General features: G+C 52.5%; 2 protein-coding genes across 3 annotated transcripts; one reads left to right on the forward strand and one right to left on the reverse strand.

The window, feature by feature from the left end:
- Positions 1-11754: 11754 nt before the first annotated feature.
- On the reverse strand, positions 11755-60731 carry LOC101947390 (butyrophilin subfamily 1 member A1-like). Of its 2 annotated transcripts, none has more exons than XM_065562388.1 (9): positions 60392-60731; positions 50885-50992; positions 47614-47961; positions 42772-43053; positions 39992-40108; positions 34960-34992; positions 34063-34095; positions 33944-33980; positions 11755-12757 (listed from the first exon to the last, which is right to left on the reverse strand). In XM_065562388.1, exons 2-9 carry the CDS (start codon positions 50979-50981, stop codon positions 12187-12189), a joined length of 1518 nt encoding a protein of 505 aa, XP_065418460.1. In that variant the 5' UTR covers positions 50982-50992; positions 60392-60731; the 3' UTR covers positions 11755-12186. The 2 variants fall into 2 exon arrangements, with proteins under 2 accessions (XP_065418460.1, XP_065418461.1); XM_065562389.1 differs by lacking the exons at positions 11755-12757; positions 60392-60731 and adding exons at positions 24672-24793; positions 59875-59995 and having other exon boundaries at positions 33948-33980.
- On the forward strand, positions 24921-27458 carry LOC135974440 (uncharacterized). The gene is made up of 2 exons (XM_065562572.1): positions 24921-25894; positions 26889-27458. The coding sequence occupies exons 1-2, from the start codon at positions 25318-25320 to the stop codon at positions 27362-27364; spliced, it is 1053 nt and encodes a 350-aa protein (XP_065418644.1). The 5' UTR covers positions 24921-25317; the 3' UTR covers positions 27365-27458.
- Positions 60732-61651: the final 920 nt, after the last annotated feature.

A 61651-nucleotide genomic window follows, 5' to 3' on the forward strand; every position in this document is an offset into this window, starting at 1 on the left:
TGCGTAACAGGTTAGTGTGTGGCCTGTACAGTGAAGCTATACGGAAGCGCCTACTGACAGAGACTCAGCTTACTTTACAGAAGGCTGTTGATATTGCAGTCTCCATGGAACTGGCTACAAATAGGGTGACCAGATCACCAAAGACAAATATTGGGACGCGGGGGGGGGGGGGGGGGGGGGTGACGTGGGGGGGCGTGGCGGGGGGTGGGGCCAAAACAAAAAAAACAAAAAAAACCTTCCTCCGCAAGTGCTGGAGGGAGGCCCGGGAGACTCAGGGGAAGCGCGGGGCCGGGGTAGTGAGAGTCCGGCCTGGCCCCGAGCAGGCAGGACTCAGTTGGGAGGTAGGGCGAGGAGGGGGGCGGCCCACGGGGCCAGGCGGTGGCTGTTCTCACCCCCGGGCAGCGGGACTCGGGAGCAGCCGCTGCTGCAGCTCCCACTGCCGCGGGGGAGGAAGCGGCCATGGCGCTCCGCGGCTGCGGCTCTGGCGCCCCCGAACCCCCCGAGCCGGGGCCTGCTGCAGGGACCCAGCAGCGTACACGCTGCGCCCAGCCCAGCCCCTGGCCAGTGTCTGGGCTGCTGCCCAGCTGGTGCTATCCTGCGGCAGCCCCGGAGTGGGGGCAGCAGGCCCCAGCCCCCCCGTCCCGCAGGGGAACGAATGGGGCTGGGCTGCCGATGCCTCCGCCCCGGGGCCGCCGCGGGATAGCACCAGCTGGGCAGCCCAGACGTGCCTAGCCAGGGGCTGGGCCCAGCGTACGCGCTGCTGCAGGCCCCGGCTCGGGTGGTTCGGGGGCGCCAGAGCCGCCGAGCGCCATGGCCGCTTCCTCCCCCGTCGCCTGGCCCCGCGGGTCGCCCCCCTCCTCTCCCACCACCCAACTGAGTCCTGCCTGCACTGGGACAGGCCGGACTGTTACTCACCCCGGCCCCGCGCTTCCCCTGCGTCTCCCGGGCCTCCCTCCAGCGCTTGTGGAGGGAGGGGGAATGGTGAGCCCGGGGAAGAGGCGGGGATTCGGGGAGGGAGCCAATCGGGGGAGGAGGGGGCGGAGTCGGGGCAGGGGGGGGGCGCGAGCACTTCCGGGCTCGAGGCTCGGGGCATTTCCTTGTTTGTCCGGTTGTCCCGACCGCACGTCGGTCGGGACGCGGGACAAACAAGGAAATATCGGGACGGTCCTGATAAAATCGGGACGTCTGGTCACCCTAGCTACAAAGGAGGCGCAATACATTGGTGCATCCCCTAGGGTGCATAAAGAGTCATAAGAACCTACTCACAAGACTGTACAGAGTCAGGAATGTTACCGCTGTGGTAAGCCAGGTCACCAGGCAGCAGAATGCTGGTGTAAGGACCTGGTGTGTTGACACCGTGGCAAAAAGGGACACATTGAATGTGCCTGTAAACAAAAGAAAAAGAGGCATGTGGTCTGGCCGACCAAAAGGGGAACCCTGCATACCCTAGAGCAGATCCAGGATGACCAAGGTGACACCTCATCGCAAGAAGAAGTGCCACTCCACGTTTTGTCTTTGGCAGTGGGCTCACATGAATACTGGGTAACCCCGTTGTTGGATGGCAAACCTATATGCATGGAACTGGACACCGATGCAGCCGTCTCGCTGGTCTCCGAGACTGTGTATAAAGAAAAGCTACAGCATCTTCCACTTAAGGCAACAAAAACTGTTCTGAAGACGTATACGGGAGAAGCTGTGCCCATGTTGGGCACTATGGATGTTAAGGTGGAGCTCAATGGACAGGCTGCTAAATTGCCACTGTTTGTGGTGAGGGAAATCTTCTACTTTGAACAGGTAGAGAATATACCCATCACTGCTACTCAGATAAAGAAGGCAACTCAGGTTGACCCAAGTTATGGACCTGGTAATGCATGGCAAATCTCGCTGAACCTCTCCGGTCTCACACGACCTTGTTACCTACATGTCCAAGAGGATGGAGTTATCGATCCAATCTGTTTGTTTGTTGTGGGGGAGATGTGTCATTATCCCACCACCACTGAGATCACAGGTGTTAGAACAGATACATTCCGGTCACTGTGGAATAGTGTGCCTGAAGGAAATTGCACGAAGCTATTTTTGGTGGCCTGGATTGGCCAGTGCTATTGAAGAGAAGGCAAGAGCTTATATTTCATGTCAGGGTGTCAGGAATGCACCCCAGTGGGCGCCCCTACACTCATGGGACTGGCCTGAAACCCATGGCAACGTATTCACATTGACTTCGCTGGCCCACTTGAAGGAAGCATGTTCTTGGTGGTGGTAGATGCCCATTCTAAATGACCAGAAGTCTCTATAATGCAGCCTACTACTGCAGAGAGTACTATCCAAAAACAACGGGGACTCTTTAGTCGTTTCGATCTGCCAGAACAACTTGTGAGCGACAACGGACCGCAGTTCATCTCTCAGGAGTTTCAAAATTTTATGAAGGCAAATGGGATACACCACATCACTTCAGCACCATATCATCCATCCACCAATGGATTAGCTGAAAGATTTGTGCAGACAATGAAACAAGCTTTGAAATCGGCAAGGGGACAACACTCCATTCAAAAGTGTCTGGACATCTTCTTACTTTCCTACAGAAACACACCCCATGCTATGACCAAGGCATCCCCGGCCTTTCTAATGATGGGAAGACAGCTGCACACTTACTTTGATCTGCTGAAACCTTCTGAACCCCGACAAATTGTGCAACGTCAGCAGCAATGTCAAGTCATCAGACGGGCACCTAGAGCAAAAGACCGAACCTTTAGCCCGGGACAGCCAGTTTTGGCTCAGAATTATACTTCTGGAGCTAAATGGGTCCCTGCCACAATCATCGCTCAAACACGACCTGTTTCCTACACAGTCTGGAATGCAGAGGATCTCACCTGGTGGCGACACGTAGATCAGCTGTTGCCAGGTCATGCCAGTCCTCAGGACACATCTTCAGTTGAGTTGTCTGACTTCACCTCTTCTGGTGAGACACCGAATCAAGAATCACCTATTCCTGACTGTTCTCATCCATTACTGCCGGCGGCTGAGATACCCCCTTGCTCGGAACTAGCTGATACCACCTCCTCACCCGTTCACACTATGAACCCTGAGCCCATTCTCAGGCCTGCGCCAAAGGTACTTTTGGGTGCAACAACACCAGAAGTTCACCGTAATCCACCTAGAGACAGAAGACCTCCTCAATGGCTGGATCTTTAGCTAGTGCGAACCCACGGTTACGGAGCAAAATAATCCCCAGGGTTTAGCCAGGAATGGAGGCAGTCTACCCTCCTTCTCTAGTTTAGTATTTGTTTTATTTAGGGGATGTTCTTATTAAGGGGGGAGGAATATGTTGTGCATTTGGTTGTCCTGGTAATAGCACCTTGTTGTTGCTATGGCAACTGAGTTAGATTATTAGGGGATAGCCCAGCCACTTTTGGCTGGTTTGGTTAGTTCAGTGTGTGTAAATAAATGATTGCTTTTTAAGGCTTGCAGCTCTCTGGTCTCCAGTGATTTCTTCCTAAACCTGCTGCCCCCAAGGATACAACACCGCCGTCATGACTTTGCCGGCACCGTTCATGTGAAGTCACGCTGTATGGAGGACGCCATTTTGCAGAGTGTGCCACCCTGCCCCCACCAGTGTGTTCAAGGTCATGTTGGCAGAAGCAGCGTGGCAAGCTCTGCAAAATGGTGTCCTCCCTAATGATACCAGACAAAAGCATATATGGTATTAGACAGGGACAAACCTTTCCAAAACCAGCACTGTCTGACTTAAACCGGACAAACGGCCTGCCTAGCGATGAGCCTTAAATACGTTTTTTAATCCATTTAGTTAAACCTGTGCAAAAGGCTGCGTGAACACTCTCATTTCGGTTTGACCAAGGCTTATTTCCATTCATCTCAAGTCAATTAGGAATCATGTTAATGTAAACCTCCATAAGATGTATTTAAAATGAAATAAGAGGAGCATCCACACAGGGGTTTGCTCTGGTTTAACTAAGGGCTTGGCTACACTTGCAAGTTAGAGCGCATTAAAGCAGCCCTGGGCACCCTACCTCATGACACGTTCACACTGGCAAGGCACGTAGAGCGCCCAGACTCTACGGCTGGAGTGCTCCTAGTAATCCACCTTCAGGAGAAGCATAATGCTTGCTGCGCCCTGGCTGAAGCGCCGGGGTGCCAGTGTGGATGCCCTGGTCTATTAATGTGCTCTGATCGACCTCCAGAAGTGTCCCACAATGCCTGTTCTAGCCACCCTGGTCATCACTACTGCCCTGCCCTCAGGTGACCAACTGTCAGAACCGCCCTTTAAATTCTCTGGGAATTTTGAAAATCCCCTTCCTATTTGCTCAGCCAGGCATGGAATGCTCTCAGCGAATCTTTCCAGGTGATCATGCCTCCATGCGCCAGGCGAGCCCCAGTATGGAGCAATGGTGAGGTGCTGGACCTCATCAGTGTTTGGGGGGAGGAAGCTGTCCAGTCCCAGCTGCGCTCCAGCCGTAGGAATTACAATACCGTCAGGCAGATATCAAGGTACATGATGGAAAGGGGCCACTGCAGTGCAGAGTTAAAGTGAAGAAGCTGCGGAATACCTACCGCAAAGCGCAGGACGCAAACCGCCGCTCCGGTGCTGCCCCCACAACCTGCCATTTCTACAAAGAGCTAGATGCAATACTTGGGGGCAACCCCACCTCCACTCCGAAGACCACCATGGACGCTTCAGAGCCCTGTTCAACAAGGCAGGAGGAGGAGGAAAGCGGGAGCAAGGGTGCTGAGGAGGAGGGAGACAGCCCAGCATCCCTAGATGCATGCAGCCAAGAGCTGTTCTCATGCCAGGAGGAAGGTAGCCAGTCGCAGCAGATGGTGCTTGGGGAAGAACAAACACCAGAGGAGGTGCCCAATAAGTGGCTTTTATTTTGGGAAGGAAGTTGTTTGGTGTGGGCTCTTGGGGTGAGGAGGGTTAGGGCTGCATGCATGCCTAGATGTAGAATAGGGTGTTGATGTGCTCTTTCACATTGCGGTAATCGGCCTCAGTGATTTCTTCAAAGGTCTCAGCCAGAACCTGGGAATGCACTTGCGCAGGTTTCTTGGGAGAGCCACTGTGGTCTTTGTCTCAGTAAGGCTAACATGTCCGTGCCACTGTGCCGTGACAGGCAGGGGGACCATTGCTGGACACAGGCAAGCTGCATATGGGCCAGGATGGAAGCCGCATTGTAGTAGAAGACCCTCCCTTGCTTCCCAGGTCACCCTTAGCAGCGAGATATCTTCCAGGATGAACTCATCCTGTGGAAAATGTGGGGACAGTGTTCAGTATAGGGGCCCCCTGCAGCTGTTGGCTCTCCCCAAGGCACAGAACCCCAGAGGACAGTACAACCGTGAAACAATCAGCCCCCCTTGCCCCTGTGCTTACTCACCATTTTGGGGCTCCTGTGGGTTATGTGCACTCACTTTGGGATGGGCAATTTCTGATATTGTGTACACTGTACTTGTCTTTAAGTACGACCGAATTATTGCTCTGTCTGGTGTGAACAATGCTGCCTCTGTTAAATGTTGCATTTTGCCTTTACAGATGCAACCTTGAGATCTCAGCCGTCCTTGTTATCAACGGCCGAAAGACTCCAAATAATTAGGAAGCGGCTGCGAAGAAGCAAAGAGAACATGCTGCATGAAGTCATGCAGAAGTCCCTTAATGAAAATCAAAAAGTGCAGGAGTGGCAGGAGAGTGAAAGGTGGCTCTGCCAGCAGAATGCGGATCACCAGCACCAAAGCACGGAGCGGCTGCTAAGCATCATGGAACGCCAAGCGGACTCGATACAGGCGCTTGTAGCAATGCAGGTGGAGCACATCTGCGCCCGTCCCCCCCCCCACAGCTCTTGTCCCAAAACTCTTTCCCTTGTGCCCCCATGTCACCGTCAACACACTTTCCCCAACGTCTGGGTTCTTATTGCCACCGGATGCCTCCAACACCTGTGGCTTCACCATCCAGCCCTGCAAACTATGACCCTTACCCACTGCACTCAGCCCCCATCACCATGCATTTTAGCCAGCCTGAAGTGCAGCACTCATTGCAAGGCACTCCAGACAGAAAGGCTGAGTATGATAACAGGACATATACAAATCTGAATGTCCTGTTCCCCACCCCACCCCCTTCCCTTGTCCCACACAACACAGATGTGTCATGCCCTTTCTGTTTCCCAAGCAGTTGTGTTTCTTTTCAATAATTGAATTTTCTTTTCAATAAATGAATTTTTTGGCTTTGCAAACATTCTTTATTATTGCATTAAGTAAAAGATTCCGTAGCCCAGGAAAGCATCAGGCACTGCAAGTCAGTACATCATACGTAGCAAACACAGATTACTACTAACATTGGAACCACTGCACTTCACTCCCGTGCAGGGCACCAAACATTACTGGTGGCTTTCAACCCCAAATTGCTCCCTCAAGGCATCGCTAATCCTTGCAGCCCCACACTGAGCCCCTCTAATAGCCCTGCTCTCTGGCTGTTCAAATTCAGCCTCCAGGTGTTGAACCTCCGAGGTCCAGGCCCGAGTGAAGCTTTCACCCTTCCCTTCACAAATTTTATGGAGGGTACAGCACGCGGATATAACTGTGGGGATGTTGTCATCAGCCAGGTCCAGCTTCCCGTACGGAGAGCACCAGCGGCCCTTTAAATGGCCAAAAGCACACTCCACAGGCATTCTGCACCAACTCAGCCTGTTGTTGAACCACTCCTTGCTGCTATCAAGGCTCCCTGTGTAGGGTTTCATGAGCCACGGCATTAAAGGATAAGCGGGGTCTCCAAGGATCACAATGGGCATTTTGACTTCTCCTACGATGATCTTCTGGTCTGGGAAGAAAGTCCCGGCTTGCAGCTTCCTGAACAGGCCTGTGTTCCAAAATATTTCCTGACCAGTCTGTGTTAATGTCAACGAAATGGTCACGGTGATCCACAAGCACCTGGAGAACCATAGAGAAATACCCCTTCCGATTTATGTAGTTGGAGGCTAGGTGGGCTGGTGCCAGAATTGGAATATGTGTTCCACCTATCGCCGCTCCGCAATTAGGGAAACCCATTTGTGCAAAGTCAGCCACAATGTCACCCACGTTACCCAGAGTCATGGTTCTTCTGAGCAGGATGCAATTAATGGCCCTGCAAACTTGCATCAATACGATTCCAACGGTCGACTTTCCCACTCCAAACTGGTTAGCGACCGATCGGCAGCTGACTGGAGTTGCCAGCTTCCAGATTGCAATAGCCACCTGCTTCTCCATCGGCAGGGAAGCTCTCAATCTCGTGTCTGTGTGCCGCACAGTGGGGGCGAGCTCAGCACACAGTCCCATGAAAGTGGCTTTTCTCATCTGAAAGTTCTGCAGCCACTGCTCGTCATCCCAGACTTGCATGATGATGTGATCCCACCACTCAATGCTTGTTTCCCGAGCCCAAAAGTGGCGTTCCATGGTGGTGAGCATGTCCATGAACGCCAGAAGCAATCTCGTGTCGTATGCGTTATGCGAGTCGACATCATCGTCGGACTTCTCACTGTCAGTTTGTAGCTTAAGGAGTAACTCAACTGCAATTCGTGACATGCTGGCGAGACCCATCAGCATATTCCTCAGTAGTTTGGGATCCATTCCCACAGACCGAAAGGGAAGACAGAGCGCGCAGCACAAAAAACATTGAAAGATGGCACCAAATGTGGACGGAAGCACAGGGATTGTTGGGATGCAAAGCGATGCATCACAGTGCATTGGGACAGGACCCAGAATGCCCTGCACTCACCCGCCTCCTTCCCACAAGCCACAGCGCTGGAATGGGAAGAGGTGCTATGTGGGATAGCTGCCCATAATGCACTGCTCCCAATGCTGCTGCAAGTGCTGCAAATGTGGCCATGCCAGTGCGCTTGCAGCTGACAGTGTGAACACACTGCAGCGCTTTCCCTGCTGCAGTCTGCGAGGGCTGGTTTAACTCACAGCGCTCTACATCTGCAAGTATAGCCATGCCCTATGTCTACACGTGCAGATATAAAGCGCCGGGAGTTAAACCACCCCTCAGAGAGTGTTCCAAGGAAAGCACTGCTGTGTGTTCCCACTGTCAGCTGCCAGGGCAATGGCATGAACACACTTGCAGCATTTGCAGCGACATTCGGAGTGGTGCACTCTGGGCAGCTATCCCACAGGGCACCTCTTCCCCTTCTGCTGCTGAGGCTTGTGGGAAGGTGGCAGGGGGGGGTCTCGGGGCACCTGGGTCCTGTCCCAATGCCCCATCATGCATCTCTTTGCATCCCAGCAGCCCCTTTGCTTCCATCCACGTTTGGCACCATCTTTCAATGGTTTTTGTACTGTGTGCTCTGTCTGCCTCTTTGGTCTGCAGGAATAGATCCCTTGTGATGACCATTGTGACACTGGGAGATCCTGCCTACCCCTTGATGCTGTGGCTCATGAAACCTTGACAGCAGCAAGGAGCGGTTCAACAATAGTTTGAGCAGGTGCAGAATGACTGTTGAGTGTGCCTTTGGCTGTTTAAAGGCCTGCTGGCGATGTCTGTATGGGAAGTTGGACCTGGCCGATGACCACATCCCTATGGTTATAGTCGCCTGATGTACCCTGCATAATATTTGTGATGGGAATGGTGAAAGTTTCACTCCGACCTGGAGTGCTGAGTGTAACAGAGTGTGGGGGAGCCTGGGCCCTGCACCCCCCACTTCCTGTGATTCACCGTGACTCTCAGCCAGCCAGTAAAACAGAAGGTTTATTGGACGACAGGAACACAGTCCCAAACAGAGCTTGTAGGTACAACCAGGACCCTTCAGTCAAGTCCTTCTGGGGGGCAGGGAACTTAGACCCCAGCCCTGGGGTTCCCTCCGTTTCCCCAGCCAGCTCCAAACTGAAATCCCCTCCAGCCATCTTACCCAGCCTCCCCCCCTGGCTCCTCCTCCAGCCTTTGTCTGGTTTCCCGGGCAAAGGTGTCACCTGGCCCCAACCCCCTTCCTGGCCTCTCATGTTACATGCTCAGGTACCTTCCCTCAAGGAAAGTCTCCCATCCCCAATGCAGACAGTCCCAGTAAAACTTCCCTGCAACATTCCCAGGTCAATACTCCCCACTCCCTGCTGCGTCACACTGAGTCTCAGTGGCTGGAGGCTGGATTTGAGCAGCCAGAGACCGGGGCTATTAGGGGAGCACAACGCAGGTCTGTGAGGATTCGGGATGCTCTGAGGCAGCAATTTGATGCTGAAAGCCAGTAATGTTTGGTGCCATGCATAGGAGTGCAGTGGTTGTAATGCTAGTAGGTACCTAGTGCTCCATATGATGCACTGACTAGCAGTGCTTGTTGCTTTCCTGGGCTATGCTTGCTTTCACTTAATGCAATTGTGACATTGCACTCCATATGCTTTATGAAAATATGCTTATGAACATGAATATAACATAACTGAAATATGCTTTATTCTAAATGCCCCATGTAACATACCATTAGAAAAATTATGATCTACTGTGTTGGCGGTGACATGGGGGCGCAAGGGAAAGAGTTTTGGGACACAGGCTGCAGGGGAGGGTGGGTGCGGAGCTGCTCCGTATGCAGTTCTATGAGTGCCTGCCTCGAGTCCACTTGCCGCTCCATGATGTTTAGGAGCTGCTCTGTGTTCTCCTTCCATTCCCTCATCTTGCTGTCACATCACTCCTGCATTTTTCTATTCTCAGCAACAGCCTGCTGCATAACTTCACAATAGGTTGGGTCACCCTCCCTTATGTGTTTCCCAGGGCAAATACTTAACATACTAGAATAGAGCCAATGCTCATAACTTTAGATATGAAAATGATACATGCATACAAATAGAATGAATGTATTCAATAGATCATAACCTTTGCAGAGATATGTTACATGGCATATTTAGCATAAAGCATATTCCAGTTATGTCATATTCACATTCATAAGCATATTTCCATAAAACATATGGAGTGCAATGTCACAGTGGGGTCACCCCCAAGTATCGCGTTTAGCTCTTTGTAGAACCGGCAGGTCATGGGAGCAACACCAGAGAGACAGTTTGCCTCCCGTACTTTGTGACATGCATTCCGCAGCTCCTTCACTTTCACCCTGCACTGCACTGTTTCCTAGTCATAGCCCCTTTTGGTCATGGCCCTTGATATCTGTCCATAAGTATCGTAATTCCTATGGTTGGAGTGCAGCTGGGACTCGACAGCCTCCTCTCCCCAAACGCTAATGAGGTCCAGCACCTCAGCATTGTTCGAAGCTGGGGATCACCTGGCACGTGGAGGCATGGTCACCTGGAAAGATTCACTGAGAGCACTCCACGCCTTGCTGAGCAAATAGGAAGGGGATTTTCAAAATTCCCAGAGAATTTAAAGGGCGGGTCTGACGGTTGGTCACCTGAGGGCAGGGCAGTAGAACTCAAAGTGATGACCAGAGTGGCTAGAACAGGCATTGTGGGACACTTCTGGAGGCCGATGAGAGCGCAGCAATAGAGCAGGGTGTCCACACTGCCACCGTGGTGCTTTAGCCTGGGTGCAGAAAGCTCTACGCCTCTCGTCGAGGTGGATTACCAGGAGTGCTCCAACCACGGAGTCGGGGCGCTCTATGTGCCTTGCCAGTGTGGACACCTCGAGAGTTATAGTGCCCAGGACTGATTTAACATGCTCCAATTTGACAGCATGTGAAGTGGAAAGAGGACATGTAAAATTATATATCAACATGACTGTCCAGAGCAGATACTGGCAGATCTGGGTTCTGAATATAATAATGAGGTAACAGTTTACATTTGGTGTTTTTTTCACTACATGGTCACCTGCATAATCATGGCCGTGTGACGGGGGCTGATAGCAGCTACAAACTGAGCCTTTTGGAAGCCAGCACCCTCGTCACTGAGCACTGGGCACCAGGTGCAGTTAGAGTAGGAGGGACTGAGTAGTTTGGGTTTGGAAGGGTAGAGGGGATCACCTGCACCTGTAGGGAGCCTGATGAGGTCATTAGCTCAGCGCTGAGAAGAAAGCAGCAGTATAAAAGGCTGAACCAGGGAGCAGGAAGGGGCCTCCTTGTAACTGCTGCTATGTTGTGATGCATCATAAATGGTAATAAAGACACTTGGTGGAGGTTCCCCGGCAGACTGCAGGCTGCTTAATTCACACAGAGGTCTGCTAGCCAGGGGTTGCAGGAACTGATGCAGGAGCATTCATAGTTAGAAATTTAAAAATGAACATTGCCAGCAATCTCTTCATGACACTTCATGCTGTAAATTGTTAGTGACAACACACTTTTATGTCTTGTTAGATATGTTAATATACAACATAGTTTTTACTATTTGCGGACATATTTTCCCATATAATAACACAATTAGGTTGGATAAGAAACCATTTATTTTTAGATTAACATTTCCCCGTGTTAAAAACTAGGAAAAACAGATAGCTTCAGCAGCCCATGTCACCTGCACACCAGCAGACTGGATTAAAACACAAATGGATCCATCACAAGATAATTTTAGGGTATTTATTTTCAAATAATCAAGGTATGTTTAGGGCATGAATAAATTTTCAAAACTGAATTATTACACTGAAAATGTTCATAATGCATCACGTTTAAAACAAAAAGTAGTCCTAGCAATGCCATAAGATGTGCCTCCCCTCATACTCTGCTCAGCTAACTCTTCAAGAAATGATGTTCAATTGCTAATTTCAAGGAATTAGACCAATCAGTCACTATTTGTACACAGCATTCAAGAAGGTGGTGGTCAGAGAACCCAGAGGAACTGTAATGAATTTCCTGAAGCAACTTTATTTTCTTTGTACTCATATTTTGCATTGAGATTTCACAGGGGTAGAAAATTCTGACAGGAGTGAATGATCCCCATCCATCACCATCTGCTATCCCTGGACAGCGGACGGGGAAAGGTGAGGGCAGCAAAAACCCACTAGCTGTCTGGTAGTATTTCTTACCAGCATCACCCTGTGCCAGTGGTGGAGCAAACACAAGGGAAGGGGCGGGGGCGGGGGAGAAGCTGTCTGGCTCCTTCCAGCAAGTGTGTCCCATTCACCCAGCCTGTGCTGGGGTTGCCAGGTGTCTGGTTTTCTACTCCAGCTGAAAAGGGAAACTGGCAGCGTCTGGTCAGCACAAAAACCCCAGTTGCTGCAGTAACCGGCCTCCACCACCGGGGCCAGAAGATCAGCAGCGCTGGGAGGGGACAGTCTGTGCCGCGGGGTCACTGTCAGGGACAGAGATTCCCTCTGGCCTGAGCTGGGACCGGGCAGATTATCAGGGGCACCGCGTTTAACCAGGGACTGAAATAGGGGCGGAGCGTCCCGGAGAAGGTGTCAGTGAAAGTGAAGAGATGGGACCTGTCAGTCACATTGTAAAATGAGACCTCGCCCGCCTCATAGTCCAGGAAAATCCCCACCCGACTGGGCCTGACGCTCACGGGGAGGGGGGTCAAGGGGGGGGTGCAGGCGTGGTATCTCCCACCCCACAGCTGCACGGCCCAGTATCCATTCCCAGGTGAGAGTGTGATGTCCCCCTTCCTGCTCACAGATTCCCTACAAACCCCCAGTTCCCACTCAGGCTTGTCTCCCACCTCCACCTCCCAGTAACGCCTCCCACCCGTGAACCCCTCAGCGCCCAGGACACAGGAACAAGTATCAAATCTCTCAGGGTTGTCGGGCAGATCCTGGCGTGTGTCTCCGAATCTCACACGTTTCCGATCCTCAGACAGGACAAGGTAGGGATTTGCCGTGTCTGGATCCAGAGTCACGTCCACTGGGGAGAGAGTCACAGAGTCAGTGCTGGGGGCAGGGGCTGGTCACTGGGATCAAAGGGAAATTAACCTGCTTCCCGTTAATCGCTGGGGGGGGGTGTCGTTGCCTGAGGGGAGTCAGGGCCCATCTGCCTGTGAGGAAATAGCAGACGCCGCCGGGGGAGGGGGTGGGAAGGTGTCAGTGGGGGAGGGGAGAGGAGAGCAGCAGAGGGATGGGGGAGGGGACAGCTTGATGCTGGGAGAGGAAAGGAGTGGGGCAGGTGATGGGGCAGAGGGGAGGAGGGGAAGAGAGGGGCATGCACAAGGGCAATGGGGGGCAAGAGGAATTGGCACCAGGAGGGCAGAGCGGGGGTGAAGGGAGGCAGGTTCGAAGGGGCTGCAGGGGGTGAGGAGTGGGGCAAAGGGAGGGGAGGGGCAGGCACAAGTGCAAAGGGGGGCAAGGGAAGGGGTGGGCACCAGGAGGACGGGGCAGGGGAAGGGAAGAGCAGGTTCCAGGGGGTGAGGGGAGGGGTGGGCACCAGGGAAGAAAAAGGGGACAGACCCCAGGGGCACAGGGAAGCAAGGGAAGGGGCGGGTAACAGGGGCACAGGGGTGTGAGGAAATGGGGGAGCTCCAATGGGGTGGGGAGGAGGAGTGGGGCAGATACTGGGAAGGCGGGGGGGGGGGGGGTAGAAGAAGAGGCTGGCACCAGGGGAAAAGGAGGGGGAGAGAGAAGACGCAGGTGACAAGGGGAGGAAGAGGGGTGAGGGGTAGGGCAGGTGCCAGAGGGCCATTGGGGGGCAAGGGGTGGGGCAGACCCCAGGGGGAAACAGGGGACCGAGAGAAGGGGCAGTCATCAAGGCGGAGAGGGGCATGATGGTAGGAGTGGGTGCCGGCGGGGGCGAGGGGAAGGGCTAGTCTCCAGGAGGGATGCTGGGGCTGAGCAGAGAGGCAGATGTAAGGAGGGGAGACAGGAGAGGGGTGGGCACCAGGGGGCAGAGTGGGGGAAGGGAACAGGTGCACACAGGGGGTAGAAAGTGGGGTGTGGAGAAGGGCAGGCCCTAGGGAGGCACAGGGGTGTGGAGTTGTGGGCACAAGGGGGACAAAGGGAGGATGAGGGGAGGGGTGGGACCCAAAGGTTAGGAAAGGGTGTGGGGAGGGGTGGGCACCAGGTGGGCAGAGATGGGGAGAAGGCAGGTCTGACACCAGGGGGCCCAAAGTGGGTCAAGGGAAGGCAGAGGGGGGCAAAGGAAGGGGCAGGCACCATGGAGGCAGATGGAGGTGAGGGTTGAGATGGGCCTCAGGGGGGCAGAGCAGTGAACAGAGGGGCTGGTACCAGGGCACTAGAGGAGGGTGAGGGGTGCAGATGTCAGGGAGGCAGAGGGGGGCGACAGGAGGGGTGGGGGGAGAACTAAGGGGAAGGTGGCAGGGGGTACAAGGGACGGGGCAGGCACCAGGGGGCGGGGGGGCAAGGGAAGGGTCTTGTGCCAGAGGGTGAGGGGAGGGATGGCGTCAGGGACAGGAATTGGCAGGACAGAGTGGGGGAGAGGTGGGCACTGGGGGGCATGACATGTGGTGTGACATGAGATGGGGCAGCATCAGGGCAAATGAAGGTTGAGGAAAGGGTGGTCACGGGGTGGGAGGGCAAGGGAAGGGGTGGGTGCCGGGGGGGTAGAGGGGCATGAGGGGAGGGGTGAAAGTCAGGAGTCTGAGGGGGCAAGCAGATGGGCAGGCAGCAATGGGGCAGGGGGAGGGGCAGGTGCCAGGGGGACAGTCGTGAGGCAGGGAAAGGGGCAGGCACTGTGGCCAACAAGGGGCAAGAGGAGGCATGGGGGGGGGGGTACAGAGGGCAAGGTAAGAGGTGGGTGCCAGAGAGGCAGGGGGAGGGGCATGTGCTGGGGACAGAAGGGGGAAAGGATAGGACAGGCAAAAGGAGGGAAGGGGGAGGGGAGCAGTGGGTGCTAGGAGCAGGATGATGTGAAAGCAGGAGTAGGCACCAGGAAAGCAGGGAATGGGGGAAGTCATGGGAGATGGGGGCAGAGGATGGTGTGTGTGTGGGGGTACCAGGGAGGAAGGGGGCAAGGGGAGGGGCAGGTGACAGGGGGACTGAGGGGGGTGAGCAGAGGGGCAGACACAAGGACGGCTGAGGGGGGAGTGGTGGGCACCAGGGGGCAGAGAGGGGTGAGGGGAGAGGCAGGGCAGGTGGGTAGAGGGTGTTAGGAGATGGGCTTGGGAAGGGGCAGGAGCCAGAGGGTCAGAGTGGGGCTAGAGGAGAGGTGGGCACAGGGGCATGAGGGAAGGGCTGGGTGCCAGGGGGGGCAGAGAGGATGGGGAGGGGGCATGTGCCAGGAGTGCTGAGGGGAGTGAGAAGAGCAGGAGCCAGGACAACAGAGGAGGGTGAGAGATAGGGTGGGCACTAGGGGCAGAGGGGGGTGAGGGGAGAACTGGGATTCGTGAGCAGGGGGAAAAGAGGAGCAGAGGCCAGGGAGTAGGGGAGTGAAGTGATGGGTGGGCACCAGGTGCAAAGAGAGTTTGGAAGAGGCGGCAGGTGCCAGCCCACGAGTTCAGGGTGAGAAGGGGGGTGGGATCCAGCGGGGCAGAGGTAGGTGGAGGGCAGGGGCATGTGACAGGGCAGGGGGCATGTGACAAAGTGGGGTGGAGAGGGGATCATGGGAGCAGAAAGGGGGTGAAGGGAAGGGGTGGGGCAAAGTGGAGCCAGGGAGGATAGAAGCAGGGGCCAGGTGGGCACAGAGGTTGAGGGAAGGGGAAGGGAGGGGCAGCAACTAGGGGCCGAAGGGCGATGAGGAGATTGGCAGGTGCCAGAGGGCAGAGGGGGTGAAGGGGGCAGGCCTGCGTCTCTGTTGCTTTGGGGTCGTGTGTGGTTGGTTTGTTACTAAGAGAAGGTTGGCAACGTCCCCACATACACTGGCCAGGCAGCCCTGCCCCAAGAGTGGAGGTGGGAATCTCCATGCCTGCCGGCCCCACGGGCACCACCTTCCATCCAGGCAAACCCCACAGCCGGCCCCTCCCCTCCCCTCGCCAAGCCCAGCCCCTCCCCCAGGTCATGGGAAGTGGATCTGTGCTGGGCTCCTGGGTGGGGGCAGGACACTGGGGGGATGGGCAGTGGGAGGATGCTTGGAGGTGTAACTGGGTAATGGGGGGAACAGGGGCCATTACTAATGAGGCTGGGGCAGTGGGGAGGAGAGGGGGCATTTCCCCACTTCCTGCCCCCTCCATCTGGGAGAAGCTGCATCGGGGGCCAGTCCCAGTTCATACCCGCGCAGCGCGTCTGCACTAGGGTTTTGCACGGGGGCACCGACATGCCCAAGACACTGCTGTGCCAGGGGCCGTAACCCCTCCCCTCACTGGGGTTATGGATCAATAATTACAGGGTCACTGGAGCAGGGGAGCTGGACTCTGGGCTCCCAAGTGGGGCCCGACACACTGGGCTGCAGAGTCATTCTCACTCCCACGCTCTGGCTCAGTGCCCATGGCAGTGTTTAGACACAGGGGGAGTCTTCAGCAGGACAGATTGAGGGAGCCCCACATCAGACACCCGGAGCCCAGCGGTTCCAGCCCTCACCTGAGTGGGGGAGACCCATGTTCCAGTTCCTGCCCCACATCACACGGGGGGATTGAACCTGGGGCTCCCAGCTGAGGGTCCAGCCACTGGGCTAAAGGCTAGAAGGGAAGTGGCAGGTGGCATCTTCTTCTGTTCATTCAAACTATTCAGCAAACTCAACTTGGATTTGCAAAGTTTCAGTCAATCCAAAATAATATTTTGCAGCAAATAAACTATTTGTCCAAAACATTTCACCCAGCTCCACTTCAAACCTGTCTGAGCAACTTAGGAGCCTAAACCCCATGACTTGCAATGACTGACTGTCAACATCCCCAGCAACGCAGAGTTACGGGCTCAGGACATCAGCTATGAAACAGCCCAGAGCTGCCGTGAAATTTGCCCTGGGTAGGAAAATCCCCCCCCCCCCCCCTCCGCTCCTGATCTCACCCCAAAAATCAGGCTGAAAATGGAGTCTTGGCTCCAGCCTGAACTCTCTGCTCAGAGCGATTTGTCCCCTGGACTCTGCGAGCAGCACAGACCCTCTGCAGCTGCACTTGGGCGTCTCCCAGAGAGGATAATGGTCACCGATACCGTCTCAGAGCCCCAGGGGCTCAGGTGTCTCAGAGCCGGGTGGACAGACTGAGATTTGTGGGGCTCCTGCTATAGCGCCAAAAAGAGCCGTACAGACCTTCTGGCTCAGGATGGAGCTGGGGCTCTGAAGCCCAGGGAGTAAGTGGGGGCAGGCTCCAGCCCCAGACACAACATCTACACAGCTGTGTTTAATGCTGCAGCACAAACCCCACAAGCCAACGTCTGTCACCCCGGCTGTGAGACTTGCCCAGGAGGGCTGACAGAGCAGCACGGCACAGACATCTTCCATGACTGTGGGACATTCACTGTCCCAAGCTGGTGTCTGGAGGGCCAGCAACAGCCATGGGTGTTCCAGCTCCCATTGCTGGAAGTGCCCAGGCACCCACAGCGACGCACTGAGGAGGGCCAGTGACTGGAAAGAGTCACCCTGACCCACTGCAGACAGGGCTGGTCCAATGCTGTGCTCAGACTGTGGGCAGGACGGGCACATAAGATGGGACTACCTCCAGGAACAATGACGGGGAAACTGGCCTGGTTTCCCAGAACACTTGGGGAACAGGGGAGTCCCAGGTTATTGAAGACACCCTGCCATGGGGAGGTCAGGTGCAGGACTGTGGGAACCCCATTTTGGGCTGGGAAAAGTGACTCCCCGCCAGGGTTAATTTGATTTGACTGCAGGGAAAAGGGACACGTAAAAAGATGCTGCCCTACAAGAACTTTGGATTTTGGGCAGAGGGGATCGGGGACGTCGCTATGGGGCAGTGAGAGTTTCTAGTACTGGGTAAAATGGGTAGCTAAGAAAGCAGGCCCTGGGGTATAAGCTTCAGAGGGAGAGGCCAGCCATGGGTTTTAGACGTCCCTCTGCTTACCAGGGATACCTTAGCCTCCCTCCCAGATTCAAAGCTTGGGAACTGGGAGTGTTTGAGTAGCTTCTCCCAAGAACCTGAAAGGACTCCCTTGGAAAATGATCCAACCAGCAGCTTAGTGGACAGCCGGCTCTCTGGGCCAGGGGAGCCGAGGCAAAAGCTAAATGTGATTCAGCATTTCCAGTGGTCCAGGCAAGGGGTGTGACCAGGGCCGGCTTTAGGAAGTGCGGGGCCCGATTCGAACAGTTTTGACGGGGCCCCAACAGGGATGACTAAAAAACCACGTTAAAAAAAAAACATGTGGGGCTTGTACTCACCGGGCTGCACTCCTAGTCTTTGGCGGCGGGTCCTTCACTCGCTCCGGGTCTTCGGCGACACTGAAGGACCCGCTGCCAAAGTGCGGCCAAAGACCCGGAGCGAGTGAAGGACCTGCTGCCAAAGACCTGGAGCACCGCCGGGTGAGTAAAAATTAAAAAGGTGCCTCTAGCCAGGGAAGGGATTCTCTGCCATTTGCCCCCCACTCTGGGCGGCCCTGCCACTGGGCGCGGGGCCCTCTTAAGCGCGGGGCCCAATTCGGGGGAATTGGTGGAATTGGCCAAAAGCCGGCCCTGGGTGTGACAAGAGCTCTGACAGGGCTATTGAACAGCTCTATAACCTGCAGGCCCAGGTGCAGGTTTTGTTACTGAAACTGGCCAAGCAACAGGAGCAAGCCCAGTGACCAGAAGACAGGCAGAAGGAGCTACTTGCAGAGCAGGAGAGAAGCCACCGGGTTGTGGCTACGAAGAGCAAACGGGTCTAGGCTCTGAAAAAGAAACAGGGCGTTCGGCAGAAGAAATTCTGCTCTAGCTCCCAAGAAGCCCAGCCGTTGGAGATAAAGCTCCAGCACCTGCGTAAGCAAAGGACTGATGAGATTATTCAGATGCTAGAGAAACTCACAGCTGCTGAATGTACCAAGCGCCAGGCACCATCCCACACAGAGGAAGTGGCAGTTGGAATTGCCAATACCCTTGGTCAAGGAGCCCAGGCCCTAGAGGAGAAGCAGCACCTGGAGACCAGAATAGTTCAGCCATTGGAGGTGCAAAGCAACAGGGAGATGGGGAACAACAGTCTCAAGGCAGCCAAGCTGCAGGCAGCCAAGGTAGAAAATGAGCCATGCAAGAGGAAAGTTACCCAGGAGCTAAAACTGAAAGGGCTTGAACAAGTCGTAGGCCTTGTGAAGGAGGGGCTGAGAAAGGGCTACAGGATGTGAGTGGTGTGGCTGGGAAACTAGAGCAGGGTTTGCTGGGACACAGGAGCCTGCCACACCAGTCAGAAGGAAGAAACCTGGAGAACTTGAAACAGAGGGTGTCTGCAACTGAGCTGGAAGGTGAGATTCCCAGCTCATGTAAATGTACCTGCACTAGCTCTGCTCAGGCTAGCACACTAAAGGTAGCAGTGTAGCCTGGCTAGGAAGGGCAGCTCAGGCCAGTTGCCTGAGTACGCACCAAGGGGGCTGGGTGGGTTTGTACTCAGGCATGTAGCTGAAGCTGCCACCTGTGCTACTCTGGCCACCTGGCTATTTTTAGGAGCTAGCTCAGCTACGTCTACATAAGCTGGGAATCACACCTCTTAGACGGGGCGGATCAAAAAATTGCCGCAACCACCAATCCCCCGCCAGCTCACCTCCGCTCCCACGCGGCAAGCCGGGGAGGGAGTGGGGAGAAGGGGAGTTGTGGCGCGCTGTGGGGATGGCGGCAGTGGAGCAGGGGTGAGCTGGGGCAGGGAGTGGTTCCCTGCCCCCTCCTTCCCCCCCAAGAGTTACTCCCTGTGCCCGCCGGCCCCAGCTCACCTCCGCTATCCCCCGAATGCGCCGCTACTCGCTTCTCCTCTCCTCTCCTTTCGCGCGGCAAGCCTGGGAGGGAAGGGGGAGAAGGGGAGTTGCGGCGTGCTCAGGGGATGGCGGTGGTGGTGGAGCAGAGGTGAGCTGGGGCAGGCCGGGGAGCGGTTCCCGGCCCCCCGTTACTCCCCGCGCCCGCGGGCCCTAGCTCACCTCTGCTCCGCCTCCTCTTAGCGCGCTGCAACTCGCTTCTCCCCCCCTCCCAGCGCGGCAAGCCTGGGAGGGAAGTGGAAGGAGGGAAGTGCAGCGCGCCTGGGGGAGGAGGCGGGCTGGGGATTTGGGGAAGGGGCAGAGTTGGGGAGGGGGCAAGAGCAAATTTGCTGCCCTAGGCCTAGGCCTTGTTGGCCTAGGTGATAATACGCCGCTGCTCTTAGATCAAATATAGACGTTTGCTAATAGAGGAGAAGGAACAGCTCCTGGAATAAGTTAAAGAACTAGACAGACAAAAGCTGAGGGCTCAGGAGAGGCAGAGGTGCAGGCTGAGGGCTCTGGTGTGTGCGATAAGAGAGAGCCCAGCAATAAATCACCAGGAGGCTGCATTTACACAGGGGAGTGCAGTGATGCTGCGGGTGTCCTGGGAGGCTTTTTAGCGGAACAAGTGGATCACGCACTGAAGGGCTGGATGTCGACAGGCACAGATACAGAGGTGCTGGCTATAAAGGAAGCTGCACTAGTGGCCGTGTCCTCTACAGATACCCAGCACACCCACTCACTAATGGACTGGGAAGAGCTAGAAGAAAAGGTTGCTGCAGCTGAGGGGAGCAGGGCAGAAGGCCTTGCACAGCTGAGCACCCTCCAGGCCCAAAGGCTGAGGCCCTGCAGGAGCTAGAGGAGATGCACTGACAAGGGACTGGATCTCAGCCCAAGCCATCCAACAGGAGCACTGGAAGGAGCCCGTCTCAGCACTGGAAGGCGACCAGGGAACAGCAGTGCTTGTTGTTGCAGAAGGAGTTGACTAATCTCCAGAACCAGCTTAAGATCGAATGTGGAATGAAGCCGGCTCTGAGACACATATAAAGCAGGAGAGCCCAGAGGCCTTGTGGAAAGACATGAAATTATGTCAGTGAGAGCAGGCACGGCTTCTCCAGAAAACAGAGCAGCTGGGCAGGGAGCTACACCAGCCAGCTGGACACAAGAACAGCGCTGTGGTGGGTGCAGAGGTACAGGCCCATCGTGTGGAAGCTGGACTGTCTGAGGTGGGTATTCCACCTGCTGGAGGGAAAAGTCACCATCAAAACACATGTCCAAGAGGAAGTTGAAATAGAAAAGGAAGAGACTGGGGACCTCTCCCCGCAGAGACCTGAAAGAGCAACACAAAGCCCGAACCAGAGCTGGGCTAAAATGGAGTCCATCCTACAGGAAAAGGGGAGGAGCAGAAAGGCATTTTCCTGGCTGATAACATTACACCCAGCCATGTGGACAGAAGAGGATCTGAAATGTGCTCCCAGAGCCCATTTACTGAAGGCTGCAGGAAAAAAAAGCTGTGCTCAGTAATAATTAGAGATGCTAATAAGAGTTATCTGAATGAAAGACAAACTTAACTCCAAAAGGCACGTGTGTGAGTGTGTCCTGGGAGGCAGCTATTTGAGGGATCTTGTAGCTACCTGGGGCTGTGTGTAACAGACCTTATTTAAGCTAACCTCAGCCAGACCTGGCAGAGCATTAAAGGGCCTTGTGATGAGCACATCTGGTGTGTATCTGGCTCCGGGGAAAGCTCTATAGCCAGCCTGTATCTGTTACAGCAGCATGAGGGCAATGGTGGAAGCCCGGTGCTATTGCCTACTTCTGCTGTGGCCAGAGGGCCTGACTTACAGAGTACAAGTTGTTCTGAACTACGCCATGCTGAAGACTATGGGGGATTTTGCCCATCACATGAGCTACACAGGACTGTGGGGAACAGAACTCCTGCTCTCTTCATTTTTTCACAATCAGTGACGAGAATAAAAATATGGCCAAGGGCCTTGTAGGTTTCCTTGTGGCAGAAGGAGAGGAAGTGCTCCCTGGCTGCAGAACATAACCAAGTATTAGCCATGGTCAAGCCTGCCTTTAGGTAGACCGGGGGAAGAGAGGTCATGGAGGCCGGCCCTTTAAGGGGACTCAGGGACCAGCCTACCTGTGACAGGCTCCTATAAGGGAGAACCAGTCAACCCAGCCCCACCTGGAAGTAATTAAATCCCTAGGTGGCTGGTTGGCAGCCAAACAGCTAATGAGCCTGATAAAGGGTTACCAGGGCTCAGCTGAAGGGATCCCAGAAACAGGAAGCTGCTGAGGAGAGGGGATCCCAGGAGAGCTCACAGAGCAAGGAGCTGGGAAGGGCTGTGCCTAGAGAGAGGAGCTCCTCTAAGGGGGAGGAGTTGCCAGAGGTGACATCGATAGAACAGCAGCTGTATGAGGACAGAGACCTGCAGGTGAGGGCTGCAGGGAACAAAGGTACAGTCTGAACTGAACCCGGTTCCAGGAAGGAGGGCTGGGGGCTCCTGACTTGAGGAGAGTGAGGATCTTGAATTAGAGCCAGAGGCTGGAGCAGAGTGAAGGAAAAGATTTTATTTTGGGGTTTACTGGGACTCAGAGTGGACCCCACCAGTGGACTTTTGTCTCAGAGCTTTTGGACTGTGGGGAGCAGTTTAAGGAGGGCTGAAAAGAGTAAACTGAGGCAGGGCAGTTGCAGGGCCACCCAGAGCTGGCTGAGGGGGAACTTGGTGGTGCTACCCCATCATGAGTCTGCACAACTGGCCCCCATTTAACAGAACTGCTGCCTGTTCCCCAGGCAGATGGAACCTCACTCTCTCCAGTCTGTCAGCTTGGGCCCAATGGAGCCTGCGTCCCTGAGTGAGAACCTGGAGCAACTGAGCACAGGGTGGTGCCTCCCTCCTGGCCTCCCCATCCCAGCTCCCAGGCTGTTCCCTCTTCCTTGCAGCCTCCGGCTGTCTCTGAACCTGCTGCCCTGCCCTGCCCTGTGCTTTGGGGGTATGGAGTCCCCTGATAACTGGATATTGAACTGGGGGTGACCCAGGACCCAGCATGGAGCCAGCAGGGTCACTGATGTAAGCAGAGTCAGGATGAGCTCTACCCTGACATTTGGTGGTGAATTATGGCGAGTGTGGAAAAGAACTCCAGGGGCTGATCTGGTTTGCATAGGCACACCCACTCGCCTGGCATGAAACAACAGCAACTCAAAGTGGTTACTTTGGCTGGTGTGGGATCCCCAGTTTCTCTATTATTGGGGCAGGAAGAATAAAGTTTTGTTACCCTGATTCTGTGAATCAAGGCCAGTGGAACTGTTGTATGACAGAAGGACTGAGTGAGTCCTTCACCATTACCTAAGTAGCACTTGCTTGACAAGGGGCATGGGTTACAAAACCCAGTGAATTGAGAGAGGATGGGGACAGGTATTTATACTTGATGGTATGGGCCCTCTTTGAGGGTTTGAAACACCAATTGCACTATCTCCTCTCTCCACTGTTGAATGTCAGAGCTAACTTTGATTCCATTAGTATAGTAGGGGAGCCCCAGTGCTAGTGCACCATTGGCCCAAAGTGAATTCAGCTCAGCAACTTGTAACTAGACTCCTAATGGAATCAAAGTTAGCTCTGAAACAGGCAATGTATTAACTAGAGGCTATAAAATAGCAACAGAGCAGTTAAACAATTATCTGTGTGCACCAGCCCACCCCTGACCCCAGCAGGTATTCTGGGTGGGGGGGTGAATAACCAAGCTCCTCAAAGTTTCATGCAGACAATGACATTTTGCCCGACCCCTTAGATATTGTGAGAGCTGTAAGAGGACTGAGCAGCGACTGAGTATCCCAGAGGAATGGGTCTGAGAGTGACTGCGGCAGTATCAGCATTAGTTACCTGCGTATCCTTGGGCTCTGGTGAGTCCTGAAATAATCAGAACCGAGAATTTACACAAATGAAATGCAGACTCAGCAAGTCATATACTGTGAAAAACAAACCACACAACCAGAAACAGCTTACCCAGTTCTGCCAGAGGGTCCATAGGAATGAGAGGAGAGAAAAGGGAAAAAAGAACATAAATGAATCAGCAGGAGAGATTCTCAGTAACAAGGAAGTGCCCAGTTCTAACCCCGCATTACATTGGCTTCAGTGGGAATTTTGCCTGAGTAAGGACAGCAGGATTAGGCTCCTAATCACTAGTTAGGGCTTCTCCTTTATTGCATCTGATCCTGCAAACCCTGCCCCCAGAAATCAATGGGGCTGCACCTGTGGGGATCACTCATGTGAGTCTGGGGGTAGAATGGAGCCATTGGTGATAAGGGGCCCAGTTCTTTCCCCTGCTCCGGTCATTGTGTGCAGGGATGGTGCAGACCGGTTGGAACCAGGCCCTGGACATCAGAGAATTCCTCTGCCGTAGGGAGAGCCCAGCCAGGGTAAAGCAGCATAGCTGGCTCCTGTGTCAACTGCTTCCCCCCCCTCCGCCATCCTGGTATAGGGGGAGTGTCGGGGCTGGGGTGTGTGTGCTAGGGCAGGGCACATCACCAATTCTCAGGGACCACGACCAGCTGGAGCAAATTAGAGCAACCCCTGAGGCAGCCTGAGAACCAGGGAGCCATAACCAGCTCCCTCACTGCCCCCACCCCAAACAGGTCTTGGCCCAGTAGAGAACCTGGGCCTGCAGCTCAGAGAACTCTTCCTTCATAAGTATCTCCATCACTGGGTGATGCTGGGTGACCCCAAGGGGTGCTGAGCACCTGCAACTCCTGCCAGCTTCAGTGGGATCAGACCATCTGCCTGATCCTACAGCTGCTGTGTGTGGAAGCCAACAGGGCCCAATCCTGCTCCAAGGAGACCTAGGGGTGCAGGAGAACATCCATGGGGAACTCACCGGGCTGGGCCCTATTGGTATAAAAGAATCATTGTTCTCGTTACAGAGTCTCTTACGTGTCAGTAAGTGACGTTTGCTTGTTTGCTTTTTAAGGGTATTTCCAAGGGTTAATGTTGTGAAAAATAAAACTGTTAATATTCATATTTCAATACCAAAAATTTTCCATCCATTTTGTCTGGGTAATATCTGGATTTCCCCTTGTTGTGTAGGTTTCCTGTCTCAGTAGCACATTAATGTTTTACACTAACACATCTTTGCACACACAGCTCTGAGTGTTCCTTTTCCAATTTAAAGCATAATCAAAACTAGAAAAAATGCCCATACCTTTTGCAGCCTCGTATTCCGCTGGAAAGTCAAAGACATCGGGAGTTAATGTTGAGTCTCAAAACTTAATGGGCAACAGTCAAGCTAAAAGTGACGTCTCCCTCAGTGGTGATACGAGTGTTTTGAAAGATTTGTCCATAAGGCACTAAGGCCTGGTCTACACTAGGCGTTTATGTCGAAGTTAGCGCCGTTAAATCGAATTAACCCTGCACCCGTCCACACTGCGATGCTATTTAGTTCGACATAGAGGTCTCTTTAATTCGACTTCTGTACTCCTCCCCGACGAGGGGAGTAGCGCTAAATTCGACATGGCCATGTCGAATTAGGCTAGGTGTGGATGGAAATCGACGCTAATAGCTCCGGGAGCTATCCCACAGTGCACCACTCTGTTGACGCTCTGGACAGCAGTGCGAGCTCGGATGCTCTGACCAGCCACACAGGAAAAGCCCCGGGAAAATTTGAATTTGAATTCCTTTTCCTGTCTGGCCAGTTTGAATCTCATTTCCTGTCTGGACATCGTGGCGAGCACAGCAGCACTGGCAACGATGCAGAGCTCTCCAGCAGTGATGGCCATGCAGTCTGGGAATAGAAAGAGAGCCCCAGCATGGACTGATCGTGAAGTCTTGGATCTCATCGCTGTGTGGGGCGATGAGTCCGTGCTTTCCGAGCTGCGATCCAAAAGAAGGAATGCAAAGATCTACGAGAAGATCTCTAAAGACATGGCAGAGAGAGGATACAGCCGGGATGCAACGCAGTGCCGCGTGAAAATCAAGGAGCTGAGACAAGGCTACCAGAAGACCAAAGAGGCAAACGGATGCTCCGGATCCCATCCCCAGACATCCCGTTTCTACGAGGCACTGCATTCCATCCTCGGTGCTGCCGCCACCACTACCCCACCAGTGACCGTGGACTCTGAGGATGGGATACTGTCCACGGCCGGTTCCTCAGACATGTTAGGGGACGGGGAAGATGAGGAAGGAGATGAGGAGGGCGAGGCAGTTGGCAGATCTCACAACGCTGATTTCCCCGACAGCCAGGATCTCTTCATCACCCTTACAGAGATCCCCTACGAAGCGTCCCCAGCCATTACCCCGGACACAGAATCTGGTGAAGGATCAGCCAGTAAGTGTTGTAAACATCTAAACATTTATTTTTAACAAAACAGGAATATTAACAATTAAAAGAATGGGTTGTTCATGATTAGTGTGCCCTAGGCGCTTAACGGTTTAGTAAGGGGCAGTGCAAGTTTTGAAAAGAAATCTAGCAATGTCCGGTTTTCAGTGATTGTCCTGCACAAGCCGCTCTACTGTGTATTCCCTGCTACTGCAGCTACAGTAAAATGCGGTCTATATGTGCGGGGATAGAGCAGTAATCCTCCTGGGACATCTCGATGAAGCTCTCCTGGAGGTAACTTGAAAGCCGTTGCATGAGGTTCTTGGGGAGAGCGGCCTTATTGGGTCCTCCGAAGTACGACACGTTGCCGCGCCACGAGATTATCAGGTACTCGGGGATCATTGCTCTGCACAGCAGGGCGGCATACGGCCCTGGTCTTTGGAGGCTTTCCCGGAGCATTCTCTCTTTGTCGCTCTCGGAGATCCTCATCAGGGTGATGTCGGCCATGGTGACCTGCTTTTAATTAGGTAGGGGAATGTTAGTGTTGGGACTGCTTTCCCGTTCCTTTACAGAACTGTCACCGCTGGTTTGCAGCCACGCGGTGGAGGCGGGAGAGGGGCAGCCGAAAGGGATCATTCCCGGGGACAGCCGCGAGGGGGTGGGACAGGGGCAGAGTTCCCGCTTGCCGGATTGCTGGCAGCAGGGACTGACATTGATTTAAATGTGAAATGAGGCCAGTGGTAATATAAAAGTTTTAAACTGCCACAAGTGTACGGCTTACCATGTCTGCCTGCAACAGAAATTCCGTTGTGCTGCCTCGCTTCTCAAATGTGCTGTTCAAGACCCCAGGCACAGAATGCGAAGGCCGAGAATTCGACCTTGTGCTGAGTGCGCATGTGAAAGGTGCTGTGCATGGTCTTGTTCACAGAGAAAGACTATGTTCTTTGTTCACAACTACATTTATCTTTCAGAGGAATTCACTCCCTTTTTCCCATTTCCACAGCCCCGTCTGCGACTGTCTCACAACCTAGCCTGGAATCACACTCCCAGAGGCTAGCGCGGATTAGGCGTAGGAAGAAGAGGACACGGGAGGACATGTTCTCTGAGCTTATGGCCTCTTCCCAAGCCCAGGCAGCACAGCAGACCCAGTGGCGGGAGAACTTGACCCGAATGCACCAAGCCAACATGGATCGGGAGGAGAGGTGGCGGCAGGAAGACCAGCAGGCGACTCAAACGCTGCTTGGACTACTGAGGGAGCAAACGGACACGCTCCGGCGCCTTGTGGATGTTCTGCAGGAACGGAGGCAGGAGGACAGAGCCCCGCTGCAGTCCATCTCTAACCGCCCTCCCCCGCCACCAAGTCCCATACCCACCTCACCCAAAGTGCAAAGAAGGAGAGGCGGCAGAGTCCCTGCTAACTCTCACTCCACCCCTGCAGAGAGCTCTAGTAGCAGAAGGCTCTCATTTCCCAAAATTTGAAAAGTTCTTTCCTTCCCGCCTGACACAAGCCCACGTCCAAGTTTCACCTCCCAATGCCATGTGTAGTTGATAATAAAAAATTCGTTTCTGTTAACTACTGTTTCAATCATGTTCTTTTGGAGGAGGAGGGGAAAGGGGGTTGGAAATTGGACAGGACAGTCTCCTTTGGCAGGGTACATAGTCGGGGGCAGGCACAGCAGCAGGGCATATACACAGTGCAGTGATGCAGTGACTAGTTGCCCCGGTTAGTCTGGGAGGTTGTTTTGATGTAATGTTGGGGGGGGTGGGTTGCTCTGTGACTTTGTGGCGGGGGAGGGCAGTTACAGATCTTAAGCGCCGGTCCTTAGACAGGATCACAGAGCCACACAGCATGGGATCTGTAACCGTCCTCCCCCTGCCACAAAGTCAAATAGACCTCCCATACACACAGTCCCGATCAGGAGGGGTGACAGGCTCCGTTGAAACAAGCATCCCACCGCAGCGGAGCCTGTCAATCCTTGAGTTTAGAAGCTGCATTCGCATCACAACACTAGACCCGCCCCGCACCACAGTCTGCGTCCCAGTTTTAAAAAATTCCCGCTAAAACAGTATTAAAGAAAACGGTGTGCTTTAACAAAGTAGAACTATTTTTATTTCGACACGTGTGTTGGAGGGGGGGTGAAGGGGGTATGTAACTGGATAGGATAGTCAACATTACCTGGGTAAAGAAACGGGGGCAGGTTTAGCTTCTCAGTACACAAACTATAAAATCACAGGTTACCCTGCTCACTCAGGAACTTTGCTTTCAAAGCCTCCCGGATGCACAGCGCTTCCCGCTGGTCTCTTCTAATCGCCCGGCTGTCTGGCTGTGAGTAATCACCAGCCAGGCTATTTTCCTCAACCTCCCACCCCGCCATAAAGGTCTCCCCCTTGCTCTCACAGAGATTGTGGAGCACACAGCAAGCTGCTATAACAATGGGGATATTGGTTTCGCTGAGATCACAGCGAGTCAGTAAGCTTCTCCATCTCCCCTTGAGACGGCCAAAAGCACACTCCACCACCATTCTGCACTTGCTCAGCCGGTAGTTGAAGAGTTCTTTTTCAGTGTCCAGGGCGCCAGTATAGGGCTTCATGAGCCAGGGCATTAGCGGGTAGGCTGGGTCCCCGAGGATGACTATAGGCATCTCCACATCCCCAACAGTTATTTTGTGGTCCGGGAAGTAAATACCTTGTTGCAGCCGTCTAAACAGACCAGAGTTCCTGAAAACACGAGCGTCATGAACCTTGCCCGGCCATCCCACGTAGATGTTGGTAAAACGTCCCCTGTGGTCCACCAGTGCTTGCAGCACCATGGAAAAGTATCCCTTTCGGTTAATGTACTGGGTGGCCTGGTGGTCCGGTGCCAGGATAGGGATGTGAGTTCCATCTATGGCCCCACCGCAGTTTGGGAATCCCATCGCTGCGAAGCCATCTATGATCGCCTCCACGTTTCCCAGGGTCACTACCTTTGGCAGCAGTACATCAACGATTGCCTTCGCTACTTGCATCACAACAACCCCCACGGTAGATTTGCCCACCCCAAACTGGTTCGCGACTGACCGGTAGCTGTCTGGCGTTGCAAGCTTCCACAGGGCTATGGCCACTCGCTTCTGTACACTCAGTGCAGCTCGCAACCGGGTGTCACTGCGCTTCAGGGCAGGGGACAGCAACTCACAAAGTTCCAGGAAAGTTCCCTTCCGCATGCGAAAGTTTCGCAGCCACTGGGATTCATCCCAGACCTGCAGCACTATGCGGTCCCACCACTCAGTGCTTGTCTCCCGTGCCCAGAATCGCCGTTCCACGGCATCAACATGACCCATTGCCACTGTGATGTCCTCGGCGCTGGGTCGCCTGCTTTCTGACAGGTCTGTGCTACTCTCAGACTTCAGGACATCACCGCGGTGCCGTAGCCTCCTTGCCTGACTTTTCTGCATCTGCCTCAGGGAAACCTTTATGATAAGCTGCGAGACGTTGAGAGCGGCCACAACTGCAGCGATGGTCGCAGCGGGCTCCATGCTCGGAGTACAGTGGCGTCCGCGCTGTCAATGACTGGAAAAGCGCGCGAACTGTTTTCCCGCCGGCGCTTTCAGGGAGGGAGGGCGGGAGTGATGGACGGATGACGACAGTTTCCCAAAAGCACCCTCGACTCATTTTGTTACCCAGAAGGCATTGCCGGCTACACCCAGAATTCCAATGGGCAGAGGGGACTGCGGGAACTGTGGGATAGCTGACCACAGTGCACCGCTTCGAATGTCGACGCTATCACCGTTAGTGTGGACGCACAAAGTCGAATTACTGTCCTTAGTGTGGACACACACGTTCGACTTTGCAATATCGATTACAAAAATTCGATGCAAGTAAAATCGAACTACTCTCGTAGTGTAGACAAGGCCTAAGCAGAGCACAGCACAGGAGCCGGCTTCTTAGAGGTGAATGGACTTAAGCTGCCCTGCCCCATCTGTTATATCTACTGCGTTATAAACCTCAGATACCGGACAAGTAAACCTGGCCCAGAGAGCAGGGCTTCCTGGCTCCACGACATTACTCATCTCTGGCTGTGCCACACTGATCCCTGCAACCCCCCACCCACCTGCCCCTCTTCGTCCCCCATCCTCTGCACAGACACTCACACCTTTAAGCCCCACCCCAGGCCATATCTCCATAGCTCATGGCCAGTCTCCTGCCCCACTGCACATTGTTATTTGCATTCCAGTAGCATCTAGAGGTCGCACTCAGAGCTGGGCCCCACTGAGCTGGGTCCTGAACACACACTCAGGGCCAGGGCCAATTGTGCTAGGTCCTGTACACACACACACACTGAGGGCTGGGCCCCACTGGGCTACATCCTGTATGCATACACAGTGCCAGGCCCCATGGTGCTAGGACCTGTACACACACACTCAGTGCCAGGCCTGATCGTGCTAGGTCCTGTACACACACACGCAGGGCCAGACCAGATTGCGCTAGATCCTGAACACACACACTCAGGGCTAGGTGCTGTGCACGCATTCATGGTCGGGCACCACTGTGCTAGGTTCTGTGTACACACACACACACACACACACACACTCTCTCTCTCTCTCTCTCTCTCTCAGGGCTAGGCTTCTCTGAGCTAGGTCCTGTACGCACACACTCAGGGCCTGGCTGACCATGTGCCCAGCCAGGAGAGATTTCAGGGGGTGCAGCACAGCTGGGTTTGGAGGAGGGATTGAAGAGAGAAGGGGGCAGCTTTACTAATACTGAGGGGATGTTTTTCTGTACATGGAGTGGGAGAAAACACTAAGGTGTTTAAGGGAGAAGCAGACAGGCGGATGACCAGACACCCCAAGATTAAGGCTTTGTCTTATAAATGCAACTATACCCCCGCCCCACCCCGCACAAAAAAAAGTGTCCTGATTCTTCACACTTACTATCTGGTCACCCTACCTAGGCTGCCAGGAGAAAAAATAAAATAAAAAGCCCAACGGCAGTACAGCTCCCCCTGGAAGTGGTGCTGAGGATGACACCCCACTCGCCCACCCCTAGAACCGGCCCCGCGCGTCCACCTCTAGAACCGACCCTGCATGTCCACCCCTAAAACCGGCCCCACGCACCCACCCCTGGAACCGGCCCTGCTGGCCCAACCCTAGATCCGTCCATCGCTGGCACAGGGAAGGCGGCGCCAATCGCTCAGACAGGGTGGGACTAAATGTTGAGTTGAGGGGCCTAAAGGCAAAGACAAGGAGCTTGTGCTGGAGCGGTGCTGGAGGGGCCTCAGTGGAACTAAGTGGTGGATGTGGCAGGAGAGATGAGCCCGAGGGCTGAGCCTAGCAGCCGTGCTTTGAATGGAGCTGAGGGGACAAAGCGGCTGGCATCAAGGCCGGACAGGAGGAGTTCACAGCAGTGGAGGTGTGAGATGATGGGGTGAACGAGAGCCTGGGGATATCAGGACAGACACGAGAGGCTGTATCTGTGATGTGTTATACATGCAGAAGCAGGAAGACTAGGGTGAGGTCAGGACACGGGGGCCTAGAGAGAGGCTGAGTCAGAGACAATGTCTAGATTGACTGGGCGGATGGAGGTGTTGTTAGGTTGGCCAACACTATTTCAAAAATACAGGACAGTTTTTTTTCTCCCCCCACAACCCTGACCTGGGCCTACATCATGGAGTGATTCTCCCAGCCAGGGCAAGGGAAATACCCCCCGGCCCCGCTCATAAGGAGACACCTTGAGCAGGGCTCAGACCCCAGGCCTCCCCATCTGCTCTGGGCTCCCTGCAGCCAGCTCAGGCCTCACACCCCACCTCAGGACCACAATCCCTGGCCCACAGAAGAGGCAGAGATCCTGGTACCTAGCTCGGGGCAGCCCAGTGTGTGGGATGGGAGGCAGGGCGGTAGGGAGAGCTTTCACAGCCCCCTGCCTCAGGAAGGGCTCGAGGTGCTATCCAAAGAGATGAAGAAACTAGGAAGTGGGGTGGGCTGTGAGGGGGCCAGAAGAGCTTTGAACTAATTGTCCTCCGGCCATCGACGAGAAGGAGATGTCATACAGGCTGAGATGTGGGATGGGATGCATGGGAACAGTCTTTAGCAGAGCAAGAGTTTGAGAGTCACTGGCATAGAGGTGGTATCTGATGGCGCGAGTGTCCATAAGAACAGTCATTGGGCCCCCAGGCATGCACAAGCTGTGCCCATGCAGACATGGTCCGTCTGACATTTGGGCAGTGCTGCTGGCTGCACTGTTGGGCACGCTCTTCCAGCATGGCCAGGGCTGCCACATGCCCGTCTGGTAGCATTGCCAATTGTCTAATGGCGCAAACCCAAAGACCATTGCCATGGCCCCTTCCCCGTCCCTTCTCTGAGGCCCTGCCCCCTGCTCACTCCATCCCCCTCCCTCTCTCACTCGCTCTCCCCCACCCTCACTCACTTTCACCAGGCAGGGGCAGGGGGTTGGGGTCCGGGAGGAGGTGTAGGGTGCAGGATCTGGGAGGGAGTTTGGATGCAGGGAGGTTTGGGGGGTCAGGCTCTGGGAGGGAGTTTGGGTGCAGGAGGGGGTGCGGGGTATGGGCTCTGGGCTGGGGCAGGGGTTTGGGGTGCAGGGAGGCAGGGGGTCAGTGTTTTCCTCGGACAGCTCCCAAAAGTGACTGGCACACCCCATGGCAGCTGCTGCTAGGCGCGGGGGCTGGAGGCACTGTGGGGGCAGCAGCCTCGATGGGGAGCTCAGAGCTTGGGCAGGGGCTCAGGGAGAGGGGCAGGGGGTGGAGGGGTGGTTCACACACTGCCCATGAGGAAGGTTCTTCTCTTCCCTGTCTCTCACCTCAGTTCTGGGTGGCCTCTGAGCACATCTACTGGATCAGGCCCCATGGGTGACCTAGATGCTCCTCCCCCCCAGTTTATGTGTCGCCGCGGGCACAGGTGGGAGATAGGTGTCCAAACATCTAGAGTGAGGCAGCAGTGCACTCTTTGTGCCCAGAGGCAGAAGCTTAGACAGGTAAGAACTTACACAGAGATTTATGTCCTGAGTGAATTTAGGTGCCTACAGGTGTAGGTGTCAGCTAAGCGGGGGGTTGTGGATCACGGTGCCTAAAACGGGGATTGTGGCTGGAGTTTAGGTGCCTAAGGATCTTTGTAGATCAGAACCATAATGCAATTCTGAGATAGAAGCTGAGGGAGGTTGTGGAATCTCCATCATGAGAGCAGGTTAGATGAACACCCACCAGAGATGGTCTAGATTAGAAGTGGGTAAACTATAGCCTGTGGGTCACATCCGGCCCGCGGGACCATCCTGCTCAGTACTTGAGCTCCTGGCTGGGGAGGCTAGCCCCCGGCCCCTCCCCTGCTGTTCCCCCTCCCCTGCAGCCATACCACCGCATGGGCAGCGGGGCTGCGAGCTCCTGCCGCTCTGAGCAGCACGGTAAGGGGACGGTGGAGGGGTTGGGTAGGGGGTCCCGGGGGCAGTCAGGGGACAGGGAGCGGTTGGATGGGGCGGAGGTTCTGGGGCGAGGCGGTCAGGGAACAGGGGGGGTTGGATAGGGCGGGGAGGGGGTGGATAGGGGCTGGGGGGCAGTCAGGGGACAGGGAGCAGGGGCGGTGGATGGGGGTGGCATCCTGGGGGGGGCAGTTTGGGGCGGGGGTCCTGGGAGGGGGTGGTCAGGAGACAAGGAGCAGGGGGGGTTGGATGGGTCAGGGTTTCTGAGCGGGGCAGTCAGGGGACAGGAAGTGGGAGGGGGTAGATAGGGGGCAGGGGCCAGGCTGTTTGGGGGGCACATCCTACCCTACTCGGCCCTCCATACAGTTTCGCACCCCAATGTGGCCCTCGGGCCAAAAGGTTTGCCCACCCCTGGTCTAGATAATACTTAGTCCTGCCATGAGTGCAGGACACTGGCCTAGTTGACCTCTCAAGGTCCCTTCCAGTCCTACGATTCTATGATTAGTGGGGGTTAAGGTGGAGAGGACATACTTGTAATTTAAGGATAAAGCACATTACAGGGATCTTGTAATATCCCCAAACCAAGTGTTATAAACTCAGGACATACAGAACTAAGGTTACATTTAAAATCAATCGGATCCCATTGATCCGAGACACTGACCTTTCTGTCTCTCCATCTCAGATTGCAGAGCCTCTAGAGGGAGAAAAGAGGGAGAGGTGAGACTTCCCCCTGTCGTGTTTATGGGGATAAACTTAATATTGTAACAGATACTGACCTTTCTCTCCCTCCCATTCAGACAGCAGGGTCTCTAGAGAGAGAAAAGGGCGAGAGGTGCTTCATCAATCCACAGATTCCAAGGCCAGAAGGGACCATTGTGATCACCTAGTCTGACCCCTGCATAACACAAACCAGTGGGTTTCCCCACAATAATTCCTAAAGCAGATCATTTAGAAAAACACCCAATCTTGATTAAAAACTGCCAGTGCTGGAGAATCCACCATGACCCTTGGCATGGGCAGTGGGTATAATAGGCTAGGAGAGGCTCAGCCTCCCCTGCCGCTGCCACGGCCACCGGACCCCCGTTTGTAGGGTTTTGGGGGGAAGTTTTTGATTTATTACACCCCATGCAGGTTCAGGGCGGCTCAGGAGGTGGGATGTGCTATTCAGATTCCTGGGTTCAATCAGTAATTTCCTTGGACTGGAGATTACTGAGGAACCCAGGAAGATGAGTAGCACATAGCACCTCCTCAGCCAACCCAGAACCTGCATGGGGCATAGCAAAAGCTTCTTCCAGACCTGAGAGATGTTTTTCCCCAGGCAGCTTGTGGTCTGGGGAGGGCACAGCACAGCTGCCGCTGACCCGGGGCAGCTCCAGGCAGGTGGGAGGAGAGGGCTCGGGGCTTCAGTCGGCCTCCAGCCGAGGGAGGGGGCGCTTGGGGCTCCTCCAGATGTGGGGAAGGGACGGGGGTCTCGGGGCTCTGGCTGTGGGGGGGGCATGCGTGAAAGAGGTGGAGCTGGGGCTAGCTTCCCCAAAGGGGGGCTCCACCCGCCGCCCCTCAGTAAATTGTTCCAATGATTAATTAATAATTAATAATACCCGTCAAGATTTCACCCTGTTGTGTTTATGGGGATAACTCTACTGCCAGCTAATGTGATGGGCCCAGACACTGACCTTTCTCGCTCTCCTTATCCGATCGCAGAGTTTCTAGAGGGAGAAAAGGGTGAGATTTCACCATTATGTTTAAGGCACAGTTCCTGCTATTAATGTAATTGTGCTGTAACTATAGATTCATAGGGTTGAAAGGGACCTCAGGAGGTCATCTAGTCCAACCCCCTGCTCAAAGCAGGACCAATCTCCAACTAAATCCCCAAATGGCCCCCTCAAGGATTGAACTCACAATCCTGGGTTTAGCAGGCCAATGCTCAAACCCTCCCCCAATGAAAGTGAGGCAGACAGACTGACAAACAGGACACACAGACAGATCTGTCTCAACATCCCTGCAGCCAGCATCCCCGCTGCCTGGGCCCTGTCACACTCCTGTCTAATCTGGCTATTGAGGAGGATAGTGGGTTGGGGTGGGGGGAGAAGGTCTCTTTTTTTGTCCAGTTCCTTGTCTGCTCCCCACTGTGCCCATCCCCTGAACAGCTCCAGCTCCTTCTGACCCTCTTCCCCCGCCCCATCTCCTGACCGGGGGGATGGAGGATGGAAGTGAGTGATGGGACTGGGGCACTGACCTGGGCTGGGAAAGGGACAGGGTCTGATTGGCTCCATTCTAGGCCAACTCCTGACCCTGTGGCAGGTGCCTGTCCCCTGGTCTTAGTGATACATGGGAACAGCTCCCCCTAGGGCCTGTGTATATGGGGGTGTCCCAGCTAAGAACAGGGTGGAGAGACCTTTCTTTAGCTGGGTGCTCAGGTCAGCAGGAGCCAGGGAGGGGAGTGTGGATGGGCCCCTATAGATATCGCCTCTAAAATCAGCTCTTCCCACTGGGAGCTCGTCCCCTTGATGTGTCAGCCCTGGGGTACCAACACTGCAAGAAATGGAGGTAGCGTCATATCTATCAGTCACTGCTGAGAACAGCCTGAGTGAGAATATCTTATGCCCAGTGTGAGCAGCGTCTCAGACCAGCCGTGCAAGTCCTGGGTGTGTTTGTGTTATTACAGCATCCTAGCCTCACAGCTCACCAGTGCAGCTGGTGCAGAGAATTCTCTGAAAGGCCCAGGGAACAAGGTAGTGACAGTTCATTGTTCTGATTGTTTAATGCTTCAAAATGAGCCCAACAGAGTTGTCATAACTATAAAGGGAAGGGTAATAGCTGTCCTGTGTACAGTACTATAAATCCCTCCTGGCCAGAGACTCCAAAATCCTTTTCCCTGTAAAGGGTTAAGAAGCTCAGGTACCTGGCTGGCATCTGACCTAAAGGACCAATAAGGGGACAAGATACTTTCAAATCTTGGGGGGGGAAGGCTTTTGTTTGTGTTCTTTGTTTTGGGATGGTGTTCGTTCTCCGGGAATGAGAGGGACCAGACATCAATCCAGGTTCTCCACATCTTTCTAAGCAAGCCTCTCCTATTTCAAACTTGTAAGTAAATAGCCAGGCAAGGCGTGTTAGTTTTCCTTTGTTTTTCTCAACTTGTAAATGTACCTTTTACTAGAGTGTTTATCTTTGTTTGCTGTACTTTGAACCTGAGACTAGAGGGGAGTCCTCTGAGCTCTTTAAGTTTGATTACCCTGTAAGGTTAATTTCCATACTGATTTTACAGAGATGATTTTTACCTTTTTCTTTAATTAAAAACCTTCTTTTTAAGAACCTGATTGATTTTTCCTTGTTTTAGATCCAAAGGGGTTTTGGATCTTGATTCACCAGGAGTTGGTGGGAGGAAGGAGGGGGGATGGTTAATTTCTCCCTGTTGTAGATCCCAGGGGGGGGTTGGAACTGATTCACCAGGAGTTGGTGGGAGGAAGGAGGGGAATGGTTAATTTCTCCTTGTTTTAAGATCCAAGGGGTTTTGGATTTGTTTTCACCAGGGATTTGGTGAGGGTTTTTCAAGGCTTCCCAGGGAGGGAATCCATTGATGGTGGCAGCCGAACCAGAGCTAAGCTGGTAGTTAAGCTTAGAAGTTTTTCACGCAGGCCCCTACATTTGTACCCTAAAGTTCAAAGTGGGGATCTCAGTCCTGACAAGAGTTCTCTCTCTCTCTGGGCATATACATGACTTTTACATACAACTCAAAATGAGTGTATCCCTGTCACCTAAATGTGTACTCAACCCACATAACGTATCTGTTAATTAAAGCCACTAACTAAACCAGTTCACACCTGGTGCTGACAGAGTGTGTAGGTGACAGTTCTAAAGGTGCAACATCCAGTTCCAGCTTTCACAAGTACAAAGCACAGCTCCTTTCTGCTTCTCTGAATTACCCGCTTCCATCCTCACTGGGAAATCATTGGAACAGACATTTCCCCTTCCCAATGCTTCCGACACTGATACATTTCTACATAATTTTCACAGCCCTTCAGGTGAGAAAACCCTCTGGATGGGACTTTCACAGCTGCCTTGGGGGTTTGCACACTCAGTAACCATTACTTTAAACAAAAATTGAACATTCAGACCCCTTAGGCAGCTGTGAAAATTCCAGCATCTCTATAAACATATAAATCACTGCAGGGCAGTTGTGCCCTTTGCAACTGGAGAAAAAACTACAGTTGAGTACTTATGCTACAATAGAGAGTCCATTGCCCAGTGTACCCTGCTGGCTGACACTGACAGCCCAGGGCTACGAGGTCCAGATCCACACCCTGATCGTCAGAGCCCTGGGCGCGTGGGACCCCAACAACGAGCCGGTGCTGAGAGCATGCGGAGTTGGTCAGCGTTATGCCTGGCTAATGCGGCAGCTCATGGTATCCAACGCCATCTGATGGTCCAGGGACATATACACTGAACACATCACAGGACACCAACAATACCAGAACCAGACCGCTGACAAGGGACACAGTCGGGGAAATAACTCATTTCCTTCCCTGACAGACTGTATCTGTCTATAGAAGACCCACAAGACACCGATGGACCAAGGGACAAACTCCACCCCATGTACCAATCCACTTTACTGCTACTGACTCTGACTCTATACACTATGGGTGGCGTACCCGAGAACACTTATTCCCTACCACTTAAAAACTCACACACATTGGTCTGGGACAATGCTTGTTATGTATCCTACGTATCTCATCAGCTTTGTAACCAAGACTTTTAATTTTTCATAACCCAAGCTTGACCCCAGATGTACAGTGCCTTTTCTTTAAACCTGTGTGACGTGAATTTGATTCCAAACATTAGTTGTGTAAGCAGAGTCAGGATGAGCTCTACCCTGACATCTGGTGGTGAATTATGGCGAGTGTGGAAAAGAACTCCAGGGGCTGATCTTGTTTGCATAGGCACATGCATCCGCCTGGCATGAAACAACAGCAACTCAAAGTGGTTACTTTGGCTGGTGTGGGATCCCCAGTTTCTCTGTTATTGGGGCAGGAAGAATAAAGTTTTGTTACCCTGATTCTGTGAATCAAGGCCAGTGGAACTGTTGTATGACAGAAGGACTGAGTGAGTCATTCACCATTACCTAAGTAGCACTTGCTTGACAAGGAGCATGGGCTACAAAACCCAGTGAATTGAGAGAGGATGGGGTTAGGTATTTGTATCTGATGGTATGGCCTGGTGTGTGTCGTCCCCCCCCCGGGCTTGCAACATTAATTGCACCTCTCTTTCTCCCTCCCTCCACTGTTGAATGTCAGAGATAACTTTGATTCCATTAGGAGTCTAGTTACAGGCTGCTGAGCTGAATTCACTTTGGGCCAATGGAGCACCAGCACTGCAGCTCCCCTACTCTGAGCTGAAATCACTAAGAGCTGAAATCACAAAAGAGTGCTGTGGGGGAGCCTGAATTGCTAAGCAGCCGGCAGAGCAATTTGTGGGGATGACTGGAGGAGCAGCGAGCGGTGCGGAGCCTTGTGGGGACGGTTGGAGCGGCGAGTGGAGCTGTTTGTAGGGATGGCTGGAGAGGCTTACAGGTCGGTGAGCGAAGAGGAGCAGCTCGTAGAGCGGAGCGGTTCATGGGACGGCAGGAAGTGGACTGGTTCGTGGTGAAGGCTGCGGTGGAACCCCACGGAGAGACGGCAGGCCGGCCTCAGATCACGTAAGGTGCCCCTTAACACCCTGCGTGCCCTCCCCCTTATACTCTGGGGCTGCACTGACCAGGGACAGAGACTTTGGGGTTTGTTGGACTTTTGGGAGTTTGGGTGGTTGCTGGACCCAAGAGACTTTGGGGGTGTTGGACTTTGGGGACTCTGGGTGATTTTTGGGTTGCTGGATTCAAGAACCAAAGGGAAAGGACACGGCCCAATTTGCTGGGGTGGGTTTTTTGCTCATGGTTTGTGTTATGAATCCTGTTTGTGGTGTTTTTCCAATTTAATGCTGATGTCGTTTACCTCATGTTATTAAACATTTTCTGCTACACTCAGACTCCGTGCTTGCAAGAGGGGAAGTATTGCCTCTTAGAGGCACCCAGGGGGTGGTATATAATTGTCCAAGGTCACTGGGTGGGGGCTCGAGCCGGTTTTGCATTGCATTATTGAAACGGAACCCCTAGATACTGAACCCGGCCCTTGTAGCTGCCAACTTAGATGGGCAGAAGGGTTACAGTTGTAATAAAATATTTGGATCTCAGGCAGAGCAAATCTGAGTGTAGATAAGTGCTAACCTTTCCATTTGCACAGCCAATGCTTTGCCCATCCACAGCTCCTACTCACAAGCACAGACTGGGGGGGGGCAGAATTGGGCCCTAACAAACCCCTCTTCTACTTCGCATTCTGTTTTTCTTGCCAGCAGCCAAGTTCCATATGTCGGGACTCCAAGCCCAGCTCACTGAGCCCCACATGCTGTTTCAAACAGAGCCGTGTGGATCCACAGGAACAGTTCAGAGTCACATTCGCTCTGGATCCCAGAGTGAGATCTGAAACCAGTTGACACGTCTTGGTTCAAACATGATCATACTTTCTTCAGCTCCCTCTTCACCCTCAGCCCAGCTCCCACTGCCTGAAACTCCTCCGAACACTGAATCAAAGTCCCTTAATCCCTGTCTCTTTACTTTTGGTTTTATTTTAAACCTCTGTCTGTCTCTCACCAAGTTCCCCCCTCTCATTACATCACCTTTCGCTCTGCGTTGCCTCCAGAAGCAGTAACTGGCCAGGGCCATGAGAACAGCCAGAAGAACCAGGATCACCCCCAGAGCCACCATCCAGGGATTGACCCTTGGGAAAAACAGCTCTGCAAGAGAAAGTGCCATTGACTAGGGCGCAAACACGCCGAATGATGGCAGGACACTGTGCTAGTGGTGACACAGTGACTAGTTAAAAGACTCACAGGGAACTACACAGGGAGATGTGGCTGCTTTGTGCTTTATTATTAAGCCAATGGAAGCCCAAGCTTTAGCCTGGTTACTGAACATGGTTAATTAATGGGAGGGGCGTATTGGGGATAGGGAGGGGGCAGGGGGCAGCTCCATTATGCTACCCCTATCCCCCACTGGCATAAATTCAAGCATTCCCTAGGTTGCTCTAAGTGATCCCAAGGCTGCAGTCAGTGCAGACTGGCCCTCAGAATCAGAGAGTTGTGATCAGCTTCCTGACACCCCCAACTCTCCTGTGCTCCCAGGGGCTCAGCTACATGAAAGTGTCTGGACCAAAATAAGCTAATGAAGGATTTTAATAAAAACAAAACTTGAGCCTATAGATTCAGAGTAAAAATTCCTCCAGAGTCCTCTTCCCTGGGCCTTGGAGCAATGGCTGACTAGACGGCTCTTTGCTAAGTGATTAGTGCGGTGTATTGAAAACTGTAAAAGTTACAAGCTGACACTTGAAATCCTGAGGGGATTCCTAGTCCTGCTTGCAGGCTAAAGGGTTCTGTAGGGAGCGTGCATCTGGGTCCTCTCCAGTCAGTCTGCAAAGAGCCAGCCTAGAGCAGGGTAGGTTTGGTTCTACCTCTCTGCCAGGGGCAGCTCTAGCTATTCTGCTGCCCCAAGGACAGCAGGCAGGCCGCCTTTGGCGGCCTGCCTGTGGGAGGTCCACAGTTCCGCGGATTCGGCATACCCGCCGCTGAATTGCCGCCGAAGCTGCAGGACCGGCGGACCACCCGCAGGCATGCCGCCGAAGGCTGCCTGACTACCGCCTTCTCAGGGACTGACAGGGCGCCCCCCGCGGCTTGCCGCCCCAGGCACCCGCTTGGAGCGCGGGTGCCTGGAGCCGCCACTGCTCTCTGCCTTAAGGAGCAGCCTGCTTTGCCTCTCTCTGTATTTGGCTATGGCATGTTAGAGTTCTGGATTCTTAGAAATAAAGCAGTGCTACATTGCAACCTTACAGGAACATTATTTATGTTCTGTTTGTAACTCTCTGTGTGTGTGCTGTGAACACAGCCATCAGGTAATACTGGGCATATCATAGACTAACCAGCAGTGTAGCACTATGAGACCTCAGATGAATGATGCTTTACAAATACAACATTCTTACTATTATAGTGCTGAAATATTCATTCGATAGTAACCAAGTTATTTGGTAGATAATAATTCATAAAATCACAAACTTTTTTTCCTAAAAATTAAGATGCTCTCAGGTAAGATTTTGTTTCTGCCTATTTTGGGACTCAACTTTTATTGCTGGTATTTTCAGATGTAATCTAAGTAGCGATGCTCGGACCATATCCAGAGGGCTCTCTTGTGCTGTTCAGGAAAAATGACTTTATTACCCATATTTTCATAAATACTCAGCACCCAGCAGCTCTCACTGAGAACAGAGGAGAATTCCCTCCCCCATCCCCATTGAGAACTATGATGGTCACAGCACACAGAGACGTTAGATACAAACATAAATACTCCTGCTGGAAGGTTGCAGCGTAACATGACTTTATGTCCTAGAATCCAGAACCTTAAGACACAAGAACCCCAAAACAGAGAGGGGGGCTGCTTCCTGAGGCAGTGGACACAACTCACCCCACTTTGCTTTATGGTGGCTCGTCCATAGGCACAGATTGTGCATGGCAGGCTGGGATGTAAATCCACCTCGCATTAGCCTGCTGTGCCCTAACTGGCTGTGTGCACCTGGCTGCACTGCACTAAAAGTTCCCTGGTGCACTTTGATCTGTTCCTGTTTCAAAGTGGGGCAGATCAAAGCGCACTATGGAACCGTTAGTGGATGTAGCAGGGTCCACACGGACAGTTAGTGTGCAGCAGGCTAGTGTGAGACAGATTTACACCCCAACTTGCCACAAACTAACTGTTCCTGTAGACAAGCCCTGATTCTGCTCACAGGCTTTGCTACAGAGCCCTCTAGCCTGCAAACAGGACCGGGAAACCCCCCCACTCTTAAAGTGACAGCTTGCAATTCTAACACAGTCCTCACTACAGCACAAGAACAAAGGAGAATTCCCTCCCCCACCCCTACTGAGAAGAAGGATGATTGCTGGATACTGAGCTATTATGAAAATCTGGCCAATGGTGTCCCAGCCTTCAAGGTGCTAAACACCCTCAGCTCCTACTGGAGTCGAAGGGTACGTCTATACTTCAATTAGACACCTGCAGCTGGCCCATGTTAACTGATTCAGGCTCACTGGGCTTGGGCTAAGGGGCTGTTTAACTGTAGTGTAGGTGTTGGGGCTCAGGCTCTGGGACTCCCCCACCTTAGAGCCCAAACCCGATCGTCTACACCGCAATTTAACAGTTCCTTAGCCCAAGCCCCTTAGCCTGAGCCAGCTGGCACAGGCCACCAGCAGGTATTTAACTGCAGTGTAGACATATCCCAAGAGAACTGAGGTTGTTCAGGACTTTACAAGATGTGCTCAGCACCTTGAAGGTTCGGGCCAATGAACAGGAGACACAATGATAAATACTCTCTGCTCATGTCTGCAACATCTCGGTCTATCCACGGACAGGCACTGACCTGCTATGGAAATCGCTGTCTCTCTCTCCTGGTTGAGTCGGGGGTTCCTGACAGAGCAGGACACTTTCTGGTTGGACTCTTCTGTTAGAACAATGGCAATCTCTGTTTGAAACAGGTCATTGGCCTTTGGGGTTATTTCTTCAGAGGCCGATGGTAAGATCTTCCCCTGGAGATCTCTCCACTGAACCTTGGGCTCTGGGTACCATCCGGATGATCGACACACTACCCGGATCCCTCCATCGTGATGTCCCTCCACAGAGATGTCAGGATCAGAGCCCATATCTACAGAAGAAATAAATGAACTTGTGATAATCCTACAGTGCCCAGTAAAGAGCCAAAAGTTTTATTACACTGTTATCAAAAGCCATTTCCTATTAAACTAATAATTGACTGAGAGTTCATAAGTGTGGTTGATCAGTTAATCTGGTCAGATTCTTATTTGATATACCGTAAAATAAATGTTAATGTCAGGGCTTTTCTATGCACAAACTTGCTCCAGTTTAGTTAAACTGGTTGTGTTAATCCAGGGCAAATCCCCGTGTGGACACTCTTAAATCAAGAAGGAATTGACTCAAGCTAAAGCAATATAAGCCATTTCCAAACCCATTTAAGTGTCCACACAGAGGTTTGCATTAATTCATCGAAAGCAGTGCACATGTATGTGTAGACAAGCCTTACATTAATTCACAGATAAAAAAAACCTTGTAATAGGGGAGTTTGGGTTGTGTTGGCAGGGCCTTGTACCCTTCCAGAATGCAGAAGTGGGTAGCAGAAAACTGGTACCTCCAAAAGCCAGGAAATACACTCAGCAAAACAGAAACACAAACACTAGATAGAAGGAAATGACGGTTAAGGTCACGCCTCCCACACCAGATGACACTTGGATTTTTTTAGTACTGACAAGCTAAACTGAAATAAAATTCTCTTAATCTGAAGCAAGAGTCTTGTACCTTAATCAGGTGTGAATTCAAACAGATTTCACTATTGCGGTGCCAGTGTGTATGCAGAGAGGCCCTTAGGCTGTTTGGAAATTTCACACAGACCAGCCTAGAGAGGGAAACAACCTCCCAGGAGAGACAGAGAAGGGACGGGTGTCTGGAGCCTTCCCCGTGGGATTCTTGCCCAGAAGAGCACAGGCTATTGAGTCCCCTCCCAGCAGGGGTGTGACTCACAAGGCTTTGGTCCAAAAGACTCATGGGAAATGCCCAAGAGCCACAGACAAGAGCTGAGGTTAAAGGGCCTATGGTGCTTCTAAAGGGTTCTGTGCTTCTGTGTCTGATCCTTTTAAACAGTTCACTGATTCCAGCTAGTCAGGGATTAGCAAGTGTAAGGTCTGGGGACTTTTTTCTGCAGCCACATTAGGAGAGCAGCAGCCATGAGCCAAGAAGCAGAAACCATCCTCACATTCCATCTAAATTACGTTAAAACAATGTAATATCGGGCTGCAGTGCCATAACAAGGGCGAGGCGAGTGAGGCACTTGCCTCAGGCGCGCAAAGCGGAGGGGTGCAGCTCTACCGCCCAAGCGGAGAAAAAAAAAAGAAAGAAAAAAGACATATCTGGCTTCAAGACTAAACTTGATACGTTTATGGAGGGGATAGTATAATGGGATAGCCTAATTTTGGCAATTAATGGTATGGTAGGATGGGCTAGCCTAATTTTGGCAATTAATTGATCTTTGATTATTAGCAGGTAAATATGCCCAATGGTCTGTGATGGGATGTTAGATGGGGTGGGATCTGAGTTACTACAGAGAATTCTTTCCAGGGTGCTGGCTGGTGAGTCTTGCCCACATGCTCAGGGTTTAGCTGATCGCCATGTTTAGGGTCGGGAAGGAATTTTCCTCCAGGGCAGATTGGCAGATGCCCTGGAGGTTTTTCGCCTTCCTCTGCAGCGTGGGGCACAGGTCACTTGCTGGAGGATTCTCTGCACCTTGAGGACTTAAATCACGATTTGAGGACTTCAATAACTCAGACATAGGTTAGGGGTTTGTTACAGGAGTGGGTGGGTGAGATTTTGTGGCCTGCATTGTGCAGGAGGTCAGACTAGATGATCATAATGGTCCCTTCTGACCTTAAAGTCTATGAGTCTATAAAAAAGCTGCGATCGCGGCGGCAGCTACTGCTGCCGCTTCTTCGGTGGCAATTCGGCAACGGGTCCCTCAGTCCCTCTCGGATGGAAGGACTTGCCGCCGAATTGCCGCTGCTGCTTCATTCATTCTTTGGTGGCAATTCGGCAGTGGGACCTTCTCTCTGAGAGGGACTGAGGGACCCACCGCCGAATTGCTGCCGAAGAGCCTGGAGCTGGCCCTTGCCTCGGGCACAAAAATTCCTTGTTACGGCTCTGTCGGACTGTTAAGAAGGTGATCCTCTCCTAATAGTAGACTAACAAATTTATTAGAGCATAATAAATACTTTGTGTCTAAGGTGCCACAAGTACTCCTGTTCTTTTTGCGGATACAGACTAACACAGCTGCTACTCTGAAACATCTCCTAATAGTGCCCACCATCATCAGATAAAGCAGGAGTCTCTTAAGATATTTAAAGAAAACTTTGCTTGATGGCATTCTGTCTGGCAAGGAATCACTTATCAATAGTTGTGGGTGTGAAACCTCTACTTCATTATTGTTTTGCCTTTATTGTCCCTACTTCTCTATTGTTTATCTATATGGTTTCTGTTTGTTTTTTTGATTGTTTCTGTCTGTTGCATAACTAATTTTGCAAGACTTAAATCAACTAAGGTGGGGGGTATGATTGGTTAAAGAATTGTTTCACAGTATGTTAGGATTGATCAAATAATATTTTGTAATATTTTAGTTAAATGATTGGTTAAGCTAAGCAGGACTCAAGCTTCACTATGTAACCTGGGGTCCAAGGAGACCAACAGAAGGAACAGAAGAAGAAGAACAACTCACCTGTAAGACACAGCCCAAGATCAGAGCTGCTACAAATCCTCTGCATGACTTTGTTGTGGAGCAACCAGAATCCAAAGATTGACCTTGCCTGGCCAACAGGGAAAGTCTGCCTGCCTGATCAGGATTGGTGAGCATAGCATTGTATGCTTAGCATGTGTATTCTGCTCCGTAATTGTTAATAAATAGAGGTGAGGATATTACTGTGTAAGGCTCTTGGTAAAATACCCTGCAAATCCTCAGAAGAGTGCCCCCTGAGCCCTAGGAATTGGGTAAGGGTGGGGTGTTGCAGAGTGTACGGTACACAGGTGAACAAAGGAAAAAGTTAATGAACTCTTGCAGTATGCTCAGTAAGGCATCTCCAAGAGTGGGGGCAAATTCCACTCCCAATATAAAGAAAAAAAGTACCAAAGTCTTCAGTTAGACCCAATGGGGAGGTGAAGATCTCTGCCCTGAATGCTGATACTCACTCACAGGCCTGCTTTAACTGATTGCATCAAGAAGATAATCACAAAGAGACGATACCAGCTTTTTGGATGAACTGGGTGCTTGCTGCTTGGTCAACTCAGATCAATGTGGTGGCATTAATACCAAATCAGCAGTGTATGTTTTAAATGCACAGGCTGTGCGGCCTGTGAACCATTTGGTACTGAAGAAATCTGTATGTTTGATGCTAATTTTGTTGGTGCTGTTTGTAAAGTATTTGCTGTATGGATGTCATGATAAGATTGTGTCTAGATTTGTGAGGAATCTCAGTTAACCCTGTTCCCTGGGGTGGAAGGAGTTACCCCGCTGTGCTCCAGTTCGCGCCTGTTCGTGGCCGGAGCCGCTCTGCAGAGCAGACTCCATCTCGGCCACAAGGGGTTTATAGTTACATATTAACGCCCACAAACTACTTGCCAATGCAGAAGTAAGGCTGCCCAGCAGAGCTTTGTGCATTTCCAAAATGCAAAAAGCAGCTAAACTTAAACTCCTGAAACCCAAGAGATAAAAATAATGGCACACACCGCCCCAGCCCTGCCACCTGGACTCTGCCTCCTGGGCTGGCAATAAGCGCTGGGAACGGTTCAGTGAGGGTGGTTCCATAATACACAGGCTTGATGGAGACTGTGTTCGGAGTCGCTGTAGTGACTGGGGAAGGGATTAATTCAAGCAGGCTGGCAGAGCTGTCACTGCAATATGAAGAGAGGTACATGTACCTTGAGGGATCATTACATATGTCTCATTTCACTGCTGAGGTCTGTAGGCTGTGTCAGTAGAAGTGCACAGAGGTGTCTTCTTGCCATGGGGATTGTCAGCAGTCTGGTATTCGCTGCATCTGACCTAAACCTCATGTCACGGTAACAGAACTAGCTACACATGTGCCCTGGCTGGTCTCTCTGGCAGCACCTTCAGGTATCAGGCCTCCTGCCTTCCCCTGTCCTGGGAGGGGAGAATTCCTCAGTTCTCCCATTCTTATACCAGGCGCTGAGCTACAGGACTCTGTGTATAAACCACTGTTACCCTGTGGGTGCCAGACACAAGCCGAGATCAATCCCAGCTCATGACATCAGTGTGGGGAGGATCAACCATTGTTATGGTCCCAGGTGTGCACAAAAAAATTGTAATAACCACAACATGCCGACATCACCTGACTTTTTAGGGGTGTTTGTGTATCTCGTTAATTCCTTGCTCTAATGAACTCAATCTTAGCCCACTAATCCTATCCCAGACTCCAATGTGTCACAGCAATTTTCAAAACAATTTGAGTATGTGTGTGGATTTTAGAGCCCTTAGACAAAACAGCTGTTAAACAGTGAACTAGAATAAACCTTATCCAGAGCAGAGCTACTGCCCCACTATAATGAGACACATCAAGTGGCATCTCAGAATGACCCCTCAGACTCCACTTATTACCCTGTTGAAGACATCAAAATACCACAAGTCACTGACCTGCCACCTGCAGTTCCAATAAAGCTTCTTCATAAGAGACACCGGACTGAAAAAAACATGTGTACTGCACATCATCGGAGGGTCGGACATTGCGTATTCTCAGGGAAACTCTCCCATTGGTAATGTCATCTTTCAAGAGCTCAGTTCTTCCTCTATATTCCAGCATCTGCTCTCCATACTGATCGTGCCCATCACGGTACAGGTGCACGACTGCAGAGTCCTGGGATCGTAACCATCCCACCTCCATGTTCTCAGCACTCATCCTGGGGGAGAGGTGGCAGGGCAGGACTGCCACCCCACCTAGGGAGGCAGTGATTGGATGGTCAGGTCCAGTCACTGTGAACTGTGCTGTGAAATAAGTCAGGGGAAAAAGAAAATTAAAGTGGAGAGGAACCAAGACAGACAGGAATGTGTGTGCAGCAGGATTTGTATTGCCAAGTCAGGTCCCACACCCAAATCATGAGATTGGCTTAAAAATAAAGAGATTTTTTAAAAAATCATAAAATGGGGGTTGTTCTTTGCCTTCTAATTTCTGAACCTTTAAAGTTGCCTTGGGTCACATTTCCAAGCATTTATCTGTAACTACAAGGGACAGAAACTTACTTTATAACAAAATGAAAGCTGAGATTCTCACCTAATCACAGGCCTCCAGGAGCTGTGGCTTTAAGAAACCCATCAAATGTCATGAGACTTGTGATAAAATTCTGCAAGCTGGTAACATTGGATTGGGATGTCTACAGCGGGAGCTGGAGCTGTAATTTCCAGTGTGGGGAGACATGCACCCACTAGCTTTGATTGAGGTAGAGTGAGAAAGTGTAGCCATGGTGATGTGAGCGGGGGGGATGAGCTAGCTCTCCAGGTATGATCCTGCCCAGGACCCTAGGTACATATTCAGGGAGGTTGCTCATGCCACTGTGTCTACTCTGCCATTTATAGCATGACAGCTTGATCAGAGCTAGCACAGGTATGTCTACCCCATCTGGAGACAGCAAGGAGCAACATTTTACATATTAAAGGCTTTGACAATGCTAACTAATGGCTTCATGGTGAGGCAAGGGGAGGGAGAGCTGGGATGTTGGAGGGGGAAGGAGGGGCTACATGTTGTGAGGGATGATGGGGCAGAGGATGGAGAAGGAGTCAGACTTAGTAGTTTTCTCTCTCATTTATAGTCACTATAACCACTACAGAACTATCAAGATGCTGGGCCATGAACTGTGTCTCAGATTTCTCGCACCAGCCCTGTTAGCGTCTATACACTGTAAACCCTTCAAAGCACAACCCCATAATCCCCATTGCACTGTAGCAAAATGTACAGGCAGGGTGAGGAGTGCTGAAGAATGACATAGCAACCATGTGGCCTAATGGAGAGACCACTGGATTGGGACTAGTCTGGCTCTGCCACTGGCCTTCTGGGTGATCTTGGGCAAGTCTCTTCATTACTCTGTGCCTCAGTTTCCCCATCTGTAAAATGGGTATAATGAATAAAGTTCCTAGAGTTCTACTGATGAAAAGCACTATATAAAAGTTAGGTCTTTGTGTTATTAGCACAGTCATGTATCGATTGCAAACCTAAGTGAGGACTACAACTGCCTAAATGACCATTAATGTCTACTACAAGGAGTCCTCTTTCTGTTCAAGAAACTAGGAAAGACATTTACGAAAATCTTTGCTAATGCAGAGTTAAGGTTCCCAGAGGTATCTCAGGTCCTTCCAGAAAACAGTTCAGCAAAACTCACGGCTCTGAACACCAGCAAATGCAAAGTTAATGTACGGGCCAAAGCAACCTTAACTCTGCCCTCTCTGAGAGGTGATCCAATACACCAGGGATCGGCAACCTTCGGCACACGGCTCGCCAGGGTAAGTACCCTGGTGGGCAAGGATGGTTTGTTTACCTGCCGCGTCCGCAGGTTCGGCCGATCGCAGCTCCCACTGGCCGTGGTTCACCGCTCCAGGCCAATGGGGGCAGCAGGAAGCAACGGCCAGCACATCCCTCGGCCTGCGCCGCTTCCCACAGCCCCCATTGGTCTGGAGCGGTGAACCGCGGCCAGTGGGAGCCGCGATTGGCCGAACCTGCGGACGCGGTAGGTAAACAAACCGGCCCAGCCCTCCAGGGTGCTTACCCTGGCGAGCCGCGTGCTGAAGGTTGCCGATCCCTGCAATACACCCACTGCACACAGACCCATACTCTGCCTGTGCAGATAGTGCACATCACTCAGGGATCAGGGCATATGACAACTGTAGCACAGAGTCAAATGCCTTCTCCTTGCTAAGGGAAAACTTGTTTTTAGGGGGCCTGCACTGAACGGAGCTACCGACCCTGTTCTATACTGAGCTACTGCCCAGGAACAGCCCCACACTTGTTACTTTTTACAAGCCTGTCACCCCCTTTAACAGCCCCTTCACCCTCACTCCCAGGATTCCATCTAGCACTATATGTTCCTTACCCATCACTGAACACACAGACAATCCCGGGGTAAACAGACCCCTGAACCCTGTTACTGACACAAGTACACAGCTCAGGGCTGAAATGCGGGATACTGGATCCCTCAAGGTAGACATGCACATCTCTCCTTTCCTCACACGCCTGGGGAAGCTCTGACCCAGATGACCTCACATCACAGTGACAGCTCCACCAAGCTGCTCCAGCTAATGTCTCCACCATTCAGTCCAGCTACACCCAGTACAGTGACTGCAGCTGGATGCATGCAGGTAATTCCCAGTGGCTAGTACAGGCTCTGGGGAGGAGGCAGAGCTAAGGTTGTGTTGGCATGTGCTTTACCTCCATATGTCCTGGTTTTCAGCAGTTTGAGTTTTGTTGAACTCAATGCTCTGGAAGGGCAGGTGAAACCCCCGGTAAGCATGGCTCTGCGTCAATGAAGGTTTTTGTCAGTGAATGTGCCAGGTGGCAGGAGGAGACGGGGGGTGGGGTGGGGGGACACTCACACTAGCAGGAAGGGGCAGAGAGGAGGCTGGTGCTAGATTAAAGCAAGGACCATAAGGGAAGTGGAGACACCAAAATCCAGGGGAGAGATCCAGGCCCCACTGAAGTCAATGGGAGTTTTCATCCAGGGGTTTGGCTGGCAGGAGTCCAGCAGACAGCGTTAGGAGGAGGGATATTCTGGGTGTGCCCTGAGCTGTGGGGGTGTCCAGTGGGGGTGACCCTGAAAGGGGTAACATGGTCACTTCTCTCTGTATGTGCGAGGAGCTGCAGGGCAGCAGTGCTCTGTGTGAGAACAGGCAGCAAACCCAGCGAGGAGGCCAGAGCTCCTACCTGACGCCAGCCTGTGAACCTGTAGAGTGAGGCAGAGAGCGACGTAGCCGGGCAGAGTGGCGCTCACTGTGGAGAATGAGGTAACCTTCCCCGTCATCGTAGCTGGGTCTGGGCACAGAAGAAACAAACAAAATCAGATGTGCAGTGACTGGCACAAGGGTTAGCCCACCGTGGTGTGCAATGCCTGGAGTTGGGAAGGGATTCTCCCCATAGCTCTAGTTTGCACTAGCTCTAAGCAAGGTCAAACATAATTGAGATTAAAATGGCAGCAGTAGCTGGCAGCCCATCTGCACTAGAGCTTGTTCCCTGGAGCTGCACCTGTGCTAAGGTTAATGATTATTCCAGAATAAATCCATATGTGGACACTCTAATTTCGGAGCAAGAATGCTTTGTTTGTGTGTTAGCCCACTTCTGCAGTGCATTGGGTAAACAGGAACAATGCAATTGTCTTCTGGAATAAGAGTGTTGTAAAAATTTAGCTGTAATATAGGGTGTGACGAACTGGGACTGTTCTTGCTGGGGTGTGGGAATGCTGACAGGGGAGTGTGACTAGGATGGTCTGCATTGGAGGATGGGAGTCTGCCCGAGGGAACATACCTGAGCTTGTAACATGAGAACCCAGGAGGGGGTTGGAGGTCAGGTGACTCCGGGGCCCGGGAAACTGAACAAAGGCTGTGGGAGGGGTCGCTGAAGGCAGAGTGCTGGAAGCGAGCTGGAGAGATGGCTGGGAGGCAGAGATGGCTCTGACCCCCCCCCCCTCCAAAGGGGGGTGGGCTGGGATGCCCTGGGACCCCAAGCTGGACTTAACTGAGGGGGTCCTGCTGTCTGTGCCTGCAAGACCTGTCTTGGACTGTATTCCTGTCATCCAAATAAACCTTCTGCTTTACTGGCTGGCTGAGAGTCATGGTGAATCGCAGGAAGCCGGGGGTGCAGGGCCCTGAGTCCCCCAATACTCCGTGACAACTGGTGGCAGCGGTGGGATCTACTGCACCCCGTGGACGGCGCTTCCTGCAGTAAGTGACTGGGGAGCAGTAAAACGAAGGGGGATTGACGGGGACCAGGCGTGCTGAAGAAGAGTGAGAGAGAGACGGTTATTACCCCTGGGAGTGTGTGACCAGCGAGAAGGACTTTTGCAGTAACAGGGTCCCCCGGGGGGATCGCAGCGAGTGGTCCCAGGGGCGGAGGAGTCTGCAGCTCGACCCTGGCAGAGAGGTGGTGACCTCGAGAAGGGCTGGCACACTAGGGGGCCCCCTGGGAACTGTGGGGAGCTGTGAGCACACAGGCCGGTGAGTGGCCAGCAGGAAGATGTATGCCAAGCGGCTTAAGAGCGACCTGGTGGAGCTGTGCAAGCAGAGGGGGCTGCGCATTGGGAGGCTCACCAAAGAACAGCTCATTGCCCAGCTGGAGGCGGAAGATCGCGCGAATGAACTGATCCCTGTGTCTCAGGGAAGCAGCCTGGCAAATGCAGCGCAGGCACCAGTGTCTGTCCCAGCTGGGAGTGGTCAGCCGGCTGCTGAGGGCTTCCCGAGACCCCTCCTTCCTATGCCTAGGGGAAGGGTGGGGAGGAGCCCAGCAAATACCGAAGGCGCCGTGACCCCCCCGGCCAGCAGGGGATCCCCCCGGCGAAGCTCGCCGGCCAGCAGAGGATCCTCCCGGCGACGTTCGGCATCCGTGGAGCGGAGCTGGCTGGAATGGGAGAAAGAGCTAAAACTGAGAGAGCTGGAGGATCGTGAACAACAGAGACAGCATGAACGGGAGGAGAAAGAGAGACAGCATCAGCGTGAATGGGAGGAGAAAGAGAGACAGAGACAGCATGAACGGGAGGAGAATGAGAGACAGCGTCAGCATGACCTGGAACTGGCGAGATTGAAGGGCAGCGAACCCCCGGCTGCGGTGAGTGAGGGGGGACCCAGGACTGCACGGAGCTTTGATAAGTGCATCCTGGCCCCACGCAAGGAGGGGGAGGACATGGATGACTTCCTGGAGGCCTTTGAGACGGCCTGCGAGCTGCACCGGGTTGATCCCGCGGACAGACTCCGGGTCCTTACCCCCTTACTGGACCCCAAAGCCGTGGCATTGTACCGCCAACTGGGAGAGGCAGAGAAAGGGGACTACGAACTATTCAAAAAGGCCCTGCTATGGGAGTTTGGGCTGACTCCTGAGATGTACCGGGAAAGGTTCCGGAGTCAGGATAAAACCCCTGAGATCTCATATCTGCAACTAGCCGTCCGCATGGAAAGATACGCCAGCAAGTGGGCTGATGGGGCCCAGACGAAGGAGGACCTGATTAAACTGCTGGTACTGGAGCAACTGTATGAGCGGTGCCCATCCGACCTGAGGCTGTGGTTGGTGGACCGAAAGCCAGAGAACCCGCGACACGCAGGGCAGCTGGCCGATGAGTTTGTAAAGAGCCGGTCAGGGGGTGGCAGGGAGGAGCCCCAAAGGAACAGGCCTGCCGCGATGCAGAGAGAGAGTCACCCTGGGACCTCCCAAAGGGGGAATATGGGGAATCCCCTCCCACGGGGAATGCCCAGCGTCAGGGACAACCGACCGGCTCGAGGGGACCCACAGGACATGAGCTGCTATTACTGCGGCCGAAGAGGCCACGTTCGGGCCCAGTGCCCCAAGCTCAAGGACAGACTGAGCAGACCGAACCCGCATAGGGTTAACTTGGTAGAGGCCCAGACGGACGAGGGGCAGGCTTCTCACGCAAGAGGGGCTGGCAGCTTATCAACTGCTCAAGAGAGAGAAGGGCCCCAGGCCAGCTCCTCTAGGGGGCTGGATGCCCCAGACTCAGGGTTTTTGGTTTATACGGTGGGCGCGGGGCTGTCCCTCCGGAGAGAGTACCTTGTTCCCCTGGAGGTGGATGGGAGGAAGGTCAATGGATACTGGGATACGGGCGCAGAGGTGACGCTGGCCCGCCCCGAGGTGGTGGCCCCAGATCAGGTGGTGCCCAACACCTACCTGACCCTGACGGGGGTGGGCGGAACACCAGTCAAAGTGCCCGTGGCAAGGGTACACCTGAAGTGGGGGGCCAAGGAGGGCCCCAAGGATGTGGGGGTACACCCGTATTTGCCCACTGAGGTATTGATGGGGGGGGACCTGGAGAACTGGCCAAGCAACCCCCAAAAGGCACTGGTTGTGACCTGCAGTCAGAGCCGGCGAGGGGCACTGCGCCCTGGCCTTGGGGGGGGGGGGGGGGGGCTTGCCTGAGGCGCAGGACCCTAACCTGGTGGGGAGGGAACGCCCAGGGACACGGCTCAGGGAGGCTGCAGCTTCAGACCCAGCGGGCGAGAAAGAGCAGGTGGCCATCCCTGTCCCAGCTGCTGAGTTCCAGGCCGAGTTGCAGAGAGATCCCTCCTTGCGGAAGATAAGGGACCTGGCCGACCTCAATGCGGTACAGACCATGGGACGAGGTGGCCGGAAAAGGTTCCTGTGGGAGAAGGGGTTCCTGTACCGAGAATGGGCTCCCCCAGGGAAAATGGAGTCAGGGGGGATCAGGAGGCAGCTGGTGGTACCCCAGAAGTATCGCCGCCAGCTGCTGTGCCGGGCCCATGACATTCCCCTCACAGGGCACCAGGGAACCTGGCGTACCCAGCAGAGGCTGCTACGGAGCTTTTACTGGCCTGGGGTCTTTGTTACTGTCCGACAGTACTGCGGATCCTGTGACCCCTGTCAGAGGGGGAGGAAGGCCTGGGACAAGGGGAAAACAGCCTTAGGACCCTTGCCCAGCATAAAGGATCCTTTCCAGAGGGTGGCCAAGGTTAAAAGGGCGGCTCTAAACCAAGAGAGCCCAAAGCACAGACCTCCAGACTGGAGCTCTGGGAGAAGACCACAGCCCAGTTGGAACCCCAGAGGTATGGGGGTGGGGAAAGGGCACAGGCCGCATAAACCTTCCCACATGCGAACTGCGAGTGCCATCAAGCACCCCCGACCTAAGGGGGGGCGTGAAACTGGAGGGGCCTGGTGTAATTCCCACCAAGGAACTGGAGGGATGCGGGGGCATCCATGGGAACGGGGGTAGGTTCGAACTTCCCCAGGTCACTGGCTAAAGTGACCCCGCTCAGTTCGGTCTCGAAGGGGGGAGAGATGTGACGAACTGGGACTGTTCTTGCTGGGGTGTGGGAATGCTGACAGGGGAGTGTGACTAGGATGGTCTGCATCGGAGGATGGGAGTCTGCCCGAGGGAACATACCTGAGCTTGTAACATGAGAACCCAGGAGGGGGTTGGAGGTCAGGTGACTCCGGGGCCCGGGAAACTGAACAAAGGCTGTGGGAGGGGTCGCTGAAGGCAGAGTGCTGGAAGCGAGCTGGAGAGATGGCTGGGAGGCAGAGATGGCTCTGACCCCCCCCTCCAAAGGGGGGTGGGCTGGGATGCCCTGGGACCCCAAGCTGGACTTAACTGAGGGGGTCCTGCTGTCTGTGCCTGCAAGACCTGTCTTGGACTGTATTCCTGTCATCCAAATAAACCTTCTGCTTTACTGGCTGGCTGAGAGTCATGGTGAATCGCAGGAAGCCGGGGGTGCAGGGCCCTGAGTCCCCCAATACTCCGTGACATAGGGTGTGTCTACATTTTCTGTTGACCCACCCAGACTCTGAGACTTACTGCTGCGAGTCTTTTATTGCTGTGAGGACGTACCCATAGGGGACCAAAGAGTCAAAGGTGTTAACATGACCCAGTCACTGTTCAACATTAAACTGTTAAAATGGGCTTGGATTTGGTATACAGAGACCTCAGCCTGCTTAGCACCATGGCAAATGCACCATAACAAATGTTTTCAATCTTTTATTAAAGATATCGAAAAAGAAGGAAAAATAGTTAAAGCATATGAAATATAAAATATTAAATTAAATTTTCATTTAAGAACATCCCTGGTCTCCTTTCCCTTTAGATGGAGAGAGTTTTTAAAAGAAAAAAGCCTCTTCTTTGACAGTCTCTTAGATGGTAATAAATTACGGTAATAAAGATGGTGACCTGAAGAACAGCTCCGTGTGTCTCGAAAGCTTGTCTCTCTCACCAACAGAAGTTGATCCAGTAAAAGATGTTACCTCACCCCACCTGTTTCTAATATCTTGTGACTGACACAGCTACGACTACACGGCATACACGTTAATAACGGCTTTGTGAGGAAAAGAGAAGAAGTTACTGACGGGCTGACTCTGTTGTTGTTGTTGCTGTTGTTGATAATGTCTAGTCATATTTGCTAAGAAGACAAAACAAGACAAACACACGAAAGGGTAGAGACAAGCCCAGCAAAGAGAGAAAATGCAGCTTCTGTCTCTGGCGCTGCCCCTGACTTGCAATTTCACTGCTGGAGAAACACAAGCCAAGCACATGGTGGGACCTGGGCGCTGAGATCTGGCAACTTTTTCCCAGCAGCAGGCTGTTTAGGGCTTTGCTTTAAAGGCACACAGCAGTGTTGCAAAATATGCAGTCTTGGCCCGCTAAGTCAGAGTCTTATTAGACAGAAGGAAAAAGGAGAGAGAGAAGAAATTAAGCATGAGGTAGGGAAGGAAAAGGACACGAGGGGGCAGCCGGAGAGAGAGAGAAACACTCAGAATCTCACATCCCAGGTGGTCTTTGGGATTCAGCTGGAGCCCATGGAGGTGGTGATGCCATCAGGGTCCCTCTCTCTGGCCTGGTCTGGTCAGGACATCTCTCAGGATTGAGGTGAGAAAGGCTGGGATCCTAGGAGATGCTGGGGGTGGCAGGTATGAAGGTGAAGCTCAGGCCAGTGGCCAATTTTTCTCCCCCAAAAACTTGCTTTAAGCACTCTGTCATGGGATGCTTCACTCACCCCTTGTCTGGCACCTCCTCCTGGTCACCCTGGGGATTAGCTCTTCGGCTAGGTCACTTTTCCCCCTTCTGGTGTACAGTCCTCCAATGTCTCTGTCAGTCCCACTGTGACTCAGGCAGTCTTTCCAGTTCATTGCACCAATGATGCCTGTAACAGTCTCCACCCCTATGTTCACCCCTTTCATAGGACTATGATAAATTTTGTACTAAGTATGCCTCATGAATTATCATTTGAAAACTCGTAATTTGCTGATTATTATTGTCCTGGTAAAATATGCATAGCAACATTGTAAGTAAAGTTATAAGATTCTACTGTGTGATGTTACTAAGACATATTCCAAATGTGGAGAGAGGTCACAAATGGGTTGTCCAATAACAAAAGGCAATAACAAAAGGTTGATACCTCAGTCAGGTATCAACAAAATCAAATGGAGAGAACTTGGGGCATTTGCTCTCCCTTCCTATACAATTTTTCTCTCTCTCTCTCCCTTCCTCTCTACCCACGGCATCAACAACACCTGAAAAGCAAAGGAAGCAGCACTGGACTAGGGGGAGGAATTCTGACTGAAAGGTATTCAGACTGTAAGACTGCTGGAATATGTGGTGAGAGAGACCTTTCCTTTGACTTCACTTAGCTTGTTAAATTATACATTAGTTGCATTTTACTTTTATTTTCTTGTAATCAATTCTGACTTTTATGCCTCATTACTTGTAACCACTCCATGCACCAATTTGACCGAATCTGGCCCAAGGATTCTCCCTCTTCAGCTGTCGCTGCCTTGTTCTGTTATCTCAGTGCAGTGACATGGATATTAAAAACACAATGCTGGGCAAAAGCTCTCTCACACACCTGGCAGCATTGCCAAGGATCCACAGATTCACAGGGTCTGGTCTGTAACCAGTCTCCTGGCAGTGACCCCTTCAGTGTGCCAGGCCCCAAGGACCCACACAGTTCTACTGGGGCAGTCCCATGGCCTCCAAGGCTCCAAGACCAGACCATCGGGCAGCAGCGATCCCTGTGTCTCTCTGTGGCTCCTTGCAGTGAATCCAGTCCAGCCAGACTCCTGCAGAAAGTTTGTACTGGGCCCCTTCAAGGCTCAGAGGTCTCAGTGAGTATTTATAGTGACACAGGCAGCCTTTGCAAAACAAGAGAACCATTTATTGATCGCCAGGTATGCAGAATCTGAAAGTCTTTGGGTTAGAATGAGAGAGGCAGGCATAGGATATGGTTCCTCTGTGTGGAAGCCAGGCTGTCACCAGGCCCATCCTCACCTGCCCTGTCTTCTTTGTCTCCCCATTCCAGCAGTGCTCTGTGTCTGCGTACCCTGCTGTTCCTAACCTAACCCTGACACCTCTCCTCTTTGCTCTCCAGACACAGCCATGTTGTGCTCCCATGTTCAGCTGCCCCTGCAGTGAGGTGTTAATATTTAGTCATTGTGGTTTCCATTGTCTCTGTAGGGTCAGCAATTTCAGTGTGTTGATTCTAGCCCAGAAAGTCCAAGCAGCTCTATGTCTGAGATACCTGCCTTCATCTCCCATGTCCCAGGGAGAAAATCAATTCTTTCCCTCAATGGATAGCACCGCCAAGGGGATAGGTACAGAGTCGTACAGATAGTTCATAAAAATATTACAGACAATTCCCACTTTGTCACATCTCTTTTCCCTTTGATATCAAATTGAGTGAGCTCTCTTCAACCAGTGACTTGGGAATGTTCAAATCTCCTGCTACCTTGGGACTCGGATGCCTTCCAAATACAGGTAAAACCACAGATGTTTTCCATAGATGCCAAACCAATTTCCCATCCACTTGGTAGCTTTTCTACCAGCCAATTTCAAGATTCTTACAGCACAGACTTTCATTACTCAAACAGACTGTTTTCATAACACAGTTCAGAGCAGTTTCACACTCTCCCTTGGGTCTTATCTTTTGGATGACACTAGCAGGGTGCACATGGGGAGTTTCCATGTGCCTCTGTGTTCTCCTGCCACCCCAATGCCTTGAGGGTTGAAACTGAGATGGGAACCTGCCACTATCCCCTCCCACTCATCTTCCAGGGAGTGAGGAGGGCCATGAAACCACCTTCCTTCATATGTCAGCCGACTTGGCTGCAGCCTTGGAGAGTCTTTACCCCTTGGTTGGGGTAGGGAGTGACCCTTTGAGCATTTGGGAGGATTGGAGTAGGAAGGCAGAAAAATAAGCTCCTGGAAACTGTCACTGCAAAAATTTAGGCACCAAGTGATTGTAGGCACTGCAGGGTTTGGCCACAGATTAGCAGGGTTTTGTGAATCCCAATGTGTCCTGATTCTGGGATTTTTTTCTAGGTACTTAAAGTGAGAGGCACCTAAGTCCTCTTATGAATTCATCCAGTGGTAAGGAAGGGGAGCCACACATGGCCAATAACATCACTTGAGGAAGAGATTCACTAACTACAGCTCCCATCAGGCAGCAAAACAGCACTAGCAAATGAGCTCTACTGCAGGGACTCAGGCTCTGCTAAAGCACAATGAACCAGCAAAGGGAAAAACCTTCTCTCAATCTTCAGGCTAGAAGCTTTGTGGGGCAGAGACTGGAATGGACTAAGCACACTGTGATGTTACCAAAACCAAACACTTACTGATCACGCCAAGGCTAAAATTCCCCACTCTGGCACTTCGAGTGTAGAAGATGGGGGCCTGCATGGAAGATCCCCTAAGCTTATATTTTACCAGCTTAGGTTAAAACTCCTCCAAGGTACAGAGTCCTCTGCCTTGGACAGGTATTGCTGCCACCACCAAGTGATTTACACAAAATATTCAGGGAAGGGTCACTTGGAATCCCTATCACCCCAAAATATTCCCCTAAGCCCTTCACCCCCTTTCCTGGGGAATCTTGAGAATAAAATACCAACCAGTTGCCTTATCAAGGTGAGCACAGATAAACCCTTTGTTTTAAGGACTTTGGAATCAAAGGATTCTTTAAAAAAAGTAAATTTTATTATAAGAACAAAATAAAGAACCACATCTGAAAAAATCACGATGGTAATAGATTTTACAGAGTGCTAGAATTTAATACACACAGAGAATTCCTCTCTGGGCTCAGCTTTGGGTACCAGAAGAAAAAGATGAACAAATCCTATAAAAGCACAGAGAATACACAAGCCCAACAAACAAATAGCCTAATTGCATCTGTCTAAACCTTTTTTACCCTACTCACATTTCTGTGGGTTTAGATGGATTATTCCAGGTATTGTTTTAGGAGATTTTGTACCTGCTGACTTCCTCTCAGTTCCGAAAGAGAAGACCCAGACCAAAACCAAAGACTGCTGAGAAAAGGAAACTGTTTCCCCCGATTTGAATGTATCTTTGATTTTCATTGGGTCTCCGCTCTCTGCCAACTCCTCCCTTGTTTGATAGTGGGGTTTTTTCTAAGCATCTTCAGGGAAACAGTTAACCATTTACAGGTAAAGCAATTCAGAACAACAGCTAAGAAGGTCTTTATAGCTAACTGAATGGGCTGGTATACATAAAGGTTGATACCTTTCCCCCTATATTCATGACAGATCATCATGTGTGTGCGTTTCTACAGCCAAATTTACACTCGAAGTATGGGAGCAGCAGTTTACTCCTGATAAACCTGGGAGAGGAGTCCTATGACACTGACAGCTCATCTGAGTGTGTGGTTGAGGAAATATCAAGTTAGTCTGTAGTTCTAAGGATGGAAGCCCCCTTACCTGCTGAGTCCTGCGGGGACACTTCCAAACAGCTTCAGGGTCCTTGGGAAGCTCTCAGTTTTTCTAGCAACCACAGCCATTCCCTAGGGAGAGTTCCTGCTTTCTGTGAAACCTCCCTTTGCTGAGGTGGTTTCGTCCATTCAGCACAGGAGACAGAGAGCCAAGGAGTTTGACTCTGTCCTGTTCATATCTGTCTTTTGTTAATTTACTGCATTTTTAACTGAATGGAATCGCTGCCTGTTTCTGCTGCTTCCACCAGCTTCAGAAATGGAAGTAACTCAGTAGCTGGGAAGTTATCGTAACAGGAATCCTTGTCACATGCTGAGTAAAGTACAAGGATCAAAGTCCTCTTAAAGAAACATCCCCAGCAGTGCCAGTGAGTGACAGATTTGGAGCCGACCCTATCACTTTGGCAGGTGACACTCAGCTTTGCCCTGTTTCTCCTGCTCTCTGAGAATCAGGCCTTGTCTACACTACAAGAATAGTTCGATTTTACTTGAATCGAATTTTTGGAATCGATATTGCAAAGTCGAACGTGTGTGTCCACACTAAGGACAGTAATTCGACTTTGTGAGTCCACACTAATGGTGAAAGAGTCGACATTCGAAGCGGTGCACTGTGGTCAGCTATCCCACAGTTCCCGCAGTCCCCTCTGCCCATTGGAATTCTGGGTGTAGCCGCAAAAGCCTTCTGGGTAACAAAATGTGTCCAGGGTGCTTTTGGGTAACTGTTGTCATCCGTCCATCACTCCCGCCCTCCCTCCCTGAAAGCGCCGGCGGGAAATCAGTTCGCGCACTTTTCCAGTCATTGACAGCGCGGACGCCACAGCACTGCGAGCATGGAGCACGCTGCGACCATCGCTGCAGTTGTGGCCGCTCTCAACGCCTCGCAGCTTATCATACAGGTTTCCCTGAGGCAGATGCAGAAAAGTCAGGCGAGGAGGCTACGGCACCGCGGTGATGTCCTGAAGTCTGAGAGTAGCACGGACCTGTCAGAAAGCAGGCGACCCAGCGCCGAGGACATCACGGTGGCAATGGGTCATGTTGATGCCGTGGAACGGCGATTCTGGGCACGGGAAACAAGCACTGAGTGGTGGGACCGCATAGTGCTGCAGGTCTGGGATGAATCCCAGTGGCTGCGAAACTTTCGCATGCGGAAGGGAACTTTCCTGGAACTTTGTGAGTTGCTGTCCCCTGCCCTGAAGCACAATGACACCCGGTTGCGAGCTGCACTGACTGTCCAGAAGCGAGTGGCCATAGC

This window comes from Chrysemys picta, chromosome 12, assembly GCF_011386835.1.
Source record: "Chrysemys picta bellii isolate R12L10 chromosome 12, ASM1138683v2, whole genome shotgun sequence".
Classification (NCBI taxonomy): domain Eukaryota; kingdom Metazoa; phylum Chordata; order Testudines; family Emydidae; genus Chrysemys; species Chrysemys picta.

What these genes read in the sequence shown, in the direction of transcription:
- LOC101947390 (XM_065562388.1), bottom strand. Translation starts at nt 50,981, where the DNA reads ATGACGGGGAAGGTTACCTCATTCTCCACAGTGAGCGCCACTCTGCCC. An exon ending in GGTTCACAGGCTGGCGTCAG is followed by an intron (nt 47,962 to 50,884) that starts GTAGGAGCTCTG and finishes CTTATTTCACAG; the next exon opens with CACAGTTCACAGTGACTGGA. An exon ending in ATTGGAACTGCAGGTGGCAG is followed by an intron (nt 43,054 to 47,613) that starts GTCAGTGACTTG and finishes TTTCTTCTGTAG; the next exon opens with ATATGGGCTCTGATCCTGAC.
- LOC135974440 (XM_065562572.1), top strand. Translation starts at nt 25,318, where the DNA reads ATGCAGAGCTCTCCAGCAGTGATGGCCATGCAGTCTGGGAATAGAAAG. An exon ending in ATCTGGTGAAGGATCAGCCA is followed by an intron (nt 25,895 to 26,888) that starts GTAAGTGTTGTA and finishes CCATTTCCACAG; the next exon opens with CCCCGTCTGCGACTGTCTCA.